This window comes from Tachyglossus aculeatus, chromosome X3 (genome assembly GCF_015852505.1).
Source record: "Tachyglossus aculeatus isolate mTacAcu1 chromosome X3, mTacAcu1.pri, whole genome shotgun sequence".
NCBI classification, from domain to species: Eukaryota; Metazoa; Chordata; class Mammalia; order Monotremata; family Tachyglossidae; genus Tachyglossus; species Tachyglossus aculeatus.
In genome coordinates, this window is record NC_052099.1 from 535,664 (window position 1) to 599,063 (window position 63,400).

The 63,400-nt window shown below is 46.5% G+C and overlaps 2 protein-coding genes across 2 annotated transcripts; one reads left to right on the forward strand and one right to left on the reverse strand.

The window, feature by feature from the left end:
* Positions 1 to 11,077: 11,077 nt before the first annotated feature.
* Positions 11,078 to 26,183, forward strand: CAGE1 (cancer antigen 1; the record flags this gene model as incomplete). Its single annotated transcript, XM_038770190.1, has 6 exons — positions 11,078 to 12,019; positions 12,891 to 12,953; positions 15,627 to 15,734; positions 24,473 to 24,562; positions 24,785 to 24,858; positions 26,165 to 26,183. Coding segments are annotated over 6 exons (1,296 nt in total), but the record flags the coding sequence as incomplete, so codon positions are not given.
* A 494-nt stretch (positions 26,184 to 26,677) lies between these two features.
* Positions 26,678 to 47,272, reverse strand: LOC119948715 (vacuolar protein sorting-associated protein 51 homolog). Its single transcript, XM_038770192.1, has 5 exons — positions 47,157 to 47,272; positions 44,865 to 44,930; positions 39,482 to 39,546; positions 32,149 to 32,270; positions 26,678 to 28,678 (listed from the first exon to the last, which is right to left on the reverse strand). Exons 1-5 carry the CDS (start codon positions 47,270 to 47,272, stop codon positions 26,678 to 26,680), a joined length of 2,370 nt encoding a protein of 789 aa, XP_038626120.1.
* Between the last annotated feature and the right edge of the window lie 16,128 nt (positions 47,273 to 63,400).

The following is a 63,400-nucleotide window of genomic DNA, read 5'->3' on the forward strand; positions in this document are numbered from 1 at the left end:
ACGGCGCTTATGTACATATCTGTAATTTATTTATTTATATTACTATCTGTCTTGCCCTCTAGACTGTAAACTCGTTGTGGGCAGGGCATGTGTCAGTTACAGTGATGTACTGTACTCCCCCAAGCACTTAGCACAGTACTCTGCACACAGTAAGTGCTCAATAAATATGAGGGACTGACTACAGTGTACTGCACCCAGTGGGGTCTCAATAAATACTACTACTACTACTAGTAAAATAATAATGGTACCTGTTAAGTGCTTACTATGTGCCAAGCTGGGGATGATACAAGTTAATCAGGTTGGACACAGTCCCTGTCCCATATGGGGCTCACACTCTTATCCTCATTTTACAGATGAGGTAACTGAGGCACAGAGAAGTTAAGTGATTTGCCCAAGGTCTCACAGCAGCCGTGTGGCAGAGCCAAGATTGGAACCCAGGTCTTTGTGACTCCCAGCCCCGTTTTCTATTCACTAGGCCACGTTACTTCTCAATACTACTACTACTACTACTACTACTACTACTACTACTACTACTACTACTACTACTACTATCACTAGGAGGATTGAGCTAAGCTACTGCTGCTACTGCTCTCTAGGGTTACCATTTTCTGTGAGGGTTGGCAGAAGCCTGACTTTGGGTAAAGCACTTAACCTCTCTGCCTCAGTTTCCCCAATTGTAAAATGTTGATAAAATACCTGTTCTTCCTCCCTGTTAGACTGTGAGGCCCGGATGGGTCAGGGGATGTACCCAATCTGGCCCAAGAACTAAGTTCAGTGGAATGCACCCAGGGAGCACTCAGTAAGTACCTTAACTATTACTTCAGAGGGGCTAGCAGTTATTTGAGAGAGGGCACAAGGACGTCGAAAGATTGTATGGGGCAATAAAAATAGCAGTGGAAATTGCAGGAGAGCATTTGAAATTTAGTCTGGTGCCAAAATGAAGACTTCAGCAGAAGAAGCAGCATGGTCCAGTGGATAGAGCATGGCCCTGGGACTCAGGGGACATGGGTTCTAATCTCAGCTCCACCACTTGCCTGCTGTGTGACCTTGGGCAAGTCATTTCACTTCTCTGAGCCTCAGTGACCTCATCTGTAAAGTGGGGATTGAGACTCTGAGCCCCATGTGGAACAGAGACTGTGTCCAACCTGATTTGCTTGTATCTACCCCAGCGCTTAGTAAAGTGCCTGGCACATAGTGAGCACTTAATACCACAGTGACTATTATTATTCTAATTCCAGCTCTACCATTTTTAATGGTATTTGGTAAGCCCTTGCTATGAGCCAGGCACTGTACTAAGCACTACGGTAGTTACAAGTTAATCAGGTTGGACAACGGTCCCTATCCCACATGGGGCTCCCAGTCTTAACCCTTGTTCTACAGATGAGGTAACTGAGGTGCAGAGAAGTTAAGTGACTTGCCCAAGTCACAGAGCAGACACGTGGAGGAGCCGTGTTTAGAACCCAGGTCCTTCTGACGCCCAGGTTCGTGCTCTATGCGCTAGGCCACTTGTCTGCTGTGTGACCTTGGGGAAGACACTTAATTTCTCTGTGCAGCAGTCACCTCATCTGCAAAATGGGAATTAAGAGTCTGAGCCCCAAGTGGGACACAGACTGTGTCCAACTGGATTAGCTTGTATCTACCCCAGCACTGGCTCATAGCAACCACCAATATCATAAGAAAATATATATGGTAAATCACTCTACTGCTATGGGAGAGGGATTTTACTGCAGGTTGAAAGAGGCATCAATGGGGGCATGGACCTCCACGGGGACCATAATAAGTAGATGCACCGTCTCTGCTCTGAGTTCCCAGATTTCAGTGGCTTCTTGAAATGAACTCCGTCTTCAGTATCGACAGTTGCCCCTAGAACCAGCAGCAGTAACAAAGGGAGTGGCCATTTATGGCAAAATCTCTCCCAAATAAAACAGCTGGGAGTAACGTGGCCTAGTGGATAGAGCATAGGCCTGGGAGTCAGAAGGACGTGGGTTCTAGCCCCAGCTCTGCCACTCGTCTGCTGTGTGACCTTGGGCAAGTCATTTAACTTCCCTGTGCCTCGGTTACCTCATCTGTAAAATGGGGATTAAGACTGTGAGCCCCATGTGCTACAGGGACTGTGTCCAACCTGATTAGCTGGTATCTACCCCAGCGCCTGGAAGAGTGCCTGGCACTTTAGTAAGCGCTTAACAAATACCATTAAAAAGAAAAGTGAAAAGTAAAGCACAGGTTATTTAGGCATTTTGCCCCCCTCTGAGGTGTGTGAGATTTTCTTCTCCACCGAACACATGCAGCGGCCACTAAAAGGAAGGCAGAGAGGTGCCATCTGCAGATGGGCACAGTCAGCAGACGTGCACAGTCCCATCGGGGGACACGCACCGCCTGCAGGCGTGTGGACCAAAATGCTGGGCTCGCTTCTGTCCCTCTCAGCTTCCCTCGGGGTAGATTTCCCCAAGGCCTCCGGGCTCCACGCTGTGGGCGTCCGTCGTGCAGGCTGGGCACTAGACGGGACTTCCAGGGTCCCACTGCTGTCCCTCCCCATCAGCCTGAGCCCTTTCATTCTTACCACCCTGGATCTGGGCCTGGACCCACCTCCGCATTAGACAAAAACTCCTCACCATTGGCTTTAAAGCAGTCGATCACCTTGCCCCCTCCTACTTCACCTTGCTACTGTCCTATTACAACCCAGCTGGCACACTTAGCAATAGAGGAACGAATAGAGGTCAATAGAGGTCTATTGCTAACCTTCACACTGTACCTCGATCCCGTCTATCTCGCCCACATCTTACCTCTGGCCTGGAACACCCTCCCGCCTCTTCGTATCAGACAGAGAATTGCTCTTCCCCACTTCAAAGCCTTGCCAAAGTTTCCCCACTCCTGGGGAGCCTCAGTGATTGCCTAGCCACCTCCGCAAATGACAGAAATCCCTCCTCCTTGGCTTTAAAGCACTCAATCCCTTTGCCCCTTCCTACCTCACCTCTCTTCTTTCCTGAGCTCATCTCCTCCAAGAAGCCTTCCCCGACTAAGCCCTCCTCTCTTCTTCTCCCACTCCCTTCTGCGCCGCTCTTACCTGCTCCTTCATTCATCCTCCCTCCCATCCCCACAGCACAACGTATGTATGTATGTATGTATGTATCAATTTATTTCTCTATCGGTTCATTTTATAGTAATGTCTGTCTCCCCTTCTAGACTGCGAGCTCACTGTGGGCAGGAATGTGCCTTTTTGTTGTTATAGTGTACTCTCCCGAGCGCTTAGTATAGTGCTTTGCATACAGTAAGCGCTCAATAAATCTGATTGATAAAAAAAATCAATAAACCTGGATCTGGATCTAGATCTGGATCTGGGCCTGCATCTGGACTGAGCCCGGCTCGACCCGGCTAGGCCCGCCCACAGCGCGCAGACCCCGCGCTGGTCCGCCCCAACACTTCCCATCTCCCCTGGAGGCCCAGCGTGACCCTGCCCCTCCTCACACCCTGGTGACCGTCCATCTTGCGCCATCCTGCTCCCTCTTCGCCCGCCCGAGTGTGATCCTCTAGACTGTGAGCTCATTGTGGGCAGGGATTGCCCGTCTTTATTGCTGCATTGTGATTTCTCAAGTGCTTAGAACAGTGCTCTGCATACAGTAAGCGCTCAATAAATACTACTGAATGACTTAATTCCACCCCTCGTCCTTCCTCCCGCCTTGGCAGGCCAGGGCGATCCCCTCCCCTTCCCTCCCCCTCTCTGCCGGCCTAGTGACTATTTCCGCTCGGCCCCGCCCCGGGGCCTCGTGCCGGAACCACTGTTCAGCGGCTCGCCCCCACCCCCACCCGGCTCCCCGGCTGACGAAGCAGTTTGTAGGAGCAGGGAACCTCCCCTCCAGTTCGCCGGGCGAAGCCGGCGTACCCTCAACCGGCTGGCGCAGAAATCCGCAGGGAACTGCCTCCGCGAGCTCGTGGGTAGTTTGCGGGAAGAAAGAATCAAGCCTCCTTCTTTCCACCGCGTTCTCGCGATGGGCGGGGCCCGGGGAGGAAAGGGGGAAAGGAAAAGAGAAGCCAGAAGAACAGAGCGGAAAGGAGGGAAGAGAGAAAAAAAGAAACTTAGGGTCAGAGTCACTCGAGTCGCTGATGACCTAAACCAAGTAATAATAACTGTGGTATCTTTGAAGCGTTCACTATGTGCCAAGCACTGGGGTAGATCCAAGATGAAAAGATTCGTTCATTCATTCAGTCATTCATTCATTCACTCATTCATTCAATCGCGTTTTTGAGCACTTACTGTGTGCAGAGCACTTTACTAGGCGCTTGGAAAGTACAATACAGCAGTGAAGAGAGACCGAACCCCTGCCCACAACGGGCTTGCAAGTCTAGCGGGGTTGGACTCAGGGACTCCATCCCTGCCCCACATGCGGCTCACAGTCTAAGTAGGAGGGAGACCGAGGCTTGAATTCCCATTTTAAAGATAAGGAAACTGAAGCCCAGAGAAGTTGAGTGATTGGCCCAAGGCCACACAGCAGGCACGTGGTGGAGCCCCAGGCCCTCCAATCCCCAAGCCTGGGCCCTTTCCACTGTGCTATGCTACTAGTAGCAACCTTCCTCCCAAGTTATTTGCCAGGCACCGGCCGGGCTGCCACTACTACCCCCGTTATCCAGTCGCTGTCTATGTGTTCTTGGGTCACAGAGCTACCCCTCGCTGGCTACCAGTGTTGCTGCCACTCGAGCCAAGTGACAGAGGCAGGCAAAAGTTGCACCCGCTGCACCCAACCTGGCCCTTTTGGGACAGACACGGTTTCAGTCAGTCATAGCTAGCTGGATGATAATAATAATAACAATAGCATTTGCTAAGCGTTTTCTCTGTGAGAAGCACTGTTCAGTGATATTTATTTAGTGCTTACTGTGTGCAGAGCGCTGTCCCGAGCACTTGAGAGAGTACAATACAGCAGAGGTGGTAGACGCCCTCCCTACCCAGAACGAGCTTACAGTGTTGAGGGAGAGATAGATGACAGATAATTAGTAAAATACAATTTATAGATATGTACAGAAGTGCTGTGAGGCTGAGGGCGGGACACATACCAAATGCTCAAAGGTCACAGATCCAAGTGCATAGACGATGGAGAAGGGAGAGGGAGCCAGCAAAAGGAGGGGAAGGAGGAGACGTGACCTTAATAAGACTCTGAAGGTGGGGAGACTGGTGAAAGGGAGGGAGTATATGTGAGAAAGGGGTCAGCAGTGAGATTGACGATATCGGAGCAGAGTGAGTAAACTGGCACTAGAATAGTAGAGTGGGCGGGCTGGGCTGTGATAGGGAATCAGGTGAGGTAAGGGGGAGTGAGCTGATTGAGGGCTTTAGAGCCGATGGTGAGGAGTTTCTGTTTGATGCAGAGGTGGATGGGCAGCCACTGGAGGTTCTTGAGGGGCGGGGAAACATGGACTGTTTTTGGGGGGAGAAACGATCCAGGCAGCAGAGTGAAGTGTGGGTGGAAGTGAGGAGAGGCAGGGAGGCTAGCGAGGAGGTAGACGCAATAGTCGAGGCGGGCTAGGTTAGGGATGACCAAGGCTCAACATAGTAGCAGTTTGGATGGAGAGGACGAATATGTGGGTTGAATGACAAGGACGAGTCAAGGACAATGTCGTGGTTACGGACTTGTGAGATAGGGAGGATAGTTTTGTCAACATTGATGGGTAAGGCGAGGAGGGCAGAGTTCGGGTGGGAAGATAACACGTTCTGTTTGGATGGGTTAAATTCGAAGTGTCGGCAGGACACCCGCGTAGTGCTGTCCTGAAGGCGGGAGGAAATGCGAGCCTGAAGAAAAGGAGAGAGGTCAGGGCTGGAGATGTAGATTTGGGAATCATCCACGAAGAGATGGTAGTTGATGCCATGGGAGCGAACTAGATCTCCAAGGGAGTGGGAGTAGATAGAAAATAGAAGGGGACCCACATATGAGTCCTGAGGGACGCCCAATGACAGAGGGTGAGAGGTAGAGTGAGAGCCTCTAAAAGAGACTGAGAAGGACCGATCAGGGAGCTAGCTTCGAAGAAGCAAGAGAGGACAGTGTCAGTGAAGCCAAGGTTGGATAAAGTTTTCAGGAGAAGAGAGTGGTCTACAGGGTCGAAGGCAGGTGAGTGTTCAAGCAGGATTAGGATGGAATAGCGGCAGTTTGACGGAAAGAAGGTCACTGTTTACCTTAGAGAGGGCTGGTTTTGTGGAGCGAAAGGGGAGGAAACCAGATTGGAGGGGATCAAGGAGAGGATTGGAGGAGGGAACGAGGAGACAGTGGGGTTAACAACTTTCTCAAGGAGCTGGGAGAGGAATGGTAGGAGGGAGTTGAAACAATAGCTGGAGGGAGCTGTGGGGTGAAGGGAGGGGTTGTTTTAGGGTGGGTGATATGTAGGCAAGTTTGAAAGCAGAGGGGAAGAAGCCATTGGAAAGTGAACGGTTGAAGGTACCATCAAGGAGGGAAGAAGAGGGCAAGTACTTTAATAAGGTGCAAGTGTTTTAATACATTTTCTCGGATAATAATAATAATAATGGCATTTGTTAAGTGATTACTATGTGCCAAGTACTGTTCTAAACGCTGCGGGGGATACAAGGTAATCAGCTTGTCCCACATGGGGCTCACAGTCTTAATCCCCATTTTACAGATGAGGTAACTGAGACACAGAGAAGTTAAGTGACTTGCCCAAAGTCACATAGCTGATAAGTGGCAGAGCCAGGATTAGAACCCATGACCTCTGACTCCCAATCAATCAATCAATCAGTCGTATTTATTGAGCACTTACTGTGTGCAGAGCACTGTACTAAGCACTTGGGAAGTACAAGTTGGCAACATATAGAGACAGTCCCTACCCAACAGTGGGCTCACAGTCTAGAAGCGGGAGACTCCCAAGCCCGTGTTCTTTCCACTGAGCCAGGATGCTTCTCCTGTTCTGGACCCAGAAGAGTCAGTCCCTTTGTGGCAGTGGTGTTAGTTGAGGGGTCCTTTCCCTCCCCCCAACTCTAAAGTGGGATGCTTAGTGCGCCTTCCCTTAGTGGGTGGACGTGTGGTTCTATGTAGTATTTGGCATCTGGTCACCTTTAATTTAAATTTGCTCAGTGCACTTACCTAAGTAAGTGGTTGGCATTTATAAAAGAAAGTGAAAGAAAAAGTCAAACTTTTTCAAAATGTAACATTGTTTGAAATGATTTAAGGATGAAGGCTTTTCATGCCAGAAGCCATAGCTGTCATGTTTTCCCAAGCACACTTTTTACTGCAGTGTATGGTTATTGTGAGTTATTCAAGCTGTTTCTTTTGAGGCAACTTCTGCTTTTGCAAACAGCAACTGAGACATCCTAATAAGCACATGTGTGTTTGTATCTTATTAATGTGATGGACTGGAAAGGAAGATGGTCTTCTTGATACTACTTGTCCTGCTAATGTTAGTGAACATTAAATACTTCTGTTTTTTAGAGCCTCTCCATTAATCAGACCATGTATGCTTTTTGTTAAAGAAAATGATTTAAAAGGAACATCTTTTCTAGAAGAAAATTAGAAATCATGTCAGAAGCAGATGACATGCATTTCAGCTGTCTTTCTCCAGATCTGGCCCATCCAGAGTCTCCTTTTTGTTTGGACAAGAGTACTTCAACCACAGATCTACCCCAGGTGTGCATCTTATGTGTATTCTATGGAAGACAAAACAATAAATAGGGGCCCCTCAGTCACTGAAGAGAGAGAATGAAAATCTGGGTCCTCCCAGCCTCATCATCAACACTGGTGTGCATGAAATTTAAGAATAAGGCAGGCATGGTTTCTAGGGTAAAATCTTCCATCTCTACCTCTGGAATCTCTAGTATCCCAGTACTGTACCTACTCCCCTCGATGCATTGAGATCCTAAAGAGTGTCCACTTTTCATTTTGTGGGTGGGGGTGGAACACTGAGATTGTGTGGGGAGGATTTGAGGGGGTGGGCAAGAGATAAAACGGTGTGGAGGGAAAAGAAGAGAAGAAAAGGAAAGGAGGGGAAGGGAGAGGAAGGTAAGAGAGCACTTGGCACTTTCTCTTCTATTGTAATCAATTTCTTCACCCAGGCCCAGTCTTAAAGTCTTCCTTTGTTTTTGTTTTATTAATGGTATTTGTTAAGCATGCCATTTTAGATGGGTGACTCCACTCATTACTAAGAATAATAATAATACTAAGTGTGGTATTTGTTAAGCACTTTCTATGTGCCAAACACTGTCCTGAGTGCTGGGATAGATGCAAGATAATTACGTTCCTCATGAGGCTCACACTGTAAGTAGGAGGGAGACCGGGTACTGAACAGGAATTGAATCCCCATTCTGCTGATGAGGAAACTGAGGCACAGAGAAGTGAAGTGACTTGTCCACGTTCACACAGCAAGTACATGGCAGAGCCAGGATTGGAACCGAGGTTTTTTTTTGTTGGGTTTTTTTTTTGGTATTTGTTAAGTGCTCACTGTGTGCCAGCACTGTTCTAAGTGGTGGGATAGATACAAGTTAATGTCTGAGGCCCGGGCTCTTTTCACTAGGCCATGCTGCTTCCCATGGAGAACTATTATTATCCCTTTCCCTAGTGCCTAGCTCTGGTACACCATGAATGTACAAGTTGGCACAGTTGCTGCCTCCCCTTGTGCTGCCCCTATCACTTAGCTCATCCTCACTGGGTTGTGGGTCTGGCGGCCTGGCACATGCCTACCCTCTGGTTCAGCTGGCCTGCTCTGCATGTTCCTGCTGCTTGCCAGTAGTGGTAAAGGTAGGGCAGCCTGCCTCCATGGGATTTGGAGAAGGGGTTGGCTCCCTCCTGGGCCCCAGAGCGAGGTATGAGCTCTCCCTGGTGCTCAGTGAAGGTGATAGGAGCTCCACTGATACCCAGGCTGGACAGGCAGAGGACAGAGAAGAGAGCTGCCATCTTGGCTGCTTCTCCAGCCCATCAAGCTGGAAAGGATGATGACAGCTGCCCTTCTGACTCGAAAAGACATGGAGATGGGGCTGATAGTGGTGTCAAGTAGTGGGGGCCAACGCAGAGTGGGCACCTATGCTATTCCTCACTTATTTGATAAGGAGCTTAAAAAAGCTCCATGGGATAGGAAGGAGGTAAGGGCCTACAGTTGGACAGGGTGTAACCATTTGCATCAGCACATTCATCCCTGGTGCAATCACAGTGCCCTCCAAATGGGCCCAAGCACTACAGTATCAACATGATGGGAAAGGGGGCTAGCAACACAATGTGGGCTATGTGATAGGCCCTAGGATGGCTGGGCACAGCCCTGGATTCTGTATCTTTGCTTTTCACACAGTTGAGGAGGACCACCGATGGTATTTCACAGGACACAATTTGACACGAATAAGCTCCGCATTTAAACTACTGTAAACTACTGTTTGCCTTTCTAAGACAGGGTGGAAGGAATCATCTTGCTCGATTACGTTGGGTCAGTTCCTTCCAAATGTTACCAGTTGGGGATGCAACGGTTTGTATGCAGTCATCTTGCATGCAAATATGTACTTCCAAGAACAGGAGCAGAGCTGCCCATGCACAGTGCTATCCAAGGTGGTAGACCCCAGGACAGTGACAAGCTTCATGGTTCAAAATACTTCTATCTCTGATGCAGCTGACCTGGCACACTCCTGAGGTTGCAGGTGTGTTGGAACTGCCCTTTTGTGATGAAATTAAAGATGAGAGGTCTGAACATTTTAAGTCACACTGGAGCATCACAGCCCCTGGCCCCCCACCCCTAGGATGGAAAGTCCTACTTTAGATAACTGTTTACTTCATCCCTGTAAGTGGCTTAGCTCTTTGTTCAGGTCTATCCAATGTAACCCTCCTCCCACTTCTTAGACATCTCAGATGAGAAGGAGAGGGTAAAGAGCTGTAGTAGCTTTCTTCTGACAGAACACGGGACACCGCTTCCTAAGTGGTGATTGATAGGTAAATACGTGCGTGCGCGTACACACACATACACATATACACACACATATGTGTACACATTTCAGAGGTGCTCTTTGCATAGATATAAATACACTTATGAGCAAGATGCAAGATTTGGGGCAGGGCAGCCATTGTGCCGGAGCTGGGTTGTGGGTGGCTGAACCACTGGAACAGGAGGAAAGGAGATTGTTCCTACCTTACGCCAGCTGGCAAGACACCCATCAGTAGACCCTTCCTGCTTCCCCTCACCCGCGGTGCCCAGGAGCTGCAAGAGGAAAATCGAGACTAGACTTTAGCAGCACATCAAATCTTGGCAAAATACACATCAGCTTTAATGCATTTTGTTTTCTAATTTCTGTACTCAGATATTAGCTCTCGGAGTTATACATTTATTGGTGGGATACATTTATAGATCTACTGGAGAAGCAACGTGGTCTAGTGGAGGGAGCACGGGCCTGGGAGTCATAAGGACCTGGGTTCTAATACTGGCTCTGCCGATTGCTTGTTGTGTGACCTTGGGGAAGTCACTTAAACTTCTCTGTGCCTCAATTTCCTCGACTGTAAAATGGGGAATCCTGTTCTCCCTCCTGCTTAGACTGTGAGCCCTCTGCAGGACAGGGACTGTGTCTGGCCTATTCAACCACTACCTATGCTAGTGACAAAATAGCATTGGACACATGGTAAGTGCTTAACAAGTACCATAAAAAATAATGAATTTTATTCACCTGAAGGAGGGGGATTCAAAGTATTTCAATTTTAGAAAAGGAAGAGCTGAATCTGTCTTGGGAGCTGATAGGGATGTCCAAATTTCATTTATCTTCAATACGATTGGATGAGGAAGACGTTACTTTATGGACAATGATGTTTCCCCCATAATTTGTGGATAAGAGGGTGTGGAAGGGGGTTCTCTAATTGCCTATGTTTTTAAAAATAGAGTGAGGATCACATCAGCACTGTTTACCCTGCAAATTAAACCCATCTACCTTCTATGAGTAGTATGACATGGTGAGGTGGTGACTTGTTTTTTTTTTTCTTTCGTTATTTAAAAATAGGTAGAAATTGACCCAAAGGAAGAACAGAAATCTGGTAATACATTTCCTCCTGAGAAGTTAGACATTTGCCAAGAGAAAATCAGGGAAAGTGATGTAGATGGTGAAGGGGTTCTTTCAACATGTTCTACAAGCACCAGTTCTTGGAGTTGTGTGGGATTTCTAGAAACCTGCAAGACCCAAGGCACTGAACAGAACTTTGAAAGCCTGCAGCCTCTGGATGGGGCTTTAGCTCTAAATGAAGATCTAAAGAGGTTAATGCAGGAGCATAAAGAGCAGCAAATCAAAATCACACACCTACAGTGTGAGAACACGTTTTTAGAGAGCCAGATTAAAGATTTCCAGATGAAATTCTTCAATCAACAAGTATTTATTGATTTCACAAATGAACTGAGAACAAACATTGAAAATCTAATCGAAGAGAAGTACAGGATCATCCTAGAAAAGAATGAGGTGGAAAATTTGGTGAAGAGGCTGCAAGAGACTTTATCTGACTCCCAAAAACTCCTTTGTAAATCTAGGAGTGAAAAAGATACTTTAATGCTGGAGCTTGAAAAACTTAATGCCAACTATGGCTTCCTTCAGGAAAGGCACCAGGGGGAGGTAGAGGAAAAGCACAAATACCAAAGTCGTTTCTTAGAGGTGGGCAACACCCTGAGCCAGAAAGAGGAGCAAATACTGGCTCTGCAGCAGCTGAAGGAAGAAACGGAGAAGACTGCCTTTTCTGCTCTGGAGACAGCGAGGAAAGAAAAGGAGAGTGTGGAACAGAAGCTCCAGGCCGTGCAGGGGGAATTTCAGAAGTACCAGGAAGTAAAGTTGGCAGAAAGGCAGGAGTTGAGATCCAATTTTAGTAAACTGATTACTCACATTAAAATTTTGCAAGCTGATTTTGAAAACGAAAAGGCTATGAATCATAAGCTGCAACAGCAGCTAGCCAAAGGACAAAATGGGCACTTAAGGCTTCAGCAACTTAGAGCGAGGAGTCGGGAGCAAAACTCTCCTGGAAAATTGGAGGCGGCTCAGTGGGAACAACTGCTTAATGAAGTCGCGGAGTCAGGCGTGTCAGAGGTACCAGTGCACATTTTAAATCTCAAACATAGAAAATCAGGAGACTTCTCTCTTCTTGGTCCAGAGTAATCAGAATCCAGGGGGGCATCTGTGCTCAATGCCATAAAAATGGAACTTCTATCCTCTTCCTTCCTCGCAATTTTCCATCCACTGATGTTTCAGTTGTTCGGGATTTTACTTACATATAATGCAAATTATAGTTTTCACCTTTGAAAACCTCAACACTTGCACATGAAATACTCACTGTACTCTGCACATTCAGTGCAGGCATCCCCTTGGATCAAATGATTGTGTAAGATTTGCTTCAGGTTCTTTATTTTACTTTGCTTCAGAATGTCTTGGATTGTGTTAATAAACAAATGGTTTGCAGAAAAAAATGAATAAAAAAGAAATAGATTGTAAGAAAGCCACACATTCTGGGAGGTTTCTTCTGATATGAATGATTATATTAGCTGTTCTTCATACTTGGCAATGCCACTGATGGTGAATAATAATGATGATGGCATTTATTAGGTGCTTACTATGTGCAAAGCACTGTTCTAAGTGCTGGGGAGATTACAAGGTGATCAGGTTGTCCCACGGGGGGCTCACAGTCTTAATCCCCATTTTACAGATGAGCTAACTGAGGCACAGGGAAGTTAAGTGACTTGCCCAAAGTCACAGAGCTGACAATTGGCAGAGCCAGGATTTGAACCCATGACCTCTGACTCCAAAGCCTGTGCTCTTTCCACTGAGCCACGTTGCTTCTCTAACTTCTCTGAAGTTCACTATGAGGGCATGGGTGGCACAAAAAGGGCATTTTTCTTGTATTGTCATGTTTGATGTTTGCAATGCCTGGCACCTTTTTCTTTTTGCCTCCTTGTCTCTTGTTTCTTAGAAAGCTTTGGCTCAAAAGAGCCACTTCTGTCTTGATGACAGTGGTAATGCAGGTTTATCCTCAGTCAGTAGTTGACTCCCAGTGATTTTGTTGTTGTTTTTCGTTTTGTTTTAAATGGCATTTGTTAAGCACTTACTATGTGCCAGGCACTGTACTAAGTGCTGGGGTAGATACAAGCTAATCAGGTTGGACACAGCCCACGTCCCTCGTGGGGCCCACAGCTTTAATCCCCATTTTACAGAGGAGGCAACTGAGACACATAGAAGTGAAGTGACTTGCCCCAGATCACACACAGCTGACAAGTAGTGGAGCTGGAACTAGAACCCAGGTCCTTCTGACTCCTAGGCCCATTCTTTAACGACGAAGGCCACGATGCTTCTCAAGTTTTCAGCTGGAATGCTGCATTGTCTGAACCGAGGCTTTGTTTCTCCATGTCCTTAAAACATTTCCTTTGCCTTCCTCACTTTGGATTTCCCAAATGCGGCTCACTTTAAAGTGGTTGTCTAGGTATCCAGCAGTCATTCATTCTCCTATTGTGTCCCAACCAGTGTTCTCGTGTTGAGGTGACGGTAGCTGACTTCATTCCAGAACTCGTTTGTGCTATTGTCTTGATATTTGATAAATAGCCTGTGAATGAGGCAGAGGGAACTCCTCAAGGAGTTGGTGTGGCACTCAGGTGTCTCACAGCCATACAGAACGTTGGACAACACTATTGTTTGACCTGTCATAGTAGAAGTAGTGATGGTATTATCACATCTACTATCAATCAATCAACCAATCAATGGTATTTATTGAGCGCTTCTACTGTGCAGAGCTTGGGAGAATACAAAATGAAAGAGTTTGAGAAAAGAGGTAGATGGATGATACATAGACATGTTCCTTGGCTCCCAAGGGGCTCTCACCCTAGGAAAAAATTCATTCAATTATATTTACTGAGCCTTACTATGTGCAAAGCACTGTACAAAGCGCATGATAACTATGGTGTTTGTTAAGCGCTTACTATGCATTAGGCATTGTTCCAAGCACTGGGATGGATACAAGCAAATCAGGGTGGACACAGTCCCTGTCTCACGTAGTGTTGGCCACAGACACACAAGGAAACCACAGTGAAAGACAAGGATGATGATACATTCCACTAGAGCAGTAGGGTTTCAGGCTCCTCATGGCTCGAAACAGTAGTTACAGAAGTCACAACTACAGCAATAACCATCCAAGCCACCTGACAGTCTTCCATGCTGGGTTTTTCACTGCCTTGTTAGCATTGTGACATTAGTCAGTGCGCTGCCTAGGTCACAAAATTCTGTGGCAGTATTTAGCTCCGTTTTGCTGTATGTATGGGGCTTCTCTCGGGCAGGTGAAGCAGCACAGCCTAGTGGAAAGAGCACGGGCCTGGGAGTCAGAGGACCTGGGTTCTAATACCGGCTCCGCCATTTGCCTGCTGTGTGACCTTGGGCTAGTCAGTTCTCTCCTCTGGGCCTCAGTTTCCTCAACTGTAAAATGGGGACTCAAGACCTGTTCTCCCTCCTGCTTAGACTGTGAGCCCCATGTGGGACAGGGACTGTGTCTGATCTGATGGATTTGTACCTATCCCCGTGCTTAGAATAGTGCTTGACACATAGTAAGTGCTTAACAAATACTATAAAAAAGAAGGTGGGTACATTAACTCAGTTTTCTTCAGATGTATTGTCAGCCCATAATGCCTGGTTGATTTGGTAAAGTTGCTTCTAATCCTCAGGCTATCCCTTCGGGCGTGGGCCTCTAGCGCACCATCATCTGCTTTCAGCAACCCTTGTCTCTCTCTTGCTAAGACTTCTGGATGATAATAATAATGATGCTGGTATTTGCTAAGCACTTACTATGTGCCAAGCTCTGTACTAAGGGCTGGGGAAGATACAAGATAATCAGGTCCCACATGGGGCTCACTGTCTAAGTAGGACAAGAACAGGTATTAAATCTCCATTTTGTAGATGAGGGAACTGAGGTACAGAGAATGAAGTGACTTCGACCAAGGTCACACAGCAGACAGGTGGCAGAGGCAGGATTAGAACCCAGGTCCTCTGAGTCTCAGGCCCATACTTGGCCATGCTGCTTCAGTGTTCTTAACAGTGTCGAAGAGGACATTGACTTTCTAAGATGTTTCCACTACCGTGGAAAGTCTATCCTGTGTTCCCCTAATAGAGTTATTCTCTCCTAATTTCTAGCCCTTGAATTCCAACATAGCCAACTTCTGTTTGACAAGATGTAGTCAACTGTTCATTAGTGCTCTGCAGCTGTAATTACTTTTACAGTTTTCCTTGTTTTTTTTATTTTTCAGTTTAGATTTACCATATGATTCCTTTCTTGTGTATCTGTCACTAGCTTCCCTTTCAATTGTGAGCCATGTTGGAATTATTATCTGAGTGACTTTCCCTAGTGCTTAGTACAACTATGGGCAGAAAGTAACCATTTACATGCAACAATAATAATAATATTACTGGCATAGGGAATGGGAGGAAGATGGTCTGGGTATTGCTAGTTGTGGATCAGTCATCAGGGACTCAGTCATCTAGCTGCTAGCCACTGAGCAATGTGGTATGGTGAAATCCTCACATCACTGTTCCTGAATTGCTTTAGGAGGGTCAAAGAAGGGCTAACCCCCATCCCCTTACCTTTGCAGAGCTGTCTTGAAGACTTCTATTCATCTTGAAAACTCCAATCCTTACCCTAATGCAAACGTTATTTCATTACACTTCTCAGGATCCCAGCAGGCCTTACACAGAACATTGCAAAGAAAGTGAGAAAGCAGCTCTGCTGGTGGAAAAAATGAAGCGCTTAAACCTTAAAAGGAAAAGCTTGGAAGAGGAGGTAATGTGGATGATCATCCTCTTAGTGTTTTATGAGAACATAAAACAGGCCTAATGCTGAGAATCCATGCACTTTGCTATGCCAGAAATGAGGCAGCCTTACAAATCTCACCATTATAAGAGGCAGCACAACCAGGGCTCTCCTGCTTATGGCCTTGTTCCCCACCCGCCTCTCCCCCAACCCCTCCACCCCCCCGCTCCCACCCCCACCCCACCCCCCTCAGTTGGGCCTCCTCCTCTGAGCCATCACTGCCTCCCACAGAGGTGAGGACAGGTGAAGTAGGGAACAGGGGCCCCAATCCCAGTCAGGAGCAGAAGGCAGGTAAGGGAGGGAGCAGGGTTTTGTAGAATTTAGAAGGTATACTGAGCTTGGCAAGATTGGGAAGGAAAAGGAAAGGAGATTACTGACCTGCTTTGAGCAATCTTGCAACTCTTTTTTAAACGTTAAATTGTTCATTGTTTTTGTGCTTGTGTCTCTCTCTCTCTCTCTCTCTCTCTCTCTCTCTCTCTCTCTCGATTGTGAGTGCCCAAATTTGGGCCAGGACAGTCTGTTGTTCCACATTTCTAAATAGCTTCCAGAGGACCTAGTACCGAGTACCATGAATTGGAGGCACCTAATAAGTATTTTTGATGATGATGATATGGCAAATCTATTTATTTTGCAGTAAATACAATCACACCGCCTGTATGGCAGATTGGTGTCTTGTTTGTGATTTAATTGTTTCCTACAGACTCTTGTTTCTGAAATTTTAACTATCAGGAGAAAGTTTTTTCTATTTCCATGCTGAAATATATCTATTACTCTAATTTCCTCTTCAGATAATGAAACACAAGACCAGCATCTCTGCCTTTAGAGAGTTATTATCTATTGAAAAAGATTCTCAAAAACAAGTTATCAAGGCAAGTTTACTATTCTAGTAAAATCAAATTAAAAAGATAAGAAATCTGTGGATTTGGGAGAGGTGGATGCAGCTCGTTTTGTGGCTTTACACTTTACCATTAGTGGCTTTACACTTTACTCTTAAAAAGCTGCTTTAGGCAGATCCCCCTTGGTTTCTGAGAGGAAATGGACTTGGCTCTCAAGGTCATGGCCTGTTGAAACAGGTCTGCGGATCTTGCCAGACCCTCATGGAGAAGGTTGCCTCATCCTTTAAATCTGTCTTGAATGACTGGCTGTCTTCAACACTAACTTCATTGAGGTAGAGCTAGAGAAAAGTTTGACAATCACCCTTCCTATCATAACTAATCAAGTTTTTCACCCCAGTCAGGTAACATTTCCAGTTTGTTACATTTTGAATCTGAAGACTCCCATTCTTATATGAGGGTCGGTTCATTCTTCCCTACTTCAGTCGACCTTTGCCTTTATTCACAAACCTAGTTCTTAAGTGTCTTTTCCCCCTTTGGAGTAATCAGTTAATCAATGGAATTTATTGAGTGTTTACTGAGTGCACAGCACTCTGGTAAGTGCTTGAGAGGGTACAATGCAGCATGGCCTGCCCTCTCACAGGCCCGGAAGTCAAAAGGACCTGGGTTCTAATCTCATCTTTGCCACTCGTCTGCTGTGTGACCTTGGGCAAGTCACTTCTCTTCTCTGTGCCTCAGTTACCTCATCTGTAAAATGGGGATGAAGACTGTGAGCCCCATGTGGGACCTGGACGGTGGCCAACCTGATTTGCTTGTATCCACCCCAGAGTGTAGAACAGTGCCTGGCACTTAGTAAGTGCTTAACAGATACCATTAATAAAGAGTTGGTAAACACAATCATCTCTCCAGAATCAGGTTTGCAACACTGATCTTATTCTTGGGACCACCTCTATTTTTGAGTCAAGGCTTCTTCAAGCAGCATGGCCTAGTGAAAAGAGCAAGGGCCTAGGAGTCAGAGGACCTGGGTTGTGTATCCTGGCTCTGCCGCTTGTCTTTTGTGTGACCTAGGGCAAGTCACTTCACTTCTCTGTGCCTCAATTTCCTCAGATGTAAAATGGGGATTCAATACCTGTTCTCCTTCCTACTTGGCTGTGAACCCCATGTGAGATCTGATCATCTTGTATCTATCCCAACATTTAGCACAGTGCTTGGCACGTTACAAATAATCGACCAATCAATCAGTCAATGGAATCTATTGATATAGTCTATCACAATTATTTATTGAGAAGCAGCCTGGCCATGTGAAAGGATCACAGGCTCAGGAAGCAGAGGACCTGCGTTCTAATCCCGGCTCCTTGCACAGGTGTCTGCTGTGTGACCTTGGGCAAGTCACTTCATCTCTCTGTGCTTCAGTGACCTCATCTGTAAAATGGGGATTAAGACTGTGAGCCCCATGTGGGTACATGGACTGGGTGCAAACCAATTATCTTGTATGTACCCCAATGCATTGTACAGTGCCTGACGCATAGCAAGCCCTTAAAATACCTTTAAAAATATTATTATTCCTAAATATCAAGTAATATTCAAATAATCCAAAATCCAAATTAATCTCCCTCAAAGTGGGTATCCATCTTTGAAATTTTAGCAATGTCTGGAGTTGGAGAAACTCCTGGCTAAAATGAGTGCAATGGTTAACTTTTTTTTTCGATGAGCACTAAAGAAAATAGTTTAGGCCAAGGGCAGAGGAGAGTCCACAGTTTCTCCTGGAAATAGTTGTCTGGTAGTTTTGAAAATGTATGAATAGAATCAGTCAATCAGTGCTATTTATTAAGTAAATTAGAAGCTTTTTATGGTATTTGTTAAGCATTTATTATGTGCCAGGCATTGTTCTAAGCACTGGGGTAGATACAAGATAATCAGGCTGGACACAGTTCCTGTCCCACATGGGGCTCACAATCTTAATCCGCATTTTACAGTTGAGGTAACTGAGGCATAGAGAAGTGAAGTGACTTGCCCAAGATCACACAGCGGATGAGTGCCGGGGGTGGGATTAGAACCCAGGTCCTTTTGACTTCCGGGCCTGTGCTCTGTCCACTAGGCCATGCTGCTTCTCCCAACAATAGTGTGCATGCCCCAAACCCTAATTGCAAAAGTCCAGGCACTGTCAGAGTTGGGGCTTGAACCATCCAAGGACTGCAAGTGGCCTCCCTCCCTCCCATGAAAAAGGGATCATGGGGCCCTAAACAGCCAATAGTAGTCACTGTCTAGAACAGGGATGGGAGGGGGAAAAGAGTGAGCCTGCCACGTCTGCCAGTGGTGAATGGAGGTACCTTGGACATCTCAACTCTGAGAACAGTGGGGAGTGGGAATTACTGAGTTGTTTGGAGTTAACTAGGAGCATGCATAAGTGACTGAACTTGTGTGGGATTTTTCCTCCCTACCCCTACCCTGCCCCACCAAGGTTAAAGAGGACATAGAGTGCAGCCTCCTGATTGTCTTAAAAGTCCGGAAAAAGATCTCCAGCTTTGAATTCGTTGATCACTTACTGTGTGCAGAGCACTGTACTAAGCTCTTGGGAGAGTATAATATAGCAGAGTAGGCAGACATGTTCCCTTCCCAAAACAAGCTTACTGTCTAGAGGGGGAGACAGATGTTAATAAAAATAAATTACAGATATGTAAATAAGTGCTTTGGGGCTGAGAGAGTGATGAAATCCAAGTGCAAGAGTGATGCAGAAAGCTCGTTATAGGTAGGGAACCTGTCTGTTAATTCTGCTGCATTGTTCTCTCTCAAGCTCTTAGTGCAGTGCTCTGCACGTAGTAAGAGCTCTATAAATACCATTGATTGAGGGATTAGTTGGGTAAGACCTCTTGGAGGAGATGGGCTTTTAATAAGGTTTTGAAGGTAGGGAGAGGAGGGAGGGTGTTCTAGGACGTGGGTGAGAGGTCAACGGTGAGATAGATGAGCTCAAGTTACAATGAGTAGTTTGGCATGAGAGGAGTAAAGTGTATGGGTTGGATTGTAGTAGCAAATCAGTGAGGTAATATAGGAGGCAGAAAGGTGATCGAATGCTTTAAAGCTAAAGGTAAGGAGTTTCTGTTTGCTGCAGAAGTGGATGGGCAACCACTGGAGGTACTGGCGGAGAAGTGTGCCTAGTGGATAGAGCATGGGACTGGGAGTCAGAAGGACATGGGTTCTAATCCCAGCTTTGCCACTTCTCTGCTGTGTGACCTTGATCAAGTCACTTAACTTTTCTGTGCCTCAGTTCCCACATCTGTAAAATGGGAATTAGGACTGTGAGCCCCATGTGGGACGTGGACTGTGTCCAACCTGATTAGCTTGCATCTATCCAAACACTTAGTACAGTGCCTGGCACATAATAAGCACTAAACAAATACCATAAAAAAGAGTGGGGAAACGTGGACTGAACATTTATGTAAAAAAATGATCCAGGCAGCAGTATGGATAGAAGTGGGGAGAAACGGGAGGCAGGGAGGTGAGCAAGGAGTCTGATGCAGTAATCAAGGTGGGAGAGGATAAATGCTTGGATTAACATGGTAGCAGTTTGTATGGAGAGGGAAGGGCAGATTTTAGTGATGTTGTGAAGGTTGAACCACCAGGACTTGGTGACACATTGAATATGTGAAGGAAAACCATACATTCAAAAAATATATGGCTACTACATGAAATAAACTAAGGTTTGGTATTTCTGTTGGAAAGTGAGACATGCAAACATTGAACATGAACATTGATCAATGACCTCCTGCTTGCCAAATCCAACGGCTCATACTCTGTCCTAATCCTCCTCGAACTCTCAGCTGCCTTCGACACTGTGGACCACCCCCTTCTCCTCAACACGCTATCTGACCTTGGCTTCACAGACTCCGTCCTCTCCTGGTTCTCCTCTTATCTCTCCGGTCGTTCATTCTCAGTCTCTTTTGCAGGCTCCTCCTCCCCCTCCCATCCTCTTACTGTGGGGGTTCCCCAAGGTTCAGTGCTTGGTCCCCTTCTGTTCTCGATCTACACGCACTCCCTTGGTGACCTCATTCGCTCCCACGGGTTCAACTATCATCTCTATGTTGATGACACCCAGATCTACATCTCTGCCCCTGCTCTCTCCCCCTCTCTCCAGGCTCGCATCTCCTCCTGCCTTCAGGACATCTCCATCTGGATGTCTGCCCACCACCAAAAGCTCAACATGTCGAAGACTGAACTCCCTGTCTTCCCTCCCAAACCTTGCCCTCTCCCTGACTTTCCCATCTCTGTTGACAGCACTACCATCCTTCCTGTCTCACAAGCCCGCAACCTTGGTGTCATCCTCGACTCCGCTCTCTCATTCACCCCTCACATCCAAGCCGTCACCAAAACCTGCTGGTCTCAGCTCCGCAACATTGCCAAGATCCGCCCTTTCCTCTCCATCCATACTGCTACCCTGCTCATTCAAGCTCTCATCCTATCCCGTCTGGACTACTGCATCAGCCGTCTCTCTGATCTCCCATCCTCATGTCTCTCCCCACTTCAATCCATACTTCATGCTGCTGCCGGGATTATCTTTGTCCAGAAACGCTCTGGGCATATTACTCCCCTCCTCAAAAATCTCCAGTGGCTACCAATCAATCTGCGCATCAGGCAGAAACTCCTCACCCTGGGCTTCAAGGCTCTCCATCACCTTGCCCCCTCCTACCTCACCTCCCTTCTCTCCTTCTACTGCCCACCCCGCACCCTCTGCTCCTCTGCTGCTAATCTCCTCACTGTACCTCGTTCTCGCCTGTCCCGCCATCGATCCCCGGCCCACGTCATCCCCCGGGCCTGGAATGCCCTCCCTCTGCCCATCCACCAAGCTAGCTCTCTTCCTCCCTTCAAGGCCCTACTGAGAGCTCACCTCCTCCAGGAGGCCTTCCCAGACTGAGCCCCTTCCTTCCTCCCCTCCTCGTCCCCCTCTCCATCCCCCCATCTTACCTCCTTCCCTTCCCCACAGCACCTGTATATATGTATATATGTGTGTACATATTTATTACTCTATTTATTTATGTATTTATTTTACTTGTACCTATCTATTCTATTTATTTTATTTTGTTAGTATGTTTGGTTTTGTCTCCCCCTTTTAGACTGTGAGCCCACTGTTGGGTAGGGATTGTCTCTATATGTTGCCAATTTGTACTTCCCAAGTGCTTAGTACAGTGCTCTGCACACAGTAAGTGCTCAATAAATACGATTGATTGATTGATTGATATATTTTTCACCCTAGGACACAAAAACTGGCCTAGAGGAATCTAAAATAAGCACAAATGTATCAGATTTATTGGGAGACAGGCCTAATCAGTACCACAAGCAAAATGATGATCTCCACTCCCTGGTAAGAAAAATCGTGTTCTGCTATTTTGCCTATATATAGCATAAGCTTTGAACATGATTTCAACAATGAACCCACAGAAAAATTTACTGGACTATAAAATTTTCCTTAGACCTTCCCATAGTCACATGGCAGCAAAATCATTGTATTAAAGAAATACATTAGGGTGGAAAGCTAGCTATCCAAATATCAGACATGATCCAATTATCTCAACTAAGGCTATTAATCCATCATATTTACTGAGCAGTTACTGTGTGCACAGCACTGTACTAAGCGTGGCTTAGTGGAAAGAGCATGGGCTTGGGAGTCAGAGGCCGTGGGTTCTAATCCCGGCTCCACCACTTTTCAGCTGTGCGACTTTGGGCAAGTCACTTAACTTCTCTGTGTCTCAGTTACCTCATCTGTAAAATGGGAATTAAGACTGTGAACCCCACGTGGGACAACCTGATTACCTTGTATCTACCCCAGCACTTAGAACAGTGCTTGGCACATAGTAAGCACTTAACTAATACCATAATAATTATTATTATTATTGATAAGGTGTGAAGGAATGAGGTCTGATGCGCATGTGAAGGGGCTGGCTTTTGAGAAGAGGTAGGAGATCTCCTCTAGAGATACTGCTGTAAAGTATGGAAGAGCTGAATAGGGGGCCGGAAGGGGGAGGGACTGAGGAAAGGCAGGGGCGATTTTTGGGAGCTCACACTTAATGGTGTCAATTTTCTTAATAAAGTAGGTGACCAGGTCATTGGGGGCAAGGGATGGGGGAGGCAGGGGGACGGGGGCCCAAGAAATGGCGAGGGCAATGGGCATGGGTGTCAATAAGGGTGGTGAAATAGTTTCACCGGGCAGAGGAGAGGGCAGAATTAAAGTATGCAAGGATAAACTTGAAGTGGACGAAGTCGGCCTGATATTTAGATTTCCGCCAGCAGTGCTCTGTGGCTCGAGTACAAGAACAAAGGAGGCAGACTGTGTAGGTGATTCAGGACTGTGGGTTAGTGGTACGAGATCGACGAAGGGATAGGGGAGCAAGCGAGTTGAGTTCATTAGGGAGGGTGGTGTTGAGAACATCAATTTGGTCAACAAAGGAGGGTAGTTTGGGTATGGAGGCTAAGTGGGGCGTGATGAGTTAAGAAAATTGAATGGGATCCAACGATCAGAGGTCTCTGTGGGGGACTAGTACAGATTTACAGGGAGGAGGTGTGTGGGAGAGGAGGCAGGTGAAGAGGTTGTGGACAGACAGAGGGATTTCAGAGTTGGTGAGAGTAGAGATTGTGCAGTGGTTAGAGATGATGAGATCGAGTGTGTGTCCAAGTGGGTGAGTGGGCAAAGTGGGGTGGGGCAGGAGGTCAGTGGAGTTGAGGAGTGATAGAAGGCGGGCAGCAGAAGGGTCATCAGGAACATCTATGTGGATATTGAAGTCCCCAAGGATCAATGTGAGAAAGGGATCAAAGTGGTTAAAGAAGTTGGAGGTGGGACCCGACATGTGGGGGGAGGGGGGAAATAGATGCCAGCTACTAGATTCTGGAGTGGGTGGTGGGGGCAGATGATATGGGCTTCAGAGGAAGGGAAAGAAAGGGATGGGGTAGGTGGAATGGTGCAAAAGTGGCATTGGAGCATGAGAAGGAAGCCAACACCTCCTTTCCCAGTGAGTCTGGGGGAGTGGAAGAAGATGAGCACCCCTGCCCCCAACCCTGGAGAGAGCATCAGGGGAGACCATGTCATCTGGGGAGAGCCAGGTTTCAGTGATGGCAAGGAGGAAGAGGGACTGAGAGAGGAACAGGTCAAGGATGAATGGGAGCATCCCCACAGTGGAGTGGGGGTTTCAAACGCCACGCTTGGCAGCAGCTGTGGAGGAGGTAGTGAAGGAGGAGACAGCACGAGGGGTGGGGAGGGTTTGGATGGGAGTGAGTTGAAGGGGGCTGGTGCAGGAGGAGGGGGATGAGGGGTGGCACTGGGACAGGAGGGCAGGGATGGGGAGGAGAGGAGAGATTGGGGGGGTTGGGTGGCAGAGCAGGCGGGGGAGGTGAGGTGGGCGAAGAGAACTGAGATTGGCTGACAGGAGCAGGGGGATTGAAGGGTCATGGTGAGGTCGGTGAGGTAAACGACCGCAATTACAATTTAATAAATGACAGCAATAATAACTTAATCCGGGGATACCCAGAGGAGATGGTTGAATTGTCCTTGGGCCATTGAGTGTGAAAAGGCCAGTGACTGGGGAGCCCTGGGGTGATTGTCCCTGGGGCATGGAGAGTGAAGAGTCCAGTGTCAGGGCACTCCTGAAGAAATGGTTGAATTGCCCTTGGGGGCTTGGGAGAGAAGAGTCCAGTGTTCAGGAGAATCCTGAGGAGATGGTTGAATTGTCTTAGGGGGCTTGGAAGGGAAGAGGCCAGAGAATTGGAGTAAATAGCTTGGGTTGGGGAGAGTAGGCAGGCAGCTTTTGAAATGTAATAATGTAATGTAAAATGTAACATTGGATCTTTGTCACCTGGGGGTTAGTCAGCCACACCCTGCTCCAACTGCAGGAAAAGAGGGAAGAGGAGGAAAATGACCACCTCTCAGCTGCAGCACATCGAGAGTGCAATGTCCCACAGTCCTGGCCAGGGGAAAGGCAGGTGGGCAGGCAGTAGGCAGTGGTTCTGATGGTTGATGACTGGGTCAGGTTGAGCCTGCTCAGAGGAGAGATCTTGGTGTTCTTGGGGAGGTCTCTAACCCCAGAGGATGGTTGATGGTCTGTACCGGTTTCTGGCCCTCCAGGTGGAGAGATCTCTGGGTCCTTAGGCAGGTCCTTGACCCGGGGGGTGGTTGATGGTCTGTGCTGGTTTTTGGCCCTCCAGGTAGGTCTGAGTGCCAAAGTGATGCATGATAGTTGGGAGGAAGTGACCTTAGAAGAAGAAAAATTCTGGAGGAGGTAAGATATCAGAAGAACTTTGAATAGGGGAGAGCTTTGAAGGATGGATCCCAGGTAAGAGGAAGGACATGAGCAGGAGGTCAGTGAAAGAAGAGCCCAGAAGGAAGGATAGTGGGAAGGTAAACTAGGGTGTAGTCAGAGAAGAGAGAGGATAGATAAGAGGGAGGGAGCTGGGGGAGTGCTTAAAGCTCAAGGTCAGGAGTTTCTGCTGGCTGAGAGATGAATGGGTAACCATCAAAAGTTGGGATAATTGGAGAGGGAGGATCAAGAGTTCAGTGGTTTCTGTGGGGGGACAGAACAGTTTTGCAGGGGGATATGGGGTCTGAGAGAGAAGGCTTGTGTGTGTTCTCTTTCAATTCCCCATACAACAGCTGCTTAAGTATCCTGCTGTCTTCATTCTCCTCACATGTCCTGCGCAGTGGAACTGTGTTACTGTGTTATCTCATTGTTAAAAATAACAATAATACATTATTATACTTGTTAACTGCTTCCTATGTGCCAAGCACTGTTCTAAGCACTAGGGTAGATAGAAGTTAATCAGGTCCTACCCAATCCCTGGGCTCATACTCTTAATCCCCATTTTGTGCTGATGAAGTAATTGAGGCACAGAGAAGTTAAGTGACTTGTCCAAGGTCACACAGCAGACATACTGACATTTATTGCTAAGTATGGTTCGTAGGTAGCACTGCTGAAACTGCTGTGGAAGTTGGATGTGTCTTCTGTAGTAATTATAATGATGATGATGATGGCATTTGATAAGCACTTACTATGTGCTAGGCACTGTACTAAGCACTGAGCTGGATACAAGCAAATCGAGTTGGACACAGTCCCTTGTCCCACATGAGGTTCACAGTTTCAATCCCCTTTTACAGATGAGGTAACTGAGGCACAGAGAAGTGAAGTGACCTGCCCAAGGTCACACACAGCAGACAAGTGGTGGAGCTGGGATTAGAACCCATGACCTTTTGACTCCCAGGCCTGTGGTCTATCCACTACACCATGCTGTAATAGAGCCAGGTCTGACAGCCATACAGGCATAAAGGGATGCAGACACCACAACCATGTTGTTATCAATCTTCAACTTGGTATGGACTTTGAGGCCCCTGGTCCCATTACCCTTTTCTGCCATCTGCCCAAAGTCATGCTGACATTTTAACTTCTGCTTTCTATCTCTTTATTGGGGTAAGTTTGGACAGTGGAGCAGAATTCAATAACAGCTTTAAATTTTGTGCTGTTGATGAAAGACCTTGTTTATGTCTAGGGTTTCCCAAGTGTTGGCTGGTTTTATAATTTCTGTCTTTTTCAGACTCCTTGTCAGTCCATAGAGCTGTGTTGTGACTGCAAAGCAACTCATAATCACTCTGCTATATGGTTATATTGTACTCTCCCAAGCACTTAGTACAGTGCTCTGCCCCCAGTAAGCACTCAATAAATATCAATCAATCAATCAATCAATCGTATTTATTGAGCGCTTACTGTGTGCAGAGCACTGTACTAAGCGCTTGGGAAGTACAAGCTGGCAACATATAGAGACAGTCCCTACCCAACAGTGGGCTCACAGTCTAGAAGGGGGAGACAGAGAACAAAACCAAACATACTAACAAAATAAAATAAATAGAATAGATAGGTACAAATAAAATAAATAAATAAAGTCCAAGTTGGCAACATATAGAGTCGGGATTGGAACCCACGACCTCTAAACTCCCAAGCCCGGGCTCTTTCAGCTAAGCCACGCTGCTTCTCCAATGACGACTGACAGCTGTGTCAGGGCGGCTCCAAAGCGTTGGCTTGTGGGGGCGGGAAGCGGAGCCCCCCGGGCCTAGCCGCGCTCACAGATGACCTCGATGATGCTGGGCTCCATGGGCACGGGGTCGGGGCAGCGCAGGGCGGTGGAGGCCACCACCTCGTCCAGCAGCAGGTGGACCAGCTCCTCGTCGGCCACGAAGCGCCAGAGGTAGAGCTGCAGGAAGTGGCAGTCCACCTGCACCTGCTGCAGCCCCCAGCGCCCGAACGTGCGCAGCCGCACGCACTCCAGCAGCGTCTTCAGGCTGATCTTGATGATGCCCGTCAGCACCAACACCTTGTTGAACTCCACGGGGCTGAAGACGTCGATGCGCTCGGAGAAAACCTTCTGGATGTTGCTCAGGAGGTTGGTGTCCATTGGGGCGCTGGGGGTGTATCTAGGGGCGTAGCGGCCCTGCTGCCGGGAGCTGCTGTAGACGGAGAAGGTCCTCTTGCTGGAGTCGCTGCTCTGGGCCTTCCGCATGCCCTCCTCGTACAGGAGGCCCACCTGCACGTCGATGGCGGTGGTGTCCTCGACGACGCGCTTCATGACGGCGTGCATGTTGCAGGGCTCGAGGGTGGTGAGCCAGTCGCGGGTCTCCACGCTCTTGTGCAGCATCTGGGAGATGACCAGCCCCTGCACCTTGATGTAGTGGGTCAGCAGCCTCCGCACCGTCTCCCGTGCCTCTGCGCACAGCGTGCTCACCAGTGTCACCGGACGGTGGTCCTGCCCAAGGAACTGCTCGTCGGTGAGGGTGAGGATGTAGGAGATGGTGGAGGTTTCGTAGTCCAGGCAGAGGCGGGAGAGCAGGAGGAGCAGGGCCGGCGGGGTGGCGGCCCCCTTCTCCCCGGGGCTGTCGCAGAAGCCCTGGGCCGTCTGGCAGATGCAGCGGATGAAGCCCACGACGAGGCCCTCGCAGACCCCCTGGCTGCAGAACTCCCCCCGGAAGTAGGCCTGGTTGGAAAAGGACACCTCATTGGCGGTGAACAGGTGGACGGCGGCCAGCACTGCCTTGATGTGGGCCAGCATGGCCCCGGCCACGGAGGCCAGCAGCTCGCCCAGTCCGGGCCCCTCCTTGGCTCCGAGGCAGGGGGCCGCCAGGCTCTGCTGCACGTCCGTCAGGCAGCCCAGGAAGGCGGCGCGCAGGCCCCACAGGTGGAGGGCCAGCCGGGCGTGGGCGGCCCGCTCCACGATGGCGGCGGCCCCCTGGGCCAGGCCTGCTATGGGCAGGGCGGCGGCGGGGGCCCGCAGGCGGTGGTGGAAGCAGTCCAGCGCCCGCACCAGCAGGGAGGAGTTGTCCCCGCCGAGGCCGCCGCCACCGCCGCCCTGCTCCCTGTCCAGCCGCCGCTCCACCAGCGCCAGGTAGCGGCCGCCCAGCTCCCGGGCGAAGGCCGCCAGCTTCTTGTCGCCCGCCGGCCCCCGGGCGCCGAACAGGGCCCGGTAGGAGGCCAGCACCTGGCACAGGCCGCCCACGAAGCCGCTGCCGGCCCAGTCGGTGAACTCCAGCACGTCGGGGGCCAGCAGGGAGGGGCCCAGCTGGGCCTCCAGCCCACCGAGCTCGGCCTCCAGGCGGCCGCGGGCGTGGGCCAGGAACTCGTCGGCCAGCTCGCCGGCCAGCTCACCCAGCGCCAGCAGGAGCTCCACGCACTCACCCAGCTCCGGGGCCCCGGCCTCGCCATCCCTGAATTTCTGCCTGAGCTGCTGGGCCAGGTGGGCGGTGATGAGCTGGCAGTCGTCCTGGATGGCGCGCAGGGCCAGGAGGTGCCGGTACTGCTGGAGCACGGCCCGCGTGCGCGCCTGGTACCGCACCGCCTGCCCGTAGGCGCCCAGCTCCACGCACTGCGTGAGGCGCGACAGCAAGTCGAACAGGAACTGCAGCTTGCGCAGCACAGCGTGGACCTCTGCCAGCTTGGTGACACGCTGGTGGCGGTCGCGCAGGGTGCCGCTGATGCGGGTGCTGAAGTCGGTGATGACCTCCATGTTGGCCGCCAGCCTGTCCATCTCGTCCTTGATTTGTATGTCTTCTGGTGTGTGTGCCTCAAGAATAATAATAACAATAATCGTACTTGTCAAGCCCTTACTATGTGCCAAGCACTGTTCTAAGCACTGGGGTAGATACTAGTTAATAGGTTGGACCCAGTTCCTGTCCCACATGGGGCTCACACTCTTAATCCCCATTTTACAGATGAAGTAACATTCAATCGTATTTATTTATTCATTCATTCATTCAATCGTTTTTATTGAGCACTTTCTGTGTGCAGAGCACTGTACTAAGCGCTTGGGAAGTACAAGTTGGCAACATATAGAGACGGTCCCTACCCAACAACGGGATCACAGTCCCAGAGAAGTTAAGTGACTTGCCCAAGGTCATACAGCAGACATGTGGCAGAGCCAGGATTAGAGTACAGTCGAGAGCAGAGCCATCTGAAAAGTAAAAGAGTTTTTTGGCCACAGTTTTGTAGTAACAGTAACTACACAGCACTTACTTCTTGCAAAGTACTATATTAAGCACTGGGAAAGAATACACTGGTAGAAATTAGACACAGTCCTAGGCCCTCAGAGTTTAAGAAGAAGGCAGCGAAGGGAGCTGGCGACACACACATAAGGAGAAAAGCAGTTTGGCCCAGTGGAAAGAGCACTGGCCTGGGAGTCAGAAGGCCTGGGTTCTATTCCCAGCCCCACCACTTGTCTGCTCTGTGACCTTGGGGAAGTCACTCAAGTTCTCTGTATCTCAGGTCCCTCATCTGCAAAATGGGGGTTCAATACCTGTTCTCCCCCCTACTTAGACTGTGAGCCCTATGTGGGACCTGATTATCTTATATCTACCCCAGCGCTTAGTACACTTAGTCCCTGGAACATAGTCAGCATTTAAAAAATACCATAATAATTATTATTAGAGGTGACCTATTAGGGTAGGGCCAGAGACGGGAATTCCTGATGGACCAATTCAGTAACAGCTTTGAATGATGAATTTGGGAAATGCCTCTGTGTGATCCAAAGGTAGCAAGGAAACAAATCTGAACTTCAAAGGCAGATTGAGTCAGGGAGAAAGATACCCAGTGGCAGAGGAGGGCAAGGAAGTTCCTTGAAAATCTTTCCCAGCCCCTATCTAGCTCTTTCTGGGGCCAAGAGATTGGCTCTAGGCCTCAACTTCCCCATCTTGTGCTGGAAAGAAGCAGGGGCCCCACGCATAACTGCCTTCAGTCTAGCAGCCTCCATCTGATGGAAGGCAAAGAGGGCAGGTTGCCCCCATCCCCTGCCATCCCAAGAGCATTCTATTCTGAAGTGTTAAGTCTCGTTGCAACCTAGTATCACCCCAAAACCTGTGAAAGCTTGAGACAGTTCAGATGTCATATGACCTAGCTCAGAAGTTAAGGATAATGGAAAAATAAATACCATAGGATGGATTAGTCCCAGAAAATAAAGCATGGCTGACTACAGTAGTTTTTCCTATGTTAACCCTTTAGCCTTTTTATCTGTTTATTTGCAAACAATATGAAATTCCTTCTTAGAGCCTTTTTACACTATTTTTTGGCACAATTAATATTTGCTACTTATTGAAACCATTTATCTTCTTCCCCCAGACTGTCCATAGATGATATTTATAATATAATATTGTAATATGTATAATCATGTTTATTTAATGGAAACAAATTTGGGTGTCCCAAATGAATGAGGGGTATAAATTAATTCATTGCCAAGAGGACCACCTGGGGTTAATAGAGGGAAAGTATGGATGCCAGAGGGTACATCCCTAACTGTTATAACCAGCACACTGTTCCTGTGGCCACTGTTGGAGGCTCCTACCCCTCTTCCCTCCCCACCCGCAAGCAGCCTCCGTGCCTCTTTCCTCAACCCCAACACTTTGCCCAGAGACAAGTTGGGCTTGCTATGGGAGCAGGGAATTCTGCTGGTGGTGAGCTGGCTGACTGGTATATTTCAGCCTGCCTTGCATCACAGAGTCAAGGACTCCCCAACATTCGAGTTCATTAGGCACTGGTCACAGATGGGATTTCTTTGCCACCCTAGTGGTCCTTGTCTCAACATTAAGATGCAGGATTCACGGACAAAGTAATTTCCCCCAAATAGCCAATCAGTCTCTCCTCTCTCACTGCACAAGCACACCTCCCCTTCCTTCCTCCCCCGCAAAACACACACCCCACCCCCAGCCAATCTGGGAAAAGAGAAATAAAATCATTTTTTTTCATCCCAAGACAGCCGCACTGGCATTATTTGTTCCAGTTGTGCATAGTTCCAAGAGAGTACTGAATTTAATAAACATACCCACACAATTAAAAATATTTATGGAATGGCCACATGGTATGCCTTGGCATCACCTGGTTCTATATGTTTTAAACCCACCCACCTGCTAATATTACTGGCACTTAATTCCTGAGTGCTGGTTTGCTGAATTTCGATTAGGTAATACAACTGTCATCTGTTAAAATTATTTCATTTTTTTAAAAAAACAACCCACGCTTAAGCATGACACAAATGTATTGAGAAATAACCAAAGATGAGAATTACTATTATTTTCAGCCAGAATGGGCTGACATGTACAACTTCTGGGAAGGTCAGGATTTTGTTCTTTTCTCATGTGCAGTGATTGTCTGGCCTCAAATAAAGAAATCTGTTAAACAGTGATATTTCATGACAAAACATTCTGCCTCTTCAGCAAAATACCCAGTTGGTGAAATACAGAAAAAGACTTGTCAGAAGCCTAAAATAAAATGAAAGCCAAACCAAGTAAGCAACTGGCATGGTCAAGTAAAATTTACGAGTTTTGCCAGCTCTTTAGACATTTTTCTCAGAGGCAAGCCTTTCACTAATGATGAATTGTATGCTTAACATAGCCAAACAGTTGCTTGACCGGTTTCCCAACAGAAAAAAATCCTGCCACAAATTCAAGATATGCCTTTATCTGTCATAATAGTTCACGACAATTGAAGTGTGAAAATGGTCAGCCCTATTGACTAGCATCAATTAAAAAATATTAGGCTTTGGATTCAGCAACTGACCTCTGAGATGTTGCACAGCTATCTGTTTTGGGGGAATATGTATGTGGCAATTTATTACAGTCCTCTAGACTGACTGTAAACTCATTGTGGGCATGTCTACCAACTCTGTTATATTGTACTCTCCCAAGCACTTAGTACAGTGCTCTATACACAGTAAGTGCTCAAAAAATACAATTGATTGATTGAGAAGAAATGCTAGCTGTTCAGCCAATGAAAAATCAAGCAAGAGGTGAAGATATACTTAAAACTCTGATGGACTTCGTTATCAAGAAGCAGAGACCCTCAGAGACCCTTGCTTCAGTGTGTGGGCATGGTGCACCCAATGTGAGTCAAAAGCATGAAGAATTTTGTTGCTCTTTTATGTTTTGTCTCTAGAGATGTCGTATTTTAAATTTAAACCACATGGTGCCACCAGTAAGCACTTTGTTCTCAGTCGTTCAGAATGCAACTGAGTGATGTGGTGGCATTGGTAGTTGACATATTGCTGACTGGATTCTTGCCTGGGCCCTGAATCACTGTCAATTCCAAGATGTGCAGGAAGAAGTGAATTTTGAGAATCAAGGTATTTTGATGCACAGCAACATAGGCTGGCTGTTTTCGGGGAGTGTGGCCTAGAGGAAAGAGCATGGGCTCATGAGTCAGGAGGACTGGGTTCTCGCCCTGGCTCCTCCACTTTTCCTCTGTGTGAACTTGGGCAAGTTCATTCATTCAATCAATCGTATCTATTTTGATGCTATTGATGCCTGTCTACTTGTTTTGTTTTGTTTTGTTGTCTGTCTCCCCCCTTCTAGACTGTGAGCCCATTGTTAGGTAGGGATTGTCTCTTATCTGTTGCTGAACTGTACTCTTCAAGAACTTAGTACAGTGCTCTGCACACAGTAAGTGCTCAGTAAATACGATTGAATGAATGAATGAATGCATTTATTGAGTGCTTACTGTGTACAGAGCACTGTACTAAACACTTGGGAAGTATAATTCAGTAATAAATAGAAAACAATCCCTGCCCACAACAGGTTCACAGTCTAGAAGGGGGAGACAGACATCAAAACAAGTAAACAGGCACCAGTAGCATCATTATAAATAAATAGAATTATAGATATATAAACATCATTAATAAAAATAAATAGAATTATAATTATAAATATGTACATATATACACAAGTGCTGTGGAGAGGGAAGGGGAGGTATAGCAAAGGGAACAGGTCAGGGCAATGGAGAGGGGAGGGAGAGCAGAGGAAGAGGGGGTTTAATCTGGGAAGGCCTCCTGGAGGAGGTGAGATTTCAGTAGGGCTTTGAAGGTAGGGGGTGAGTGTGCTAGTTTGGTGGATTTGAGGATGGAGGGCATTCCAGGCCAGAGGTAGGGCATGGGCCAGGGTCAATGGTGGGACAGGTGAGAACAAGGCATAGTGAGAAAGTTAGTACCAGAGGAGCCGAGTGTGCGGGCTGTGATGTAGAAGGAGAGAAGGGAGGTGAGGTAGGAGGGGGCAAGGTGATGGAGAGCTTTGAAGCCAATAATGAGGATGTTTTGCTTGATACGGAGGTTGACAGGTAACCACTGGAGATTTTTTGGGGGGGGCGTGGGGGGTGACATTCCCAGAACATTTCTGTAGAAAGATAATCCAGGCAGCAGAGTTAAGTATAAACTGAAGCAGGGAGAGACAGGAGGTTGGAAGGTCAGAAAGGATGCTGATGCAGTAATCCAGACAGGATAGGATAAGTGATTGTACTAACATGATAGTGGTTTGGTTGGAGAGGAAAGGGCAGAACTTGGTGATGTTGTAAAGGTGAGATTGGCAGGTTTGGGTGATGGATTGGATATGTGGGGTGAATGAGAGATCTGATTCAAGGATGACACCAAGGTTGTGGGCTTGTGTGATGTGAAGGATGCTAGTGTCGTCCACAGTGATGGGAAAGTACTGGAGAGGACAGGGTTTGGGAGGGAAGATAAGGAGCTCTGTCTTGGACATGCTGAGCTTTTGGTGGCGAGAGGACATCCAAGTAGAGATGTCCTGAAGGCAGGAGGAGATGTGAGCCTGGAAGGAGGGAGAGAGAACAGGAGGAGATGTAGATTTGGGTATCATCCACGTAGAGATGATAGTTGAAGCCGTGGGAGCGAATGAGTTCACCAAAGGACTGAGTATAGCTGGAGAACAGAAGGAGACCAAGAACTGATCCTTGAGGAACCCCTACAGTTAGGGGATGGAGCGGGAGGAGGAGCCTGTGAAGGAGAATGAGAATGAATGGCCAGAGAGATGAGGAGAACCAGGAGAGGACAGAGTCTGTGAAGCCAAGGTTGGATAACGTGTTGAGGAGAAGGGGATGGTCGATAGCGTCAAAAGCAGCTGAGAGGTCGAGGAGGATTAGGATAAAGTAGGAGCCGTTGGATTTGGCAAGAAGGAGGTCACTGGTGACCTTTGAGAGGGCTGTTTCGGTGGAGTGGAGGGGACAGAAGCCAGACTGAAGGGAAACCAGGAGAGAGTTGGAGGAGAGGAGTTCGAGGCAGCGAGTAGAGACGACTCGCTCCAGGAGTCTGGAAAGAAAGGGTAGGAGGGAGATAGGGTGATAACTGGAAGGGGCAGTGGGGTCAAGAAAGGGTTTTTTTAGGATGGGGGAGACGTGGGCATGTTTGAAGGCAGAGGGGAAGAAGCCGTGGGAGAGTGAGCTGTTGAAGATGGAAGTTAAGGAGAGGAGGAGGGAAGGGGCGAGGTTTTTATTAGGTGGCAGGGAATGGGGTCTGAAATGCATGTGGAGGGGGTGACACTTGAGAGGAGGGAGGAGATCTCCTCTGAAGATAATGCTGAGAAGGATGGGAAAGTAGAAGAGGGGTTCGAGGGGTGGACGGGATGGAGGATGGGGAGGGATGACTTTAAACACTTTGGTACTCACTCCCCCATAACCCCTAGTGATTATATACATAGCTTTAATCTCCTTTGCTTCCCCATACCTGGAATTTACTTTATTGTCTTTCTCTCCTATTAGAATGTAAGCTCCTAGAGCGCAGAGAACATGACAGAGAATGTGTCCATTTGTTGTTGTGTTCTACTCTCCCGAGCTCGTAGTACAGTGCTTTGCACATAGTAAGTGCTCAATACAATTGAATGAATGAATGAATGAATACTGCTGTTACTGGGGGTGACATGACAGCAGAAAAGGGGGGTTAGATTTGAGGTGGGGTGGGGTGGCTGTAGGAACTGGATCCTATGTGACCCCAGTAGGGCTATAGAATGTAATGTCCTGGTGATAAAGGGGCCAGATGAAAAGCCAGGAATATAGGTAATCTGGGCATGCAGAAGACCAGGTGTGCCAAATGGGTGGAAGTAAGCTGTTGCAGAGAAGATACTGATCACCCAACCAGTTGAGAGGAGTCCCATGAGAAGGACAAACCAAGAGACCTTGGTCCCAGTCTCTACGCTCCTGGCCTATGCGATATGGGGCAATTTAACCTCTCTGGGCCTCAATTTCCTCATCCATTAAAATAGACATAAGTTAGATTGTCAGTCCCACGTGGGTCAGGGACTGCATCTGATCCCATAACCTTGCACCCCAGTGCTTACTGCATAGAAAGTGCTACAATAAATGTCATAATTAAGCATTGTTTTGTGAGCTTTCATAGACAGAACTCTTTTCAAGTTCATGATTCACCCCCATGAAGCTTGTGTGGATTTGACAGTGGTTCCTGGCACTTCACCTGAAGATTTGGAACTAGAAGTTTCCATCTTCAAGGAATTAGACTTCAGGGGGAAAAATTTCCTGCTGCCACTCCAACCTGGAAAGTGTTGCTCGTCAAGGCACAGAATTAGCAAAGCTGCACAAACGTATTGATTTGAAGGAATTGCAGCAGGAAGATGACCAAATTCTGCAAACTTGGAATAAGCTTCCACCTACATGCAGCCCAATGCAGAATGTCAGCTTTGCTCTCTGTTAACCAACTTAGGCTCTCCCTGGATAATGAACAGGAAAGCATTCTCCCACATGAATCACAGCAGAAAACAATTTGTGCTCCTGATTAACTGAAGAAAGGCTGAATGCATGTGTGAAGCTTAACTTGACCAACCATGAACCGGCCTATAAAGAAATCCGCAACGTGATGACATGGGATCAGAAGTCCCATTAGAAAGTAGAAATATAAATATAAACTTGGCTTTTAGTTATTGTCATTATTATTAATTAGTGTCATTCCATCATTACACTTTCACAACAAAGTAAACTACATTAATATGTATTTCAACTACATGTCTGGCTCACCAATTGCCCTAAGTTTTCATTTTTGTATGGCTCTTTGGCAGTCCTTCTCCTTTAGAGTGGGTGTTAGAAGAACCTTGTCTTGAGATAAATTTGTGTCTTAGTAACTGGTGATTCCAAGTGAATTAATGGGCTAGGGAATGGATGGTTCAAAGATATCACCACAGCTGTCATTTTTCAATGCAAATTCCTATACTATGGCAGGCTCCTCCTCTGCCTCCCACTCCCTCACTATGGGGGTCCCTCAAGGGTCAGTTCTCAGTCCCCTTCTATTCTCCAGCTACACTCAGTCCCTTGGAGAAGTCATTCGCTCCCACGGCTTCAAGTCTATATGAATGATCCCCAAATCTACATCTCCTCTCTTGATCTCTCTTCCTTTCTCTGGGTTTGCTTCTCCTCCTGCCTTCAAGACATTTCTACTTGGATGTCCTCCTCTCACCTCAAGCTTAACATGTCCAAAACACAGCTTCTTATCTTCCCACCCCAACCCTGTCCTCTCCCAGACTTTTCTGTCACTGTAGACGGCACCACCATCCTTCCCATCTCACTAGCCCATAACCTTGGCATTATCTTTGACTCCGCTCTCTCATTCAACCCACATATTCAATCCATCAACAAATCCTGTCGGTCTCACCTTCACAACATCGCTAAAATCCATCCATCCAAGCTGCTCCCACGTTAATACAGTCACTCATCCTATCCCACCTAGATTACTGCATCAGCCTCCTTGCTAACCTCCTGCCTTTCCCCACTCCAGTCCATACTTCACTCTGCTGCCTGGATCATCGTTCTACAGAAACGTTCAGGACATTCATTCATTCATTCAATCAGATTTATTTAACACTTACTGTGTGCAGAGCACTGTATTAAGCACTTGGAAAATACAATTCAGCAATAAAGACAGTCCCTGCCCACAACGGATTTACAGTCTAGAATGGGGGAGACAGACATCAAAACAAGTTAACAGGCACCAGTAGCATCAATGTAAATAAATAGAATTATAGATATGTACAGATATACACAAGTGCTGTGGGGCAGGGAGAGGGGGTAGAGCAAAGGGAGTGAGTTGGGGTGATGGGGGGAGGGGGACCTGAGGAAAAGGGGGTCAGTCTGGGAAGGCCTCTTAGAGGAGGTGAATCTTCAGTAGGGCTTTGAAGGGGGGAAGAGTGATTGTTTGGTGGATTTGAGGAGGGAGGGCATTCCAGGCCAGAGGTAGGACATGGGCTGGGGTCGACGGTGGGACAGGTGAGAACGAGGCACAGTGAGAAGCTTAGTACCAGAGGAGCAGAGTGTGTGGGCTGGGATGTAGAAGGAGAAAAGGGAGGTGAGGTAGGAGAGGGCAAGGTGATGGAGAGCTTTGAAGCCAATAGTGAGGAGTTTTTGCTTGATACGGAGGTTGATAGGCAACAACTGGAGATTTTTTAGGGGTGGCGGGGGTGATATCCCCAGAATGTCTGTGTAGAACGATTATCTGGGCAGCAGACTCCAGGGAGGCATAACTTTAGTACAATACATTGCATCCAGTGGGTTCCCAATAAATATTATTAATACTACTAAAGTTGAATGCCAATTACTCAGAATTCAATATAAACAAAAACCAAAAGGAACTACTACTACTAATAGTGGCATTTGTTAAGCAGTTACTATGCCCAAGCATTGTGCTAAAGCACTGGAGTATATACAACACAATCAGATCAGTTACAGCCCCGTCTACCTGTAGGCTGAAAGTCTAATGGGGTGAAAAAACAAGTATTTAATCCCTATTTTACAGATGAGGAATAGAAGTGACATTTTATTTATGGTATTTGTTAAATGCTTACTATGTGCCAGGCACTCTACTAGGTCCTGGGGTAGATACAAGGTAATCAGGTTGGACACAGTCCATGCCCCACATGGGTCTCACAGTATTAATCCCCATTTTACAACGTCTCATAATAGTAATCCCCAGTTTACAACTGAGGTGGCTGAGAAGTTAAGTGACTTCTCCAAGGTCACACAGCAGACAAGTTTTATTGAACTCTCCCAAGCATTTAGTACATTGATCTGCACACAGTAAACACTAAATATATATGACTGAATGAATGAAGTGGTGGAGCCTGGACTAGAAGCCACGTCCTTCTGACTCCCAGACCTAACCAGCGTGGCTCAGTGGAAAGAGCACGGGCTTTGGAGTCAGAGGTCGTTGGTTCAAATCCTGGCTCTGCCACTTGTCAGCTGTGTGACTTTGGGCAAGTAACTTCACTTCTCTGGGCCTCAGTTCCCTCATCTGTAAAATGGGGATGAAGACTGTGAGCCTCTCATGGGACAACCTGATTACCTTGTATCTACCCCAGTGCTTAGAACAGTGGTTTGCACATAGTAAGCACTTAACAAATACCAACATTATTATTATTATTATTCACTAGGCCACGCTGCTTCACATTATATCCGGATCACGTAATGAATCCTGTCTTGTAGCAGGACTAACAAAATTCGAATTTTTCCTTAGATCTGCAAATTGGGAGACCTTATGGAGTTAAAGGAAGAGGAGTGCAACAAACATATTGAAAAAAATGACAAGTATCAAAGACATTTAGGAAACCCAGTATTCAAGGTATAAATGTATTTGATTTCCCAAAAGTGAACTACCAAAACTATACCAATAATCACATGAATCTTCAGTCCAAATGAAAACTATCTTTATTCTGGAATCCCAGTGCAGTGCAAAGCACTGTACCTTGCCTGGAACTCCCTCCTCCTCTACATTCATTCATTAATTCAATCGTATTTATTGAGTGCTTACTATGTGCAGAGCACTGTACTAAGTGCTTGGGAAGTGCAAGCTGGCAACATATAGAGACGGTCCCTACCCAACAGCGGGCTCTCAGTCTAGAAGGGAGAGACCACCACTTTATCCACCTTCAAGGCATTATTAAGATCATATCTCCTTCAACAGGCCTTCCCTGCCTAAGCCTTCTTTTCCCCAGCATGATGATGGTGACTGTGGTATTTGTTAAGAGCTTACTATGTGCCAGGCACTGTTCTAGGTGCTAGGGTGAATACAAGCAAATTGGGTTGGACACAGACCCTGTCCCACATGAGGATCACAATCTGCTTTCCTTAAGTCTGTGACCTTTGCCCCACCCTCAGCCCCAGAGTGCTTATGTACATATCTTTACATCATAATAATTTATTTATTTATATTAATGTCTGTCTCCCCCCTAGAGTGTAAGCTCGTTGTGGTCAGGAAGCATGTCTCCCAACTCTGTTGTGTTGTACTCTCCAAAGTGTACAATGCTCTGCACATAGTAAGCACTCAAAAACTAACATTGATTGATTGATTGATATGAAGTGAGGAAGGATAGGGTCAGAGCTACATGTGGAGGGAATGGGTTTAGAGAGTACACCAGAGATTTCTTCTCAAGAAACAGCCAGAGAGCAGGAGGAGGAGGAGGAGGGCAAAGTGCCATGGTAAGGAGGTTGGGGGGACTCTACAGAATTCACACCTGATGGTGTCAATATTAGTAACAAAGTAGTTGGCAAAGTGATCAGGGCTTAGGGAGATAGATTGGGGGATATTGGAGACTTCAGGAGAAGTTACAAATATGGAAAGGCTGCTGAGGTATGTGGGTGTAGGAAGCAATGGAGGAGAAATAGCTGAATTTTCTAGCAGAAGAGAGAATTGAGTCAGAGTGTGACAGAGAAAAAGGCAGAAGTCATACCAGAGCCTGGATCTCTGCCTGCTGTGTTCATAGAAGGGGGTATGATAAGTTGGCAAGTCAGAAAGGGAGGTGGGAGTTAGTGAGGTTAGAGATGGAGCATTATTGGCAAGTGTTTAGATGTCACATGTGTCCATGCTGATATATGGCTGAGGTGGGCTGAAGAAAGTGCAGCAGAGTTGAGAAATGAAAGGAAGTGGATGGGTGAGGGTCAGAGATATCATGGACACAGAGGTCAAAATCCCTAAGTCTGCAGGACACAGAGCAGGAGAAGGGAGTGAGAGAAAGAAGAGAAAGGCTTCCAAAGCAATCAGAAATGAGAGGTGGGACCAACCTGGTGGGTGGTAAGTAACAGTAACCAGTAGTTATGGAGGGAGGTTGAGACAGGCGATCAATCAATCCATCCATCAGTGGGATTACTGAGTGCTCACTGTGTATGGAACACTGGACTAAGTGCTCGGGAGAGTACAATTTTGTTGATAGACAAGATCCGAGCACACAAGGGCAGTGCCATCTGGTGGAAAAGATGAACATTACGCTAAATTACAGTTAAGAGAAGCAACAGAGTATAAGGCATACATATTTTTCGCTCTAGTGCCAACCTTCTCACTCTGCCCTGATCTCGCCTGTCTTGCCACTGACCCCTGGCCCACGTCCTGCCTCAGGCCTGGAACGCCCTCCCTCCTCAAATCCGACAGACAATTACTCTCCCCTCATTCAAAGCCTTATTGAAAGCACATATCTCCTCCAAGAGGCGGTCCCAGACTAAAACCCACTTTTCTTCATCTCCCACTCCATTCTGCATCATCCTGACCTGTTCCCTTTGCTTTTCCCCCGTCCCCACCGCCCAAGCTCCACAGCATCTACGTATATATCTGTAATTTTATTTATTTGTATTGATGTCTGTCACCCCGCCTCTAGATTGCGAGCTCATTGTTGGGCAGGTAATGTCACTGTTGTTGTAGTGTACTTTCCCAAGCACTTCATTCATTCAACTGTATTTTTTAAGCGCTTTCTGTGTGCAGAGCACTAAACTGAGTGCTTGGGAAAGAACAATACAACAATAAACAGTGACAATCCCTGCCCACAACGACCTCACAGTCTAGAGGGCTTAGTACAGTGCTCTGCACACAGTAATAAACACAATTGAATGAATGAATAAATGCACATAATGAATGAATGAATGAATGTACATAAGTGCTCTGCAAGTGAGGTGAATATCAAAGTACTTGGGGTATGAACACATGTGTAGGCAACAGAAGGGAGGGAGAATAAGTAGAGTGGGGAGATGAGAGGTTAGCCAGGAAAGGCTTCCTAAAGGAGATGTGATTTTAGCAGGGCTTTGAAGATAGGGAGAGTGCTGGTCTGTTGGTTATGTATTGAGTCGTGGGGAGGGGGACAGCAAGAGAGACAAAAGCAAGGCACAGTAAATAAGTCGATGTTAGAGGAGCAAACTGTGCAAGCTGGGTTGTAAGAGGAGAGAGCTGAGTGTTTTAAGGCAGTGGTTAGGAATTTCTGCTTGATGGCAGACTCAGCATATGGCCGAGAAGAGGAGCACAAAGTTCACACCAGTAACTTGTTTAAACAACAAGTTTAAACGATTTATTATACCAACAAAATACAGAAGAATTAGCATCCACAAACAAGCATACTAAAGCCCACAAGCTCTCTATCATAACCTATTCATGAACACCCTGCTTTTTAAATCACTACCCGACTTGGGAGTCAACTCTTGTCTCCAGGAGACCATAACAACACCAGAACTGATCTGGTCTGCGTCGCTACTCACAGATTACCACCAGGTATCCTCCCTGGTATTCGGGAATCACTTGGGGTCCGTCCTTGTACCGTCTGACAGGCTGGAGCACGACAACCTCTCCTCTGTGCGTGGGGGTCTTATACCTGATAGTAAACAAGGCAGCTGTCAAATGGTCACTGTTCTCCAATCCCATTCTACTACAGCCAGGTTGCAACAGGTGTTAGTTCTGCACACCCCCTCTCCCGGTTTCTCAAAAATGTGAGATGGCAGGCTCACAGACAAGGGACTGTGAGCATAGCATGAACAGACATTCCAGCGTTTCCCTGACTCTCCCATACATAGTGCTTCTTCCACCTTTTCCCTGACTTGCTCTGAAGTAGCAGTGCAGCCAGAGTGGAGTCACTTAGGTCTCGTATGACAACTGGAGAAGGATGGGCAAATGGAGATTTTTGAAGAGCGGGGAGATGTTAGAATGATTTTTTAAAAGAATGATCCAGGAAAAAGAGTGAAGCAGATGTGAAGAATGAAGTGGGAGATGGAAGGAATGAGGTTGATTGAAACCATCATTGGAGGGCGAGGAGCAGGCTGACTCCTTCCCCTTTCCCGTGCGATAGGGATAGTGGGAAAAGATAAAGCCTCCTTCAGAGAGAGCAATAAGGGGGACATTTATGTCATCCAGTGAGAGTCAGTCTCAGTGATAGTGAGGAGAAGGAGGAGGAGAAGGAAAAAGTGGAGGAGTGAGCAGGGAATTCCAGTGCCTTAGGCTGGGTGATTGATGTGCTGGTGAGCTGCCCAATTCAAGGGATTGGGCAAGTGTTGATGAAAGAACTCTGGGTGCTAAGGTTAAAGGAAACCCCTTTTTCTTAAGCCATTTGACAGTTCCATCTGTCCCAGTTCCTAATCATTCTAGAGCTTGGAAGGAGTCAAGTCATTCACATTTCTCTCAACAAATGACAAATAAATTTGACCTTTCTTGTCCTCCCAAGCCACTCAGATGTGGCTCTGGAGGGAAGGGAGAAGAAGTGTCACTTGGCCTGGGAGTCAGAGGACCTGGGTACTAATCCCAGCTGCACCACTTGTCTGCTGTGTGACCTTGGGCAAGTCACTTCATTTCTCTGTGCCTCATTTATCCCATCTGTAAAATGGGGATTAAGACTTTAAGCCCCATATGGGACATGGACGGAGTCCAACCTGATTTTTTTTGTATTCATTCATTCATTCATTCAATTGTATTTATTGAGCTCTTATTGTGTGCAGAGCACTGTACTAAGCGCTTGGGAGAGTACAATATAACAATAAACAGACACATCCACAACGAGCTTACAGTCTAGAAGGGGAGACAGACATTAATGTAAATAAATTACAGATATGTACATAAGTGCTGTGGGGCTGGGATGGGGGATGAATAAAGGGAGCAAGTCAGGGTGACGCAGAAAGGAGTGGGGGAAGAGGAAAGGAGGGCTTCGTCAGGGAAGGTCTCGGAGTAGGTGTGCCTTCAATAAGGCTTTGAAGGTATGGGGAGAGTAATTGTCTGTCAGATTTGAGGAGGGAGAGCATTCCAGGCCAGAGGCAGGATGTGTATCTACCCCAGCACTTAGTACAGTGCCTGGCACATAGCAAGTGCTTAACAAATACTATTAAAAAAGCTAGGTGGGCTCCCCTTACCTAGTAATAATGCACTCTTTATGTACTATGTATTGTACTAAGTGCTGGGGTAAACACAATCAGATGAGACACAGTCCCTTGTCCTTCAGAGGGTTAACAGCCTAAGCAGGAGGGACAACAGTATTTAGTCCCCATTTGACAGATAAGGAAACTGAGGCCCATTGTCAGTTTGGGTTCTGCATCAGTGTGGAGGAATTGTCAGAACAGCTCCTCCACTAGATTACAAACTCTTCCACTAGATTGTAAACTCTTTGAGAGTAGGAATTGTATCTACCAACTCTACTGCACTGAACTTTCATAAGTACTTAGTATGATGCTCTGCACAGAGTAAAGACTCAGTAAATACTATTGATTGATTGAAAATGTCACTTGTAAAAACCTGCTTTAGATAGATGCTGGGGTTCACCTTGTGATAATGTTTTATAGGTAACATTATAGGAAGAAATTATTGCTTGTGCTGACAGGAGACTCGAGATAACCAACTCTCAGGCTGCACAATAAGCCCATAGATCAAAGCCTTTTAAGATGTGTTATTGTTAATATTTACTTGTTTTTTACAGTTTATACCTTGCTGGTAAGTCTATTTGCTCAGCTTCTTGATGCTGTCATGGTTGACAACAGCACTATTTTTCCTGACCCAGTAGCTCCAACCTTAGTCTCTTTCATCTCACTTCTTTGGTCGGACTCCAAATCCTGGCAGTTTTTCCTCCACAATATTTCGTGGATCCAGCCCATGCCTCTTCACCCTGTTTAAAGCTGGTCTAAGCCTTGTCACTTTAACTGGAATGGTGACTCCATGACTACTTCATTTATTTTCTAATATTTATTAAGAAGGTCCAGCCAGAGGAGGTGGGAGAAGTTGGAGGTAGGGAGGCTAACAAAGAGATTGCTGCTGAGCGGTGATGGGGCTTGAACCTCGGTGGTGACTATAAGGGTAGAGGGAAAATGGAGGCTCTGTTAAAGAAATATTGTGGAGGAAAAACTGTCTGGAATTAGAGAAAGCATTCTATATCAGCCTCCTAACTTGTCTCCCCTTGCCTTCATTCTCATCCCTTCATCAGTCTGTCCAACATTTCATTGCACAGATAATCTTCTTAAAATGCTGTTTAGAATACATCACCTCTCTCCTCAAAACCTCCCATGGATATTGAGTTTTCTCCATATCGAAGAGAAACTCCTAACCATTGGATTGAAGGCTCCTCACTAGCTATCTCCTTACTTCATTTTTGCTCTCTTCTACCTAACTTGCACCCTGTACCTTGCTCTCAACTGTATCTTGCTCTTAACTCTCCAGTTTCTCATCCATTGTGTACACCCTTTCTTCCTCCTGGGACCAGACTATGTCCTTTCCCATCTTCTAATCTCCTAGAAAAGTTCCTTCCTCCAGGAGGCATTCCCTGATGAATCTCTGCCAATCACCAGCTTTGCTTAGTTCATTCACACCATTCATTTATTCACTTGTTCATTTGTTTGCTTCATTTTTTTTACCCAATATATGTTTTCACTCTTCTTCCTGTTCTACATTTTTGATGTGTGTCTGTCTGTCTCCCTTGTGTCTGCAAAGGTCTCTTGCAAGGACCATGCTTTCTAGTTAATGTTCCAAAGTGCCTATAGTACCGTTCACTGCCCTCAGTAAGCACTCATGATGATGATGATGTTGATGATGGAGCATAGGAAATGCAGAAAGTAAAACTATAAACAAAACCGGGATGCCAGCAGCCTCCAGTGCCCCTGTCACTCCAGTGATAAGCAGGCTTTCCAGGGATTGCCTGGCAGTGGCGAGCAGGACTTTGGTTCGGGGGAAGGGGGCAGACAGACAGCCACTGATAGCCAGAACTCACCTGGCATGCAGCCCAGGGGCCTTGTAGAGGAATAAAATGGGAGACACAGGGCTGAGGCTGCAGCGACTGGGGGAGGGGCCAAGAGGCACCAGGTAGCTGGCAGCAGAGCCCACTGTTGCTATCACTGCCCCTCCCTGTGCCCCCTATCCCCCTCATCCTCCCACGTGATCCCTTGCTGCCTTGAAGCACCAGTTCCACGACTTTCTCTTATACCAGAGCTGAGTTCCAACTGGTTCCAGCTTACTTCCAGCCCTGAGCTAGGCCATGGAGCCCAGGTGTCCTGGAGACAGGAAAGTCTCACAACTAAACTCTCCTCTTTCTTACTCATAGCTCCTTTTGACTTTGAGCCCCACAAGAAGGAGGGTTATATATGAGCGAATGAAAACCAAATGTAGTTATGCAGGAGGGAATGAAAACTATGTTCTAGTGACTTTTTATAGAATATTGTCATTGGAGACAGTAACAACTCAACCTTGCAATATGGACTATACCGGCATATCTCACGATACAATGGGATTATAGTCCTCAAAAATCTGGTTGTATCATGAATGTCTGTGTCTCATATTATAAATTAGGTTCCAATCAATTGTATTTATTGAGCACTTACTATGTGCAGAGCACTGTACTAAGAGCTTGAAAAGTACAATACAACAGGATTGGCAGACATGTTCTCTGCCCATAACAACCTTACAGTCTAGAGGGGGAGGATCCATTCCAGAATGCCTGGAAAAATAATATGGCATTCCTTGGAGGCAGCAGAGAGCCAGAACACCATGGTTCCTGCCCCAGCTCTGCCCCTGGCCTGTTTTATGTCCTTGGACAAGTCTCATAGCCTCAGTGGGCCTCAGTTTCCTCATTTGTAAAATGAGACTAATAGTACCTGCCGCACTGGGATGCTGTGAACATAAAATGAAATAATTCATTTAAAAGCATTACACCCAAAGAACAAGGTATTATTATTTTTATGTGCAATATACTGTAATAATGGAACTATAGTTTAATATCTTTGTGAAAATAATTCAAATTATAACATCACAGCATTAATTAAAAGAGGAGCTGTAATATGATTATGAGTCTTTGCAAGAGACTTCAGAAGTAGAAGCTTACTTGTTTTTCTGACTTTGACAGTGTTTTTTCAACTTAAGCAGCATGTCCTAGTGGCCTAGAAGGAAGAGCACATGCCTGGGAGTCAGGGGATCTGGGTTCTATTCCCAGATATAGAAGCTAACTAGTTTGAACATCATCCAGGTCCCATGTGGAACTCACAGTCTTAATCCCCATTGTACAGATGAGGTAACTGAGGCACAGAGAAGTGAAGTGACTTGCCCAAGGTCACACAGCAGACAAGTGGCAGAGCCGGGGTTGGAACCCAGGTCCTTCTGACTCCCAGGCCTGTGCGCTATCCACTAGGCAAAGCTGCCGCTCATCTTTAAAATGGGAGCCCAATACCTATTTTCCCTTCGAGGCCCATGTGGAACAAGGACTGTTTCCAACCTGCTTATACTCCAGTGATTTAGGTAGTAGACAATTAGGGGACGATGAGTCAAAATGTGTCAAAAAGGAGTGCCCATTTTAACTGAGCAAATAAAGTTATAGCCCAAGTCCTTCATGCTATTTTAGAGGTGTTATAACCTGGATTCTGTTTTTTGTTCTCTACTTCCCATCTTGACACATAATAAGCACTTACCAAATGCTGATATTATTAATAAGAGAATAATTTGTATCATTTAGGTTAAACAGCAGCCTTCATATAACATTATAGATTGTATAATAATAATAATGATAGCATTTATTAAGCGCTTACTGTATGCAAAGCACTGTTCTAAGCGCTGGGGAGGTTACAAGGTGATCAGGTTGTCCCACAGGGGGCTCACAGTCTTCATCCCCATTTTACAGATGAGATAACTGAGGCCCAGAGAAGTTAAGTGACTTGCCCAAAGTCACACAGCTGACAATTGGCAGAGTGGGGATTTGAACCCATGACCTCTGACTCCAAAGCCTGTGCTCTTTTCCACTGAGCCACGCTGCTTCTCCTATGTAGCCCAGGGGCAGTTCTATTGTGAGGCAATTGTAGCCCGGGTAATGTAACAACCAGTAAAAACTGTATCCCCAAGTTGGTCATGTCATAAGTTGGTGATAATTGGATGTAAGGTATGTTTGGCTTGAGTGTTGGCACAATGCAAGGCCTGAGGCCCAGGGGCCTCCCCCTGAGAAGCGATCCATCAGGACAGAGAGAAATGTAAACAAATCGGTTCAAATGATATAAAAGACCAGCGAGCCCCTGTAGCCCACTGGTCCTCTTCCTGGACCGAGGTCTGCAGTGGGTGCCACATGAGCCTGTGGCAGGACACTATGGTGTAGGGGTCCCCTGTGACAGAGTGGATCCTGGTTGAGTAATATTTCTCCATATCTTCCATTTACATTATTCAGTATTATTCAATTCACTCATAAGCTCTCCTGTGGCCTGCTAGAGACAACACAGGCCTGGGAAACAGGAGACCTGGGCTCCAATCCAGGCTCCTCCACTCACTAGGTGTTTCACCTTGGGAAAGTCATTTAACTTCAGTGTGCCTCATTTTCCTTACCTGTAAAATGGAGACAAGATTCCTTTTATCCATCCCCATTACAGTATGAGCCCCAGGTGGGACAGAACTGTGTCCGAGGCGATTATTTTTGCATATACCCCAGCACAGTGCTTGGCACATAGTAAGCACTTAGTAGCATCATTACTGTCAACAGTGTTGGCTCTTCATCTCAAATCAATAAAGTTGATTTGTGGTTTTTTATACAGTTTGGAAAAGAGAAACCAGCATTTGGAAGACTTAATTAAGAAGCCCAAAGCGAGCACCTGAAAACTGAGGTGGTGTTTGTTTCAAGTAAGGAGAACATTTCAAAAAATAAAATCCTTTTTCCTTCGTTGGAAATAGGGAAGTAAAGTATGTGAACTTAATTTACTGTGAGTGTTTTAAACAATTAATACTCAAATGCTAGCAGTCTAAGGAAATAATTTTAAGGAAAGGATAAAATTATTCTGTTAAAAAAAGAAAACTTTGGGATGGGGATTTTGGGCTGGGGCACTGGGGGCGGGGCTTTGAGGGGACAAGAAGGAAGTAATAGGTGGAAAAGAAGAAGAGGGAGGGAAAAGAAGAGGAAGGAAGAAAAGGGAAGGAGAGAAAATCAATCAATCAATTGATCAATGGTATTTATTGGGTGCTTCCTTTGAGCAGAGCCCTCTACTAAGTTGATAGAGTTGATAGATACGTCCCCTGCCCATTAGGAGAAGCAGCGTGGCTTAGTGGGAAGAGCATGGGCTTGGGAGTCAGAGTCGTGGGTTCTAATCCCGGCTCTGCCACTTGTCAGCTGTGTGACTTTGGGCACGTCACTTAACTTCTCTGTGCCTCAGTTACTTCACCTGAAAAATGGGGATTAAGACTGTGAGCCCCACGTGGGACAACCTGATTACCTTGTATCTACCCCAGCGCTTAGAACAGTGCTTGGCACATAGTAAGCACTTAACAAATACCATCATTATTTATAAGGAGCTTACAGACTAGCAAAAGAGGGGAAATGGATGTAAAAGGTGTGAAAAGTGGACTGCCTCATGCTTCTTCTTCCCCGATGCACTTCTGGTCCTCGCCAGGTACCAGGGTGGGATGTGAGCAGATCCCTTTGCCCCGACCTCAAAGCCACCTGCCCGCCCACCTGCCGGCCTCATCCCTGCTGATCACATGCCCTGCAGGCTCACTCAAACCTCATCATTACTGCAGCCCTGTTGATGCTGCTGCAGCTTCAGAATTCCAGCCCACATTCCCACCCGTTCCCATTCACATTGTGGGTGACCACGACCACTAGGCTTTCACAGAGTGGATGCCTATTCACACTTCCAAATACATAGTTTTACTTATTTGGTTCCTATTTACACTCAATGATAAAAATTGGCTAGGGGTTTTGAATACTTGATTTTGGTACTGAATTAAGTTACTTATGTCCATATAATTTATGGACAAAATTGTACAATCATCATTTCTGGATACTTGTAAAGATGGCAAGACTTTCTGTCTCTCTGAGGTGGTTTGGTCCTGCCTAGAGGCAGAGATCAATTTGATGACCTCTCATTGTACCTTCCAGGCTAATACTTCAGTGATTTACATAGTAGACAAGAAAGGGACAATGTGTCAAAAATCAGTCAAAAAAGAGTGCCCAGTTTAATTGAGCAAATACAGTATAGCCCAAAGATAACCTTCCTGCTATTTGAGGTGTTCATTCATTTATTTGATCGTATTCATTAAACACTTACTGTATGCAGAGTACTGTACTAAGCGCTTGGGAAAGTACAATTCAACAATAAAAAATGTGCGGGCTGGGTTGTACTAGGAGAGTAACGAGGTGAGGTAGGAGGGGACAAAGTGACGGAGTGCTTTAAAGCCAATGGTGAGGAGTTTGTTTGATGCGGAGGTGGGTGGGCAACGATTGGAGTTTTTTGAGGAGTGGGGTGACATGTCCTGAACGTTTTTGTAAATAAATGAACCGGGCAGCAGAGTTAAGTATGGACTGGAGCGGGGTGAGGCAGGAGGCTGGGAGGCCAGCAAGGAGGCTGATGCAGTAATCCAAGCAGGATAGGATGAGCGATTGAATTAAGGTGGTAGCAGTTTGGATGGAGAGGAAAGGGAGGATTTTAGCGATGTTGTGAAGGAGGGACCAACAGGATTTAGTGATGGATTGAATATGTGGGTTGAATGAGAGAAAGGAGTCAAGGATAATGCTAAGGTTATGGGCTTGTGAGACAGGAAGGAGTCTACAGTGATGGGAAAGTCATGGGGAGGACAGAGTTTGGGTGAGAAGATAAGGAGTTCTGTTTTGGACATGTTAAGCTTGAGGTGCCAGAAAGACATCACTCTCCCAAAGTTCTTAGTACAATGCTCTGCCCAAGTATGCACTCAATAAATATGATTGACTGACTGACTAAAATTGACCCTTTCCTCTCCATCCAAACTGCTAATCATGGGTTCTAATCCCAGCTCTGCCACATGTCTGCTGTGTGACCTTGGGCAAGTCACTTAACTTCTCTGAGCTTCAGTTCCCTCATCTGTAAAATGGGGATTAATGATGATGATAATGATGGCATTTGTTAAGCACTTACTATGTGCCAAGCACTGTTCTAAGCGCTGGGGGTGGGGGGGATACAGGGTAATCAGGTTGTCCCACTTGGGGCTCACGGTCTTCAGTCCCATTTTACAGGTGAAGTAACTGAGGCCCAGAGAAGTCAAGTGACTTGCCCAAAGTCACACAGCAGACAAGTGGCGGAGCCAGGATTATAACTCACAACCTCTGACTCCTAAACCCGGGTTCTTTCCACTGAGCCATGCTGCAACCTGATCACCTTGTATCTGGGGCTTCTGACTTCTGGGGCTTGAAGCCTGAAATCCTGCTCCTTCCTTCTTGTTTGATGACATCTTTGTCTTCTGTATCTTCGTTCGCCTTTCCCTACTTGTCTGTCATTTACCCTCTCCCTCCCTTCCTCATTCATAGATTGTGAGCCCCTTGGGGGCCAGGGACTGTCTTTACTTCATCTAGGTATTTCTTTCCCAGTACAGTGCATTGCATATAGTAAGTGCTTAACAAATGTCATTATTATTATTATTATTAATACAAACACTTTTCCTATCGCTTTGAATACTGCATCAGTCTCCTTGCTGCTAACTCCCTACCTCCTGTCTCTCCCCATTTCAGTCCATACATTTCACTCTGCTGCCCAGAACATTTTTCTACAAAAACGTTCAGTCTATGTTTTCCATCCACCTCCACATCAGACAGAAACTCCATACCCTTGGCTTTAAAGCATTCAGTTGCCTTGTCTCCTTCTACCTCATCTTGCTGCTCTCCTACTATTAAGACTGTGAGTCCCATGTGGGACAGGGACTGTGTCCAACCCAATTTGCTTATATCCACCCCAGTGCTTAGTACAGTGCCTGGAAAACAGTAAGCACTTATCAAATACCAGAATTATTATTATTACCCAGTTTGCACACTGCACTTCTCTAACACCAACCTATTTTATCTCTATCTATCTATCTATCTATCTATCTATCTATCTATCTATCTTCCAACTTCTAGCTCAAGCCCTGCCTCTGGCCTGGAACTCCCTCCCCCTTCATATAATAATAATAATGATGGCATTTGTTAAGTACTTACTATGTGCAAAGCACTGTTCTAAGCGCTGGGGGGGATGCAAGGTGATCAGGTTGTCCCACGTGGGGCTCACAGTCTTAATCCCCACTTTACAGATGAGGTAACTGAGGCTCAGAGAAGTTAAGTGACTTGCCCAAGGTCACACAGCAGACGTGGTGGAGCCTGGATTAGAACCCATGACCTCTGAATCCCAAGCCCGTGCTCTTTCCACTGAGCCACGCTGCTTCTCTGTCATGCTGCTTCTGATTACTCTCTCCCACTTCAAAACACATCTCCTCCAAGAAACCTTCCCCAACTGAGCCCTCATTTCCTCTTCTCCCGCTCCATTCTGTGTCACCATTGCACTTGGATTTGCACCCTTTACTCACCCCACCCTCATCCCCACTGCACTTATGTCCATGTCTTTATTTTATTTATTTATATTAATGTCTGTCTCCCCCTCTAAACTGTAGGTTCCCTGTGGGCAGGGAACATGTCTACCAATATTGTTATATTGTACTCTCCCAAGTGCTTAGGACAGTGCTCTGCACACTGTAAGCACTCAATAAATATGATTGATTGAGTCATTCATTCATTCATGGAGTTGGAACACAGTTAGCATGAAATCACGGAAAACAAATGAAAATTGCAACCCAAGTGAATATGTTTGTACAGATTTATTACTCTATTTTACTTGTACATATTTACTATTTATTTTGTCAATGATGTGCCTCTAGCTTTACTTCTATTTATTCTGATGACTTGACACCTGACCACATGCTTTGTTTTGTTGTCTGTCTCCCCCTTCTAGACTGTGAGCCCATTGTTGGGTAGGGACCGTATCTGTATGTTGCCAACTTGCAACATATGTTCCCAAGCGCATAGTACAGTGCTCTGCACACAGTAAGCGCTCAATAAATACGATTGAATGAATGAATGAATGAAAAACACTATTAAAAATTAACTTGTAGAGAGCTCCTAGGATATTGGCCCAAGAATACCAAGAATTAACAAATATATATATATATATATATATATATATGTTTTTCTCAAATTTTGTCAATTTCAAACCTTTAAAATAACTCCTTACTCTTACAAAATGGCATCTATGTATACAAAGTTGATAATTTAGTATTATGAAGGCATATGAAGGCATTTACAGAATGGCGATTCCTAAGTCCATGTCAAGCATGTTCTGTGATCAGCCTGTGTTAGGGCAATAGCAAAGGAAGTGGGGATGAATGGGGCAATGCCCCTGACCACACTTTTGCTGACCTGTGTTGCCCACCTGAATATTTCTGGGCTATACATTGGTAATAAAACTTTCCTCTTTCTGGACAGAATTACTAGAACTGACTGCCCTAAAAATATGGGGCAAAGAAGTATTTTTATTCATCCCCTCTCTTCCCCCTGCATCTCCTTGGTAATGACGCTGACTACAGCAGAATCAGGGTTGTCACCTGTGAGGTACAGGATCTGGGACAAGTTGGTTGGTTTGGTCTATCATCACTTCTCAGGGATAGTGCAGGAATTCTGCTCCCTAAAACATCCCCCCGACCATCCCCACTCCCATCCCAGCTGCAAGACAAAACCCATGAGTTGTCGGTTCCAAAGGCCAGTTTGGTTCACGGACATTTACAGACTAAGAAACTTTACACATCTCCCTTTCTCCCCGCCCCCACCCCACCCCCCCGGCTCTGCCACCCTCCCCACCCCCCACCCCCTCAACAAATAGGGGCAGGTCCCTCTAAATAGTAATGGTATTTATCCCAGCTCCGCCACATGTCAGCTGTGTGACTTTGGGCAAGAAACTTAACTTCTCTGGGCCTCAGTTACCTCATCTGTAAAATGAGGATAGGATTGTGAGCCCCCTGTGGGACAACCTGATCACCTTGTAACCTCCCCAGTGCTTAGAACAGTGCTTTGCACATAGTAAGCGCTTAATAAATACCATCATTATTATTTATTCAGCACTTCCTATGTGCAAAGCCCTGTACTGGGAAAGAAATACCTAGTTGAAGTAAAGACAGTCCCTGGCCCCCAAGGGGCTCACAATCTATGAATGAGGAAGGGAGGGAGAGGGCAAATGACAGACAAGTAAGGAAAGGTGAACGAAGATACAAAAGACAAAGATGTCATCAAACAAGAGGGAAGCAGCAGGATTTCAGGCTCCAAGCCCCAGAAGTCATTGCTGCAGTTCCCACAGTGACCTTCTCAATGTTCTAAGAGTTAAGAAAACCTTCAACTACGCATGGCCCCAGGCTGAAGTGGGTCCAGCGCTTAGAACAGTGCTTCGCACATAGTAAGCGCTTAACAAATGCCATCATTATTATTATCATTATTATTATTATTATTATTATTATTGTTATTATTATGGGAGCCCCAGGGTCCTGGGAGTGGGGTAGCATCCCTCCTGGGCAGCTGGGCCACCAGGGACTGGCTGCGAGGGGAGCAGTGGGCGGCTCACCCGGGTGTCATGAGGGGAAGGCGGTAGAGTTTCTGGTGATTTCCCTCAGCCATCTGGTGCAGGGAGAGGCTGAGTCAGCAAGCTCCTGCAGCTTAAATCCCTGCAGCTCAGAGTGCACACAGGGACTGTTTGGAACAGGGCCCCGGATGTTGTGACAGGAAGGCCAAAGGATTCCTGGTGATTTCACTCACCTGCCTAGTGGGCTTCCCTTTTATACTTATCATTTATGTTTAAGCTCTTACTCTTATTCATTTTTTGGCCACTTATATCTGCTTAGCTCTTCCACAGGATTGCAGGCTTCTGGAGGGGAGCCATTGTGTCTTCTATGGCCATTGAATTCTCCCAGGTACTCAGTATAGTGCTCTGCATTCAGTAGATCCCCAATAAACAGCATTTATTGATAGGTCATATTTTTACATCATTTGGATGTTCCCAAGCTCCTACTACAATACTCTGCACATAGTAATCAGTTGATCAGTAGCATCTATCATGCACCTACTGTGTACAGAACATTGCACCCACCACTTGGGAGACTGTAATAGAATTAGCATACACTAATTCTGCCCTTAAAGAGCTTACAATCTAGCAGGGGAAGTGAACGCTTAAAATAAAGCACTGAACTCAGAGTAAACCTGCGTCTTAGAAAGGGGAAAAATGAGGATGAAAAGAAACAAAATCATTAACACCGAGGACTGGAAACAGGGAGAAGAGGGTAGTTCATGACTAACTGTAACTGACTGTGGCATACTGAACAGTTTGTAACTGTGTGCTGTGCTTTTGAGGGATTTGGGGCTTAGGCAGCTAGTCATTTGAGCCTCTAGATAAGGGCGATGGATTTATAGCATATGGGAGGGGCCGGCGGAGTGGAGCTTGGTGGAAACTTATGGCAGCAGCAAAGAAGTGCCCATATCAAGGAGAAGAGGCCAGCAGGAGGAAACATCATCCGCATGAGGACAGCAGAACCCAGCCAAAAGACCATGGAGGGATTCGGATGATGAAGAGGACCAGTGGGCTTCCAGTGGCAACCAATGGAAATGAGGGAAGGTTTATGTGGAAAATACTGATGGGGGTCCATTCTCCAGGAGCTATGGAGAGTGTACCCATCAGGCAGTGTCCTTGGGTGGAGCGGAGGTCAGGCGGTGTCCTGACACAGAACAGGGGTCAGAGTTACAATCTAGCTTACAGTCTAACTCTAAACTGTTGTGGGTAGGGAACGTGTCTGCCAACTCCGTACAAGTGCTTAGTACAATGCTCTGCACATAGTGGGTGCTCAATAAGTACCATTGATTGATTGATTGAAGGAAACAAACACTTACGTTTTCTGCCTATACAACTTCCTGTGGTAATAAACTCCATCTACATAACACCTGCAGTGTGAAAAATGGCTTACTTCCCTTTGTGTATTGTGACTTTCAAGCTTCAGTGGGGACTTTCAAGCTTCAACGGTAATCTGGATGTTGACTACCAACATTGTGTTTGCCTGTCCACATCCTTTGTCTTTTAAAACTGGAGCCCTATTCTTTTTGTCAATTTTAATAAGGAAGCTGCTCCATCGTCATCATTGCCTTCATCCGCAGCATTTATTGAGCTCTTCCTGGGTATATAGAGCACTCTTGTAAAGATACGATAAAACCCTCCAATCATCCTGGTTCCCTTTCTCAGAATCTTTTCCCACCGTATTATGTTCTTCTTAAGCTGTGTCAACCAGAACTGCACAGTCTATTCCAGATAGGCTTCACTTTCATATTATGACAGATCTGTACTTTTTGTTTTGCTTTTATATACCCTTCCTGACAATGCTTAGTATTTGTTGGCCTTCTTATCTGCAGTTGTGCAGTGAGCCCCTGATTTGAGAGAAAGGTTGATGATAATAATAATAATAATAATGATTATGGTATTTGTTAACACTTACTATGTGCCAAACACTGTTCTAAGCACTGGAGTAGATACAAGCTAATCAGGTTGTCCCACAGGGGGCTCACGGTCTTAATTCCCATTTTGCAGATGAGATAACTGAGGCACAGAGAAGTTAAGTGATTTGCCCAAAGTCACACAGCTGACAAGCGGCAGAGCGGGGATTACGACCACTGACTCCCAAGCCCGGGCTCTTTCTGCTAAGCCACGCTGAGATCTCTTTCCTATTCTGTTCTTGAGAGAGCTCTTTGATATGTAGCTGTAATTTGGATATTTTTCCCTATTTGCAGGAACTAGAAGCCTGCATAGACAGTGCAAGGGAAGTGGGTGTTGGTGGTCCTTGCCCCACGTCAGAGCTGGGCCTCTGTGGGCTCAGGAGATTGCAGTGTCCCAAGTCCTGGAAACAGTCGTTCAGGACTACTGGAGATGCAGATAACACTAGGGGCACACACCCAGGAAGACATGCAAAGGATTGGAAACCTGGCTGAATCAGCCAGGAGCCACAGGCTGATGACAGGCCTGAACAAGAACCCGAGGTGATGTATCAGTCTACACCAAGGAAGCCATACTCATAATTAAAAATTATATATTAATCACACAGAGCTAAACGTGGACACAGAATTCTGTTACCTAAGCAGCATACTAACCAGCAATCCAATAAGAGACAGGAAACAGGGAGTCAAATCAAGAAGGCTAGCTCATCACTTGGGAGACTGTGAACTAGAGGGCGGTGGCAGTGGTGTAGCAGACTCCAGACCAGAGAAGTAGCATGGCCCAGTGGAAAGAGCAAGGGCTGGGGTGTCAGAGGACATAGGTTCTGCTGTGGGACTTCGGGCAAGTCACTTCACTTCTCTGCGTCTCAGTTTCCTCAACTGTACAATGGGATTCAATACTTGTTCTTCCTCTTCTGTGAGCTCCGTGGGAGACGGGAACTGTGTCCAATCTGGTTATCTCAATCTACCCCAGTGCTGTGTACACTGCTTGGCTTAATAAAACCATTATTATCACTATTATCAGTCTGAACTGAAATTCTACAGAGTTTTAGTGCTGTCCAACCTTTTCTACCACTGTGAGCCCTGGTGTTTATGGGATGTTCTCACTACCAAATGGCAAGTCATCGCTAACAATGAAGTTCTGGTTAATCAGTGTCCTTGCTTCAAAGCTATACTCACCTCAACACAGCTATGCTAGGTGGAACACATAAGGATACTGAACAACTGTGGGATCCTCAGACAACTACTGGGTGAAGATCTGAAATTGGGGAACTGAGGGCAAGGAGGACAGAGGAAACATTTTAAGGACAGAATTAAACAAAGCCTCAGAAAATGCTACATCCCAACTGAAAGCAGGGAATCATTTCCAGTGGCTAGACCAGCCTGTCATACTGTCATCAAGAAAGGAGTGGTTCTCTTTGAGCAAAAGCGATGTCAGGAATAAGAGCTACAGAAGCCAAAGAGAGAACAGAACCAGGCACTGCAGCATTAAATCTGACAAAATAACAAGAGACAGTCTTTTTGTGTGCACAGTGGATCTGGACTATGGGTCCCCCCCCTCAATAAGTCAAAAATATTTATTGTGTGCCTACTGTGTGCAAAGCATTGGTACTTTCAGCACATGTGCACTCACAGGTGAACTTCACCATCAGTGGTGTCTCTTCTGAATACGAAGGACAGCTACACACAGATATACACACAAGTCCTTTGGAGAAGCAGAGTGGCCTACTGGATGAGAAGCAGATTGCTTAGTGGAAAGAGCACAGGCTTGGGAGTCAGAGGTCATGGGTTCTAATCCCCATTCCGCCGCTTGTCAGCTGTGTGACTTTGGGCAAATCACTTAACTTCTCTGTGCCTCAGTCACCTCATCTGCAAAATGGGGATTAAGACTGTGAGCCCCACGTGGGACAACCGGATTACCTTGTATTTACCCCAGCACTTAGAACAGGACTTGGCGCATAGTAAGCACTTAACAAGTACCATAATAATAATAGTAATAATTATTATTATTTATTATTATTATTATTACTATAGAGCACAGGCCTGGGAATCTTAAGGACCTGGGTTCTAATCCCGACTCCACCACTTGTCTCCTGTGTGAACTTGGGCAAGTCACTTCACTTCTCTGTGCCTGTTACCTCATCTGTAAAATGGAGTTTAAGACTGTGACTCCCATGTGGGACACGGAGTGTGTCCCACCTGATTACTTTTTATCTACCCCAGTGCTTAGAACGGTACCTGGCACATAGTAAGCACTTAACAAATATCATTAAAAGAAAAAAGTACACAAACCTAAACACCTTCTCACCTCCTCACCTCCTCCCATTCTAACTACAAGGTTCAACTGAGCACAGGATCCACCGGTAGTATTAATAGAGTATCTACTGTGTGAAGAACAATTGTGAGGGTAGAGGTAAAAGACATGATCCCTGACCTCAAGTGGCTTATAAGATCAAAATAATTGAGAGATAAGAGGAAAAGGAGAATGAAAGGTTGAATATGTGAACAAATTTGGTAAACACTTAAGTATGAGAGTCCATGAATTGATATGTACAGAATGGTACAGATGGCTGTCCTGAGGTCCATAGGTAATGAGCAGATATTTAGAAGGATGTAATCTGGGAACAGAAAATTAATCGTGCTATGGGATTTCTCAAGGTCTTTGAAGATGGGGAGGAAGGGCATGAATAAGGCTTGGGGGTGGGAGCATTGAGAACCAAGCACAACAAAAACATTTGCCTAGGAGGGCTGAGCTGGGGCATGGTGAAAGAAGAGACTAGAGGAAAAGTGATGGAATGCCTCAAAGCAAATAGTTGGGAATTTCTGCTTGATGTGGAGAGGAATGGGTACCCTTTGAAGGCTTGTGAGGCATGGGGAAATGTGTGCACAGCAATAATTTAGAAGACTGATCCAGGTGACAAAATGAGGTTTAGTAACAATAATAATAATAATATTTGTTGAGCACTTACTATGTATTCATTTTAAACTCTGGGGTAGATACAAGTTAATTAGGTTGGACTGAGTCCCTCTCCCCCAGGGGCCTTAAAATCTAAGTAGGAGGGAGAACAGGTACTGAATCCCCATTTTGCAGATGAGGAAACTGAGGCCCAAGAAGTGAAGTGGCCCAAGGTCACACAGCAGACAAGTGGCAGAGCCAGAATTAGAACCCAGGTTATTGGGGCTCCCTTAACTGGTTGTAAGCTCCTTGAGGGCAGGGACCATAAATTTTTTTTCTTCGAAGCATGTAGGATATTGCTCTTCTCACAGTAGACCCTCTGCGAATAAATGATGCTCTGGAGTAGATGAGGTTAGAAATCACAGTGATTTGTGATGATGAGATCTGTGTGTGTCTCAGTCAAAGTGTGGGTGAAGGGGAGTGGGGCAGGAGGTCAGTGGAGGTGAGAAGTAAGACAGAGTGGGCACCTGGGGGTTGTAGGGAATAGCCAAGTAGACGTTGAGGTTCTCGAAAATCAGGGCAGGAGAAGAGAAAGAGGAGGACGAAGAGAAAAAGATCAGCAGGTGAGCCCACACCCAATCCTCCTTTAAGCCAGACCCCTGGTGCTGCCCACATTGAAGAGAAAGTGCCACCCTACCTGTGCCTCTCGTTTTCTAATGTGTCTTTTATGCTTTCGGGCTGTTCTCAATTCATAGTGTTTGGAGTTGTGACATTTCTACATTTACTTCCTGTTCCAGTTTTACACCTCATCAGATTTGTCCTTTACAGAGCTTGAGCTTGCTCTGTTTCCTCCTACAGTCAATCATCAGAGGTAAGATGGATGTGTTGGCCATCAATGGCAACTCTACCTGACAGTTAGATAACCCTGTCCTCTCTCTGCCCCTTCCCTTCCACCCAACCTCTCCTACCCCTTTCTCCTGCCTCTCTTTAAACTTCCCTCTTCTCCCACCAATCCTGTGGGTCCCTAAATCCACACCTTCCCTCCCCCTGGCCTCCATGGCCTCCCCCTCTACTTCCCTGTCCATAAATGCTTTGGGAATTTTCTTTTTAGCAGTGCAGTCTTTATTTGTTTCAGGGCTTGGCCAGTCCATTCTTGGGTTACCACCTTCTTTCCCCCTCCCACCCCGATCCTCCTAACCCTCCTCTCCTTCCCTAGCAGGACCACCAAAGTCCTTGGGGGCCAGGCCAAGGCAGGATGGGGCAAGGGCAGGATGGAAGTATTCATTCATTCATTCATTCAATTGTATTTATTGAGCGCTTACTGCATGCAGAGCACTGTACTAAGCACTTGGAAAGTACAATTCAACAATAAAGAGAGAAAATCCCTGCTCACAACAGGTTTACAGTCTAGAATGTGGGAGACAGACATCAAAACAAGTAAACAGGCATCAATAGCATCAATATAAATAAATAGAATTATAGATCTATACACATCAAAACAAGTAAACAGGCATTAATGTAAATAAATAGAATTATAGATATGTACAGATATACACCAGTGCTGTAGGGCAGGGACGGGGGGGTAGAGCAAAGGGAGCGAGTTGGGGCAATGTCTGGAGGGGGAGCTGAGGAATAGGGGGTCTTAGTCTGGGAAGGCCTCTTGGAGGAAGTGAGCCTTCAGTAGGGCTTTGAAGGGGGGAGAGTAGTTGTTTGGCGGATTTGAGGAGGGAGGGCATTCCAGGCCAGAGGTACGACGTGGGCCAGGGGTCGACGGTGGGACAGGCAAGGACGAGGCACAGTGAGAAGGTTAGCACCAGAGGAGCAGAGTGTGCGGGCTGAGATGTAGAAGGAGAGAAAGGAGGTGAGTTAAGAAGGGGTGAGGTGATGGAGAGCTATGAAGCCAATAGTGAGGAGTTTTTGTTTGATACAGAAGTTGATAGGCAACCACTGGAGATTTTTGAGGAGGGGCCTGACATGCCCAGATCGTTTCTGTAGAAAGATCATCTGGGCAACAGAGTGAAACATGAACTGAAGTAGGGAGAGACAGGAGGTTGGGAGGTCAGAAAAGAGGCTGATGCAATAATCCAGGGAGGATAGGATGAGTTAGTGGTAGCGGCTTGGATGGAGAGGAAAGGGAGGATCTTGGCAATGTTGTGAAGGTGAGACCGGTAGGAGGTAGCCCTTCCTGGGCCTGCAGCTGGGGACAGGGCCAGCCTGGCCATGAAACAAGTTAAAAAAATTGACAAAGCAGCACCATTTGGGGCACATAGTTGCTGCATGGAAATGGGGAAACTATTTTCAAAGCTTTGATGGTAGTGGAGAAAGGGAGTGAAAGTTTAAATCAATCAATAGTATTTATTGAGTGCTTACTGTGTACAAAGCACTAAACTAAGAGCTTGGAAGAGTACAGAGTAACAGAGTAGGTAGACATGTTCCCTGCCCACAATGAGCTTACAGTCTAGAGATGAGTTTGCAGTCTAGCGACAAACTTAAAGAGGATGAAGTCAAAATTGGATTCCTTATTATGGAACCCCTCTGACTCAATACATACATTAATATGGTTCTCTATTACTCATCTATAACTCATTTAGTACACAATTCTGGGTAATTTGGGGAAAAATTGTGTATCCAGTCTCTGTTCAGTACCTGCTGTCCTGTTTTTAAAAAGTGGTTCTGGCCTAACAACATTTTTACTTGTGACTCAGTTTTCAGGAGCCGATTATGTCCTATGTCCGTTCATATTTATGTCATCATTTTTCTTTTTGTGGACTTTTTTAATGGCATTTGTTAAACACTTACTATATGCCAAGCACTGTCCTAAGCACTGGGATAGATACAAGTTAATCAGGTAGGATGCAGTCCATGTCCCTCATGGGGCTCACAGTCTAAGTACTGAATCCCCATTGTACAGGTGAGGAAACCTAGACCCAAAGAAGAGAAATGACTTCTCCAAGGTCATACACAAAGCAAGTGACAGAGTGGGGAGTAGAACCCAGATCCTCTGTCTCCTAGGTCCCTGCTTTTTCCAGTGACCATGCTGCTTCCCAAAGGTTGATCTTTGACCTCTCTTCACTGGGCTGAGCCACTCTTCCCTGTGGCTAGTTCTGCCCCTGGGGGGACAGCCCTGGAAATGTCACGCTTAGGCTGAACTTCTAGTTTGGGGCATAATTTACCTCGGACACATGCATCTCCCCCAACCATCATGAACAGAAATTCTGGAGTGCCTGCTCTGGGCACAGCACGATCCTACCTGCAGTAGAAAGTAAAGTAACAGTCCCTGCCCTTGAGAAGCTTATTACCTAATCAAAGAGAACAGTGGACACCAATTGCCAAAAATACAACAGGCTAAGGAGTAAAAGCCTAGATACAAATACTGAAAACAAAAATAAGCTATTAAGTAACTAACTGAATAGATAATCCCCCACCTCCCCCCAAAAAGCCCTGATATATACTTGTCTTGAGTATTGTTGTGCTTCCCAAGCCCTTAGCATAGTGTGTTGCACACAGCAGGCACTCAATAAACACCATTACTACTACTACCACTATTCCCTTTCTCAAAATCAGTGGTATTTATTGAACGTTCACTGTGGGCCAAACAGTGTACTGGGCCAAGCACTTGGGAAAGGACAATATAATAGAGTTGACAGACATGATCCCTGCCAACAAGGAGCTTACACTCTAATGGGGGAGCATACCAAATGGCATTTTAAAAGGATGATATATGCAGCTATAGGTGCGCTGGCACCATGAGGGAAACAGCTTCGCGCCCACAGTTTTTCAAGGAAGAAGGGTACCATAGCTGCCCTCTCTGCCACCCCTCGGCCCCTACCAGCTGGGACTGGAATCCTCATGGGTGCTGCTGGGATTGGGGTCCTCAGAATACGTGAGGATTGGAACTCTGTGGCGAAAACATCATCGTGGGTACCGTGGCTACAGGACTTGTGTGGTCCTGTGAGTGATCAGATACAGCTGAGGCAAGCAGGCACGTGGCTCTGGTACAAAGGCAAAAGGAGCTACTTGTGTCCAGTTGTGATGCCCGGTGCAGACCAGAGGACCAGCAGGAAGATGATGGAGAAGAAAGCAGTGCTGCTCCTTCTGCACCTTTTACTTCCTCTTCCTGCCCCTCTTTCTCTCACATTCCTTTCTCTTCCTCCATCTTCCGTTCCCTCCCACACTGCCTCCCTTCCTTCACAGCTTCTTCCCCACCTGTGCCCTCCAAGCCTCACCCCTGCAGCCCCACTCCCTCAAAGCTGCACTTCCCCAAGTTGGCTTCCAAGCTCCAAATGAGAAGTTGGCACCATTGCGACTGTATGTATATATGTTTGTACGCATTTATTACTCTATTTATTTATTTATTTATTTATTTTACTTGTACATATCTATTCTATTTATTTTATTTTGTTAGTACGTTTGGTTTTGTTCTCTGTCTCCCCCTTTTAGACTGTGAGCCCACTGTTGGGTAGGGACTGTCTCTATATGTTGCCAACTTGTACTTCCCAAGCGCTTAGTACAGTGCTCTGCACACAGTAAGCGCTCAATAAATACGATTGATTGATTGATTGATTGATTGATGTAGACTGCACTAAAGGACAGAGCTGCAAACAGGGAAGCACCATGGGCTAAGGAAAGAGAACAGGCCTGGGAGACAGAGGGCCTGGGTTCTAATCCCAGCTCTGCCTCGTGTATGCTGTGTGACCTTGGGCAAGTCACTTAACTTCCCTGTGCCTCGGTTTCCTCACCTGTAAAATAGGGATTAAATCCTACTCCCACCTACTTAGACTGGGAGCCCCAAGTGGGACAATGACTGTGCCTCACCTGATTATCTTGTATCTACCGCAGTGTTGAGAAAAGTACTTGGCAAGTAGTGTTCAACAAGTACCATTTAAAGGGGGGGGGGGGGGAGGCGGGTGGCACAAAGAATCAGATAAGAGGAACCTGCAATTATCCAGCCAGGAGGTGATAAAGGCCTGAACACCCGAAGCTGGATTCAACTCACACACTTCATGGCGGTGACGGTGACTGGTTGAAGCAGCCATAGGTGGGAGAATGTTTGCTGAGGTTATGCCTGGAGGGTCGTGAGGCCGCAGGGTTGGGCTAT

Bases quoted from the DNA above. Each gene is read 5' to 3' on its own strand.
- LOC119948715 (XM_038770192.1), bottom strand. From the start codon at position 47,272: ATGGAGAAATATTACTCAACCAGGATCCACTCTGTCACAGGGGACCCC. The intron at 44,931-47,156 runs GTGGGCTACAGG...CCCCTCCCCCAG, and splicing joins TCGGTCCAGGAAGAGGACCA to TCGCTGCAGCCTCAGCCCTG. The intron at 39,547-44,864 runs GTGAGTTCTGGC...CTCTTCTGCTAG, and splicing joins GCCCCTGGGCTGCATGCCAG to AAAATTCAGCTATTTCTCCT.